Source organism: Fundulus heteroclitus, chromosome 20 (assembly GCF_011125445.2).
Source record: "Fundulus heteroclitus isolate FHET01 chromosome 20, MU-UCD_Fhet_4.1, whole genome shotgun sequence".
Classification (NCBI taxonomy): Eukaryota; Metazoa; Chordata; class Actinopteri; order Cyprinodontiformes; family Fundulidae; genus Fundulus; species Fundulus heteroclitus.
Window position 1 is genome coordinate 45,036,543 of NC_046380.1, and position 72,089 is coordinate 45,108,631.

The following is a 72,089-nucleotide window of genomic DNA, read 5'->3' on the forward strand; positions in this document are numbered from 1 at the left end:
TAACAATCAGCGAAGCTAGCATTCTGTCTTTAAACCTCAGCCCTCCATGTGCATTCCTAGATAATGTAGCTCCTTATCCTAGCTCTAAGGTATCTATAAGATTGCCAACTTTTCCAAATCCAGCATATTCTATTAAATAAAGCCTTTTTCTTTGACTGTAGAACATATCATCTCCTGAGGCATCTCCTGTACACCGGCCAGAGTCCATCTCTCCAGAGGTATGTTCCCATGTCAGTGCTCCAAACCCTGCAGCTGATGTAGTTCTTAATCTCATTTAGTCACCGTTATCCTTTTTCTCTTCTGCTTTGCTCCCCTCCAACTGTCAGCCGTCTCTTCAGGCTGACTTTGACGCTTCTAGGCCTCAGTTTCTGGACCTGTCGCTCCCGTCCAGCTTGGAGAGCCCCGTGGCCATGACCTCTGATGAGTTTGCTGGGACTGCTTCAGGCCCAGATTCCCAAGGCCAGTCATCTGTGGGGCCCAGCTCCCTAAACCTTGTGTCATGTCCTTCCTCAGACTCCAAAAACAGGGAGAAGGCCTTCAGGACAGAGTTCAACCTCATTTATACCTGCTCCCCCCTCAATGCAAACCTTGGAAATCCGTTGAGCTCAGAGCGCTGCCATTCCCAGATGGACGGAGCTTTTTCTCCTGCAGATTCCTTCCACAGTTCCTTAAGTGGACAGGGACTGCTTGGAGACGTGGGCTCCGGGTCAATGTCACCTTTTGGGGAGTCTCATTATGGAGCCGGCTACCCGGACAGGAGCACCTCCCCTCACACCAGTAACCCTCCACAGAAGAAGAAGGCAAGTTCTCCACACTCAGTGATAGAAAATCTAAACGTTTTAATGTTGTCAAATTTTGTTCGCAACTGAAAAGCCAGACTTCATGAGCTGCTTCCACCGTTCTCTGTGGCTCCGTGTTAGCAAGTTAATCCCACTATGGCTTTTCTGCTCAAGGAACTTCTTAAGTTAGAAGGAACCTTTTTAGTTACGTTTGTGTATCTGAATCTCTTAGGATTGCCCCTTCCTCCCTCTCCCTCCTCCTCCTCCTCCTCCTCAGCCATCCCTACCCCTCGATGCTCCTTGACACTCTTTGCCAAGTCTCTCTTCCGCTTTCTTCCAAGGCAGAGGGCCAACCAGCATACCATTAGTCTGCTGACAGGAAAGGCAGAATACCAGCCTATAGCTGTAAGAAGTGAAAACAAGCCAGTACATAATATGGTGAATATGCTCCCTACAACTACATCTTTAGAAGTGTGCATGTAAATATTGTTCTTTTGCATCTGCATACAGTTCCCACCCCATGCTCTGACCGCTCCGTCCCCTCCTCCAGACATACACCGAGCTACGAGCCCATGGTTCCCCCAGAACTTCTGTGTTATCAAGCCATTTCAGTCCGACTCATCTCTGTGTGGACGCGTTCATCCATTGCCTTCAGGCCAATGGTTCATGAATTCTCATGATGTTGTCAGAATGAAGTGCTTGCTCCATAACAACCATGGCTCTTTCCCAGTAAGAAAAAGATCAATTAAAATAAAACCGTTTGTTCATCAAACGGATCAGGGACCATGTTGTTATGACAACATTGTTTATTATGAGGTGATTCAACTTTGGGACTTAGTTAAATACTCAACAAATTACATTTGATCCCTATAGATAATTTTAGACGTGGACAGACTTGTCATAAGTTCTGAATGGCTGTGGAGCAGATCGTACCAGGATCAATCGCTGCTCATAGGAACCACGGGGGAATTCATTTTCTGTCACCAGTGAAGTATCTTGCAACAGTATGCTTACCCAGGAAATACTTTCAGGATTCTACCGCCAACTCCAAGGTGTTTGGGATTTGATCTGACAGCATACATGGATTCAACATTTAAAAATAAAATGAAAATAGCGTTGCATCTGTGTATACATTCTGTTTTGTTACCCCTGAACAAAATCTAGAGGCACCAAACTAGTCAGCAGTCAGTGTGTAACTTAATGTGATAATAAATCCAGCTGTTCTGCTTAAGGCTTTGGAGGTTTCATTAGAGAACAGCCTGCATCATGAAGACCAGGGGAGACCTGGGAACCCAGCACACAGACCAGAGTAATCTCCTAAACTTTGAGCTTCTCCCAGAGCTCTGTTCAATCCCGCTCCTGAGCACGGAGACGATGGACCAGCTGCAGACCTACCAAGACGTGGACATCTCCAGTCATTGCTCCCGGCCTGTCAGTCCAGGGAGAGAAATAATTGGGTTGGACAAGGAGAGCATTAATCAGCGAATCAGCAAGGAGTCCATGGGACCTCTTGATGGGCTGCAGAGATCCACTGGAAGGTTCTGTTGACACGAAAACCTTTAGATGTGCAATCCACAAATTCATTGAAACCCAACATGGAACTTATTGACCTGCAAGCAAAACGTTATGTAGCAGAAAACTGCACATTACCCTAGAACCCCCCCCCCCCCCCCCCACACACACACACACACACACACACACACACACACACAGAGTGAAACATGGTGGTGACAGCAGCATGCTGTGAGAAGCACATTAGAATGGCCCAATTAAAGTCCAGACCTACATCCAAATGAGAGTCTGTGGCATGACTGGAAATGATTATTTCCTAATATTTGTTGATCACCGCAGCATGTGACTCAGCATGTGATAGCGTAGGCTTTGTTCAGTGATGTCACTTTCTGCACAAAGCTGTTTCTGGCCAGGAGCGTTGCTAAAGCAAAGGCTGTAGAAAGTCTGGGGAGGAAGGACTGCAGCACAGGCATTAATTGAAAACACATTGCCATGCAATGCACTCATCACACAGTTGTCGTTAGGCCATCATCACTGTCTTCATATATAAACACTGGCAAAAAGACTCAAGCACAGAAGTAAAGGTCCTAAGTGTAATGATCCAAATTGGAGGCGTGGCTTGAACCACAGGCCGTTTGCCGGAGCTCCTGGCTGTCAGTGTAAACACAGTTTGGGTCTGGATGAGCTGTAGTGGTCACATTCTAGAGCTGTCCTTCATTGGCGGCGTTCAGCACTCCACTCCTGGAACCAGGGTGTGCAGAAGAGAAATCTACAGCCTGGATGTTCTGAAGTGTGTGGCCACCGCTTTTTGATGTGCTTGTTTCTTGTTTATCAACTCATTTCCCCTTTGTGGTCTGCATGTCAGATGAATCATGTCCCAAGTCCAACCATTCCTTCTTGGGGATGAACCTTTTTCTGCTCTTACAGCATTTCAGTACCTCCATGGAGATGTTAACGGGCTGTTCATGTGAAGGTAAACAGAAAGTGAGCCGTGCCCACTCCTGCATCGCTGGCAGCATTCTCATTAAAACCGAAAGCAGAAATTAGGTCCCACTACTTGTGCGTGATTTGAGGCTTATAAACCCTCTTCTACTGAGGCAAGCTTAATGAATGCTGCTGGTGCACAGTGATAACTTCAGGTCTGGACATCCACTACTCCACCACAGCCTTCAGTGCTTCATTTTTCTAAGGCAGATATTTAAGACCAGAGCCATCCATGTCAGTGTGCGACCATGCGGTGATCCTCCAGCTCTCTCCTGATCTCCCAATGAGTCCTCTCATTCTCATTGTCAATAGTGGAGGTGTGTGTATGCTTGAACCCCCTCGTGAACGTTGATGTGTGTGTTCTTGTCGATTTTGAGCGTGGTTGCATCATGGTGTGGTGCGTCTACTGTTGCCTGCCTGGTCCTTAAAGCTTCAGCCGTACATTTTTTGAAAATCCTGTGCAATCATTCAGAAACCGGACAGAACCGAGCAAGCGCAGAGATGCAAGTTTGATCTAAAAATCGATCTCCAAGCTTTAAACGGGGTTTGAAAATCTCTTTTCAGACAAGTAATCTCAGGTGTGCTGCATGAGGCCTGTCATCACTCAAAATTGCAGTCTTGGCAAATAATGTGGTTGATTTGGCAGCCTGGCATCAGAGACAGTAAGAGGTGCTGGCGGGCTCAGCGGGTGTTTATTAGTCTGTCTCCTCTCTCCGCTGCTCAGGTGTCTCTGCTGGAATATCGGAAGAGGAAGCAGGGCAGCAGCCGGGAGTCTGAACCAGCAGCCAGAAGCAGCCACACGCGGCCCGACTCCTACTGCAGCAAGGAATCCCATCCAGCCCGCTCCTATCAGCAGATGCAGCCCCCAGCCTCCCAACACCCCGCAGCTGCTGTCCCACACTTAGAGGAGGTCAGCCTCCCAGACCACCACAGGTCGTCACTGAAATCCAAACAGCAGGAGTGCAACAACCAGTGGTGAGAGGCTGCTAATGCTTGGCTCCACTATCTAAATCACCTGGTAATGACACTGATGCTCATCATAACTGGGGAAATAACCGTCTGCTTCCCGCTCCTCTAAAGGATGGTCCCCACTACTGTTGAACGTTTACGGGAAGGTCAACGAGTGCTGAGAAGCATCAAGATGGATCGCATTTACAAAAGGAGTGATGGCTCAGCAGAGAAAGACTTGGGTATGAGGACAGAAACATCTATCCATGTTGATGTGGCAGAAAAATGGAAGAATCCAAGAAAATGAGCCTTTGATCCTCGTGTCTATTTTCAGATGCAGATCGATACGAGAGGCGAGCAGGACCTGGGGCTTCTTCCACAAAGAGCCCACTCAGATACAGCTCCCCTGTCTACTCACACCAGGTAGTCTGCACCATTCTGTCCCACAGGTAGAGAGACGGAATCCCATTTCTGGGTCGGCATTGTTTCATCACTTTGCTTTTTCAGCATATTGGAGATTTCATGTGATAGACCAACAGAAAGTAAAAGTGCCTAATTATGGATTTAAAGGAAAATACAGTTAAGCTCAAAATTATTCATACTCCTGGCAGATTGTGATTTAAAATGATTTTCATTCTACCAAGAAATCTTCTGACAGGAAATGAGACCGGCATCTTTCAAAAGATAATGAAGCAATGCAAAATTGGAATCGTTTTAGAAAAAAACAGGTTAAAATTAGTTTGTCTGCCCAACGTGTGGAGGCTAGTCCACACATTGGGCAGGGTCTAAACCACATGCTGCCCCAAGAAGACCACTATCAAAGGAAAGCCATAAGAAGTCATGCCTGCAGTTTGCTACATGTCAGTTAATGGAGTGAGCAGCTTTTTAACCCTAAAAGTGTAACTCACCCTGATGTAAAGCCATAACTCCCTCCCCAGACACACTCTGAAAAATGGCACCAAAGTGGGCCGATCCAAGAGACGGATGCAGTTTCTGAGTGGTGAAGTGATGTTATCAGCATCGTTGCTAACATGGGCTGAGGTTTAAAGCAGTAACAAAAGCTGAACACTATTGATCAATGGTCATGATCCCAACTCCTGAGTCTGACTCACCACAGGGGCGGGGTGTATCTGCCTGAGAGGCCTTTATAGCCGAGCATGGTGCTATGGTGAGGAAAGCATGTACCGTTTGATCTAATTCAACTGCAGTAGCCACCATTCAACTAGAGGGCAGCACTAAGATAGTTTTACTAAACAAGTTCATATGAAAATAAAAGTAATAAAATTGCTCAGTAACATTAAAGTGGCTCCCTTAACACATTTATACAATTTGTGAAAATGGTTGATTTTATGGTGACCTAAAGCTGCTTTATGCTTGACGCACGTACGTTCTGTGCTGAATGAGATGCGTGGACACATCTGCAACATTTATGCTCCATGCAGCTTTTCCTCCAAAGTAGCACTGTTCTCCTAGACTCTAGAGGGCAGTGTTACACTCCTACACAAAGCGTACTACATCCAACTACACGTAGAAGTAGAAAACAGTTGTTTCCAACATTTAAGCCTCTTACTTTCTTGCCAGAGTGACTTCTGTCCAGGAGTTGGTAACAATTTGTTGATCACAGGGATCTTTATTGGCTGATTCATGTTTATATTTATGATCCTCCGCCAGGAGCGCTTTCTCATCCATCATGTTTTTCTGCGCTAGACTGTCCATGTAGTTTTCAATTTTCCTAGGTGTGCTAAGGAGTAAAAGAACTGAAGCCTCATTTATTAAACATTGTGTAGAATCTATACTAAAAGTGTACGTACGTCCCAAAACCCTGTTTGTCTGATACATGATCAGAACCAATGAAATTAAACGTTTGTTGAGTTTGATCTCAGTTCAGTAGATTGGTACTCTACATACGTTTATAAAAAACTTTATTCTGATGCTGTGGCGTCTTTTCTTTTGCCATGACAGTGCACCAGACCCAGTTACCATTACAGGAAACCCTGCATGATCCTGTATCCTCTGATGAGATTGCCTGCCATGATGGCCGATCCAACAAATGTTCAATCTAGAAGCTAGGAGCTATTATTAACCTTTAATAATAGCTCCTAGTCCCAAATTGGGACAGCCTTTAACTCCGACGTCATTACGTGACGGAAACGCACATGGACGGTGCAAGTCAAATCCGGGCCTACAGCCAGCTGAAAATGAACTACAAAGTGTGCGCTCTCTTCTCTCCAGATATTTTCGTTTATTTCCATGAGGTGGCTGTCCTGATACGTCATGTCATGCAACGGATCGCCAGTAAGGGACTTTGCGATGTCCCTGGGCAAAACTAGCCCCACATAAAGCTTTGGTTTGGTCCGCCCTTCTTACTCCATTGTCACTTTAGCCAAATAAGAACACCTAATGTTCCTAAATAGCAGACTTTAGTGATCCCTGTGTTAATTGGTTTTGTCTGTTACTGTGATGAGCGTTAGTGTTGGTAGAAATGAGACCCCTGAACATGTGATAACATGGACCTGGTGTCCTGTTTGTGTCCAGTCAACAGAAAGTCACCGAGAGACAGACAGCCCATCATTCACCCATCAGACGTCCAACTCTCCGTTCCAGAGTTCCTACAGTCCCTCATCCAGCCAGAGCTTCTACCCTCGCTTCTCCTCCCACCCAGGACCATCCCAAGACTACCCCAACTCCTACTCAAGTCCCACCCCCACCCTTGTGTCAGATCCCAGGCAGCCATGCGGCTCCCTTCACCAGCAGAGTGGCAGCAGCAGTAGCAGCAGTGATGGAGGCCACAACTACGGCAGCAGCCAGCTAAAAACAAGCTTTTTGAGTAGCAGCTTATTGGAGGCCGCCACCTCGGGACCCCGAGCCCAGGGACAGACTAAAGTAGACTTGAGTGCTCAGGGCTCCAGAGGGAGTCAGCAACAGGCTCCTGTTAGCCTGAAGGGGAGCAGCCCAGGCCAGGGAGGGCTGCAGGCCAGCTCCAGGCTAGCAGGCGCCCCTGGACCCACACACTACTCACAGCAGGGAGCAGGGCTCAGTCAGTTCCAGCACTCCCCTCACCAGGGACCCGCAGTAAGGACGAAGTCAGGAAGCTTTTAGGACCTTGTTCAGCTGTATGTGTGAGTGTGTGAAGCTACATGCCTCCTGGGCTCCTGACCGGGGGTTCAGGGAACCAGAGGAGCCACATGTACAGACCTGAGGGGAGCAAGAACTTCCTGAGAGATTTCTCCCTTTCTTATTTTCCGTTTTTCATTTCTTTTTGTTTTCAGGAAAAGAACATTACAACTTTGTGCACATAGATAAATCATTGACTATGGACATCATGACAGAATATGGGGGAAGCAACTTGGAAAACATGGAAAGACAGAATCCAACCTGCAGGTGATCACATGTAACTTTGAGATTATCCCAGAGGTCTCCTCTTGTTCCACAGTGGGCAAACTGGCTTCTTATTAAAAACAAGAAACACGTTCCAGATCAGCATCTGCACAGAAGGCTAAATTACTGTTCCCGTTGTCGTGGTAACCAGGGTGGTTAGATGCTTACTGTTGTATTTCCCTTAAAACACAAGATGTTCAGATTTATTCTTGTTCGTAGGGGTGACTGATGAACGGGTAGAACGGGGGATTGGGTTCTCCAGGATCATTCCGTAAGCTTCCCAGGTTCTTCTTTTCTCTCAGTATGAAAACAGACCATTTATTCCCTCACAGTTCTTGATCATTTGATTTGTTTTGTGCTGGTTTTGGTTCATTTGTTTGCTCCGCTGAAGCGTTGGGAGTTTTAGGACTTTTCGACAGGAGACTTCCAAAATCCTACAGAGACATCCAGGTCCTTCAGCTTGTGGTGCTCCAAACGTTTTTTCCCTAATAAAGTTGCAATCCGGTTCTGGCCCACCACACCTGTCCGCCCATCTTGTTTTGCTATGAGCTCGTATCTGTTGTTTAAACCCAGGTCAGGTCCTTCGTGCAGCAGTGATTACATTCAGGAACGGAGGAATGGGACTTGATGGCAGGATTTCTGATCTGTCAGATCTCTGGAGTTTCTCTGACCAATCCTTGCATTCCACGTGACGAAAAGCAAAGCAGAGCAGGTTTCTAAGGAAGCAAAGATCATTTCTTAAACAGATGTGATTAAAAAGCTGCTACATATTCCTGTGAAAGCTGTCTCCCTTTCTGTTGTCTGCTTTTTATTTCTTTAACCAGTTTTTTATCCTTAAACAACTGACTTGTAAACCAGAGGTCTCCAGACCACTGCAGTGGTACGTCAGACTGGAGCGGAGACGACAGCCGAGCAGCAGCAGGACGCGCCCCTCCCCCTGCTCTTTCTGTGCTTGGAATTCAGGGCCTGATGTGGGGGAGAAAAACCCCGTATTTGTGGGAAAGACTTGAAAGACTGAGGGAAGACCCCACCCCCTATCTCCACCTGCCACTACAACCCACCACTCCCTCCCCACCAACGCACAGGAGGGAACCCAGATTACATGAATGTCGGACAGAATAAAAACATGAACATTGTGACCCAAAATGAACCAGCACCTTAAAGACACATCCAACCTAAAATACCCAATAGGATATTATGTATGATTATGTGTACTTGTATAGAAAGAATGTGATAGAATTGTATGGAGAAAATATAGTACACTGAATTTATGGCATGGTATTTGTAGAGTCTGATTGAGCAGGTTTTGTCAGATGCTTCGGAGATCTGAGTCTGTTCCTGGGTTCCTTCAAACACCACACATTCTTCTCTTGTTTTTGTAAGATGTATTCTGTTGGTTTTCTTCTTTTTTTCCACAGATCATAGTAGTAACTATTTGAATTGTTCTCTAAGAGATTTAAGAAGCAAGAGATGTAATGCATTTTGATAATAAAAAATAATCATAACAGCAAAGTATTTGGAAACTAGCATTGTGATGTGTGACTTACGGGATTAACTCATAAACTACATATTCTACCACTTTTGTAAGCAAAAAACTGTGTTCCTGGTTGATGTAAAAATTCTAGTGACCAAAAGTAGATCAAAGAAAATGCATGGTGTTATCTGGATGATTAATGTTTTTAAGAGAGCTGTTGAAGAAATATCACCAGTTACTATTTTACCAGCACTTGACCTGATCAGTATAAAACCAGATCAGTCAGTGCTGGAGGCTGAAGGGGACGATGGGTTCAAGACCAAAGCAGGCTTTGACATATGTGTCAAAGATGTAGTGTCTGCAAAAGGGAGGTATATATATACAGAAGACATGAGATCAGAACATGTAGAGCTGTGGTATGAAAGTGCAAAAATATGTTCAGGTTGGCTGAAAGCTACTTAAATGGTTTTACACGGCCTTACCTTTCTGTTGGGTACTTGCTCCAATGTTTCATACAGGAAGATCAATGGTGTTGCCTTTGTTTCCTGTCCTAAGTTATCCTGCCCTTGTGTGAATAACCTCCCAACAATTGATGTAGATAGCATTTACAGAAAGCCTGACATGTTTCAGGCTGGGGCATTTTAACTAGATAAAAGTTGTAGCCTCCACTAATCTGGATCTGCTCTAAATAAAGATGCCAAGAGTTGACTACTGCATGTAGGGTACCAACTTAGAACCTATTCATGGAACCTTCAGAATTACCAAAAAATGATCCGTTCCAGGAGAGGTTGGAGGGTGATGGGAGGAGCACAGAGCGGTTTGTTGATTTTTTTTTTTTTTGGGGGGGGTGGGACCGAGTAGGGGCATCTGGGCAGAAACAGATGGTTTTCTGTGGCCTCCAGTGAAAGGAGCAGCCAAAAGGTCAAGTAAAAAAACAAAAAGTGATTTTATCAGAGCATTCACAAAAAAATCCCAGGCCTTTCTAATTCATTTAATCAATGCCTCTTGCAGAGTGTTTGGAGGGAAAAAACCCGATGCAAGTTTGTAGAAACGAAATGCCTTGTTTTCATTTATAGGGAGAGGTTGGATCAGTTATCCTCTTTCTATTCTTTAAGCCCCATCAAAAAGGGGATTGCCTCCATGTCCAGACAAATCTTGAAACGTAGTTAAAAGAACTGTAAGTTAGTTTATATATTACCAGTCCACAACAAGAAACATTATAAGGTACTTTACATGACAAAGCATCCCACAGCTGATCCCCAGCCAGAAGAAGACTCTTGTTACACAGTCAGTAAGAAAAGTGGAATTCCTCCCATTTTATTCACATAGTTAAACCAACAGTGAGATCAAAATATGGGTACCTGCCCTTGTTGAGAACACCTGGCCTGTAACTGCTTATGAACTGGACTCTTTTAAAGAGCATGTGCCAGGACATACAGTTAGGCCCTGAAATATTTGGACAGTGACACAAGTTTTGTTATGGCTGTGTATGAAAACATATTCAGGATACAATTACATAATCAAAAAGCTCAAAGTGCAGAATCTCAGCTGTAATTTGAGAGTACTCATCCATCTTGGAGCAAGGGTTTAGGACTTACAGCTCTTTAATATATAGCCACCTCTTTTTCAAGGGACCAAAAGTAATTGGACAATTGACTCAGAAGACTGCAAAATAAATAAGGTTGCATGGGCTCTTCCTTCGTTAATCTGTCATCAATTAGGCAGTTAAAAAGGTCTGAAGTTGCAGACTCCAGACCTTTTAACCTTTGGAAGCTGTTGCTATTAACATACAACATGCGGAAAAGGAGCTTTCGATGGAGGTGAAACAGACCATCCAGAGGCTGAAAAAAATAAATAAAAATCTATCAGAGAGTTAGCAGAAATGTTAGGAGTGTCCAAATCAACAGTTTGGTACATTCTGAGAAAGAAAGAGTGCACTGGTGAGCTTGTGAACTCAAAGAGGCCTGGACGTCCACGGAAGATAACAGTGGTGGATGATCGCAGAATCTTTTCCATGGTGAAGAAAGAAAACCTTCAAAACATCCACTCAAGTGAAGAACAGGAAAAGTGGGTGTATCAGTATCTAAGTCTACCATAAAAAGAAGACTTCATGAGAGTAAATACAAAGGATTCCCTTCAAGGTGCAAACCATTAATCAGCCTCAAAAACAGAAAGGCCAGAATTGACTTTACCAAAAAACACCTGAAGAAGCCAGCCCAGTTCTGGAACAGCATTCTCTGGACAGATGAGACTAAGATCAACCTGTACCAGAATGATGGGAAGAAGAACGTTTGGAGAAGAATTGGAACGGCTCATGATCCAAAGTACACCACATCTTCTGTAAAACATGGTGAAGGCAGTGGCATGCATGGCTTCCTATGGCACTGGATCACTGGTATTTATTGATGATGTGACAAAAGACAGATGCAGCCAGATGAATTCTGAAGTGTATAGGGATATGCTTTCTGCTCAGATTCAGTACAGATGGACAATGATCCAAAACATACTGCAAAAGCAACCCACAAGTTTTTTTTAAAGCAAATAAATGAAATATTCTGCAATGGCCAAGTCAATCACCAGATCTCAACCCAGTCGAGCATGCATTTCACTCGCTCAAGACAAAACTTAAGGCAGTAAGACCCACCAACTGAAGACGGCTGCAGTAAAGGCCTGGCAAAGCATCACAAAGGAGGAAACCCAGCGTTTGGTGATGTCCATGGGTTCCAGACTTTAGGCAGTCATTGCCTGCAAAAATGTGTAAAAAGTAAATTTCTCCACTGTGAGATCAATAAAGCCCTATCTTATCTTATTCTCAACAAAATATTTAAAAGTAACTCAAAAAAAAAGAAGTAAAAAAACAAAACAACTGGACTTGTTTTCCGAAGTTTGAATACATTTCGCTTCCTATCCAGGAAGATTTCTCAATTCAAAAACTCTGGAGTAATGTGGAGTATCAAGCTTTATACTATTGCCCAACAAAGGCCTTGTAATGGCTTAGATAACATGCAAATTCAACAGAAACTGGTCCACCCCGTTAGTAATGGGCGGTCGTTAAAGCCATTACGCCAGCAGATGGAACCAAAACTGGTCCACTCCTCTGTAACGGGGAGTCGTTCCAGAGGAGTGGACCAGTAAATATGTGCCTATTAAACCAAATATAGTCAAAATATGTTTGTTGTCTAGATTTATCCTGTATTTTCTTTTGAAGACATAAAAATGCACAAATGAGATAAACCCCACCCTTATTTTTTTATCTAAGATACTGTATCATATGTTTGCATCATAAAACACAGCAAAATTATACATTCAAGGGACTGCAAATAAATTTATTGTATTTAATCTGCACTGGAAGTAGGAGTGTAACTGATAACAGCATTTCAAATATTAAATTCAAACTTCGACAAATGTACAACTGGGTTGTAGTTGCTCTGTGTAGCCCAATTTATCTTAACATTCCAAACACATTTCTTACATCATATATCTGAAGTGTAGATAACAGCTTCTCCTTACCTACATCCTCTCTGACAACTAATTATTTCCTTAACAGTAGTGAGTTGTCAATGTTTACATGTGCAGTAAATCTTAATACATAAGCAGCATGGAGGACCTGATACTGTACTTTGAGTAAGATGGGTGACACCAAGACTTAATTGTTACATGAGTGGTTGTCCATTTCATCATTGAAATGAGAACATATTAATATACTATTGGTATATACTAGTACGACTATTAAAGAACAGCAGATTAAACTTTAAGATATGTAAAGGCCTATATTAAATTCATTTTGCAACCACATCAACAGATTAAATAATTGCTTACTTTTTTGGTGTACCAAATTACTCTTGTAATGATGTAATATTTAATGGGTTAAATCCCTGGTGATGAGAAATGTCTAGCTCCGACCCTGGTTTGTACTTATTTACTAATGGACAGTGTGGAAACCTTTGTACAATAAAACCAATGTAAATAGTGTTCCTCTGTTTTATTTGTCTTTATCCTAATTCTAGAAGTAGAAATAGTCAAATAAATAGCAGTATTATTTTGTAGAATCCTAATTATGCTATTATAAATAAGCAAAAGTCTAAACAAAATATAGCAGTTGTTTAGGCGGCATCTAGTGTTCTTATACTGTATATAATGTTACAGAAATTACACCTGATATTTATACCTGAACTGCCTCAAATGGTCGACAGTAAATTAAGCAATAATAACAACAAAATATTGGTAAAAGGGAAACCCTCATCTTATCTTTTTCAGACGGCTGTGGCTAAGAATCTGAATTTTTAATATCCTACAGTCTTTGCTTTTCCATCTTTTCAACAGTCTTCAGAACTCCTGCCTGGCACAGAATATTTAGTTTTATAAAAGAGATTAGGTTTTTGTTGATACAGTGTATTATATTTCAGAATTAGATGCTATTTTGAGATGCTAACGTTAGTTACTTACATTTCTCAAGTTCCACAAATCAAAACTCTCTCTCCTGCTTCTGTTCAGAACTGCACTTAGCAGCTTTCAACTATTTTAGTGCTGATAGTATTTAGCTTCTTAACTGGGACTAGTTTCGTAGCCTAGTATTAATTGTGGTAACGGCAGTATCCCCGTATACAGCAAAACTTAAATTTCGCGCTCCAAGCACGCATGCAGATGCACGCACACACACGCAATAGAAAACAGCCAATCAGGAAGAGGGAAGGTGGAATTTAAGACAGCACAACCAATGAGAGTGGAGTTAAAGGGGTGCTTGAAGACCTCTAAAAATGGCCTAAATACGCCTCTGGTCTGGGTGTTGATAGCACAACATATCCTCTAACATAGTTCAGCACTCTTCAGGAACATTCACAGGAACATTATCAAAGAACGGGCAGAGGAGGCTGAGAAGGGCCTGTGCTTTGGATTAGGGTTAGGACAAGAGGACAAAAGTTAGGGGCCAAATAACACCTAGGGCATCAGCAGGGTTGGCAGCTCCGCCACCAAGAGATGTACTGGGGGTAAAGGAGTGAAACATCCATGACCGGTGGTCTCCAGCAGATAACCCATTCATGCCCAGAACAGTGTCCAGAGGAGCGCACTACCCAAACCACCAGTGGTGGTGCATCAGGCAGGATGCCCAACAAACAGACCGCGGCCTGTTGGAGGTTAGGACCGTTAGGTCCAACACTAAGTATTTGTCTATATTAATAAAAACAATTTTTACACTATCTTTAATTTCATAATAAATGGAACCACATTTATCCAACGACTGCAGACCCTGGTGCACCAAAATCTCAATTAATTTAATTCATCTCAATGAATTCATTTCTTAGAATTGGCAAAATAAAGCAAGTGTTTTCAATAAAAATTACCCAATCCTGTTCTTTTTGCTGAGAACAGACAAAATGTTTTTTAATTATTTTTTTTGCAACAATTTTATAATAACTTAATTCCAAAGTGGATGACTATCTGCTAATAAAACAAATGTGCAAAATATGTTTTACGTTTTGGGTCCCCAATGAATTACACAGCCCTTTCCTACAGAACAAATGAGAATGATTTAGGTTGATTTTACAGTAAATATCTTACTTATTGTTCCTTTAAATTATTGCTTGCACATATCTGTGTGGAGCAGATAAATACGAATCACACTATAATTTTAGTTTTTCATAATATTTTTTGATTTTTAAGTACTTTTGAGTTGACCAATTTGGCCCATGTGATGAAAAGCATGAACACCACTGCACTAGAGAAAAGTAAATCAGAGTAATAAATAGTAAATTTGATTGATTAATTAGTTAATAATAAGTAAAAAGCATTATTAGTAAAAAAAAAAAAAAAAAAAAAAAAAAAAGGAAAAAAAAGGACCTGAAAGCAGCAGAGTGCATGACAGGATGATAACAGGACTTCAGCTTGGGGCCTGCTAGCTTTATGGGGTCCCTGACTGGGGGCCAAGCAGCATGGAATAGCTAATCCGTGAACAAGGTTAGGGTTAGGACTATTCAGTGGTTAAAAAGTGGAGAACTACTTATCTTAAATACCCCTTACGTCCTAAAGCCAAAGGGGTTCATTTTAAGACTCTTAATAATATCTTTCCATTTAGGGACATCCTAAGAGAGAGATTTCATTTGGACACATGTACCTTTTGTGACAACAACATTGAAACAACGGACAATCTGTTTTTCTATTGTGAATACACTACAGCATTTTGGAAAAATCTACAGGACTGGATCTCAACAAAACTTTTCCTACCCCATCCCTTACAAAGAAAGGATGTAATATTTGTAACCACTTTCAGAGCTAGAAATGCTGACCTTATACTTAACAATATGCTTATTCTCGCCAAATTTTTCATTCATACCTGTAAATGGGGAAATAGAAAACCTAACTTTTTAGAGTTTAAATGTTACCTAATAGAAAACCACCTGAGAACTGATGACAAGCAATCATGGAACACAGCTACTTGACTGTTATAAAGAACTAAGCTATTTGATGAGAATTAGTCCTTTTTTAATATTTACATTATTATTTATATACGTATGTATTATGGTTAATGTTATCCTGCCCTCTGAAGGATCAGGGGTCCGTTCTTCGTACGTTGCTTAAAACATCCAAGATTAAATGAGACATCCAAGATGATTTCATCCGGCTAATCATGATCCGGCTAATTGGGTTCTTCGAACACACCTGTTGTTTATGATTAGTATGGCTGGATTGAGTTATCTGAGATAATTGCGCGTTCATGCGTTTGTTTAAAAGGGGAAATGTATCGATAGTAGAAACATTGATCAGCAGCGCTGCTGTTCAGCATGGTCAAAGAACGCCCACAGTTTTTCTCCCAAGCAGAACACGAGCTTTTAATGGAGGTTATGCCAAATTTGAGTCATTAATTAAAACGACAGGGAACACCTCAAAGTCTGTTAAAGCCAGGAGAGAGGGCTGGCAAAAAGTAGCAGACAAATTAATGCGTAAATACTGTCCATGGTAGATGTTTCTATCACTTTCTACAGTATGTATTTTTGCATTTAATAATATCATATTTACTTTGTTCTTTTATGTCAGAGCCTCCACGGGACCCACTAGAACATGGGGACAAGTAAAAGTGAAATACAAGAATATTCTACAAAATGGTAGCCTTTAATTATTATACTGTATTTTAAAAAATAACTTCTTCCTCTTTTTTAAAAGCCACTGTTAAATGATGTGTTTGTCTGTTTTTAACAGCCACCAATAAGAAGGCTGAAAAAACCCTTTTTTTACTTTTGTTGCATGAGGCATGTTTCACCATTTCTTTTTCTTTCACAAAATGACACATAGCGCCATTCGTTCCCTATATAAACGGCATCTTCAACAAAAAAATTTGTATTTTGACCTGAAAAAAACACACAAATTAAGAGGAGAAATTGAACTCCACAACGTGAAAAAGAGAAACATTGCACTAGAGATCGAGTTGCTTCAAAAGGACGTTCAGAGTAAATTCTAATAAACCATCTGACAGTAGTATTGCTGACTTTACATAACTATCTCTTACTGCAGGCAAAAGATGACTTGTTGTCTTTTCTTTATAAATAATTGTTTAAATAAAACGACAGGAACTAAGCATTATTTGTTTCGTCTTTTATGGAACATAAAAAAAATGGTGTTCCACAATTCTGTCCCGTCCTCTGCCACTAGGTGGTCCAAGTGCGCTGGCTGGACAGACTTCCTATCTCATCCGCTTATAAAGCTGTGATCTAATCCTGTTTACATGAAACAAGCCTGCTCACGAGCAGGTTTAAGCTGGCGCACATGTTGCTATGACAACAAGTCCAGGATGAGTTTCGAAGAACCAAACGATCCGAGATCATGCCAAATCGTCAACAATCAAATCCAGCTAACTGAGTTAGCGACGTACGAAGAATGGACCCAGGGACTAAATTTATGCAGAACGAGTCCAAAGAGGGGCCAGACGCATCTCCACTGATCCCACCCACCAAGGCAATGCACTGTTTGCCCCTCTCCCATCAGGTAAATGCTTCTGAAGCCTCAAAGCCAAAACAAGTAAACTTAGAAACAGCTTCTTCCCAAGAACTGTGAGGGCAATCGCCCCCTGATGGGAGACTGCAGTCCAACACATTAAGATCACTCCACTGTTACTAGCCTGTCATACGTTACAATCACCTTAATGTTACTGCCTACTTACTGTCATGATTTACGTTTTTGCTTGTTTATTTTGGAATTTTCAGGACTTTTCTCATCAGCCTGTCACCTCTCAGCCACCAGACACTATCCACCTGTTTACATACCTGCTTCAGCCAACTCATCACTGGCCGAACATCTCTTCTCGTTTCATCTCATATTGTCTCGTTTGATGTGCTTCGTCTCTACCAGTTCCTGTGTGCTCAGCCAGCTAGACTTTTCTGTTCACTTCTCTAAAGAAAGCTGTCTGTGTCTGCATGCTGCAGTTCTGCCCGTTTCCCCGTGAGTTCCAGCCACTTTTTCTGCCCGTTCTGGTGGTTCTCCGGTCCACATCGCCTGTTCTGGGCTGTAACTACCTGCATCTTCTGGTCTCCTGCTCATCCATGCCTGCCTGCACCATCAGTCATTATTCATCTGTCAAGTCTGGTTCTGCCTGCCTGCTTCAGCTGGCACTATTTTATCCTCCCAATAAACCTTTTAACAATGTATCTGTGTCCAGCTGAATATCGGGTTCACCAGCATTAATCATTACACTTGCACACTATTATCTCAGAATATCTAAATGCACATTAATGTAAATCAAGCCTCAAATCATCATTGCACAAAAGCACATTATTACCTCATTTGTTATCTGTGACTCATGTAGGACAACTTGTTCAAACAAACTTTTGAATCTTCTTTTTAAATGTTTGGTCTTTTGAACGCTATAGGGGAAAAAACTGTAACTGTTGTTCATTGTTTGTTTGTCTTTTTTTATGTGTACTCTTAGTGACCAAAAATAAATTTCACCACAGTGACAATAAAGTATTTTAATCTTATTTTATTATTATTTTCCTTTATGCCTGACACCATTGGCTTCACTTTATTTATATCAACATCTGTGCCTCAAACATGTACACCGTGTTAATTTTCTCTGTTGATTATATGCCATATGGTTTTGTACAAATGTTCAACGTTTAATTAAAAAGTCTTTGAATAAGGAGAACAGGCAGCCTTCATGAAGCGGCTGGAAGAAGAAATGGAGACGTTTAAAAGACGATTGCTGCCAGACTGTTGTTATTTTTGGAATTATCGGTTTTAATAAAGATAAAGACATTTATTAGGTTGCTTCTTTCGACTCAAAACCAGTATGTGGCGTCGTTTACCAGGATGGCGTCATTTACGTCTGGGGTGAAAGCGGAAACAAGCGTGACGTAATTCGGTCAACTTCCTGTTTATCACAAGTTGTGTGCAACTCGGAGCTCTGGGCTGTCCCACAGGAGCTGTCGGTCACATTAACGCCTGTCGGGTTACGTTCCTCCCTCTGGGGGCAATTTGGTTCGATTCTGGTCGCCGTGGTGGGACTTTTTAGGGAGGTATGGGGACGGAGCACCGTGCCAGCTGAAGCGGGCCCACAACGATCCCGAAGATTTCCTGATTTCAGCTCACCTGAGTTCAGAAAACAGCTCCGGAGGAACGGCTCGAACTGGCGGTCCGGTTCTTCTCCAGAAATACAAACCAAAGCAAGCAGAAAAGCCAGCACCGGTGTGGAGAAGCGGTGAATGATTTCAGTGAATATCACTCGCCTTATGCGGGACCTGAGCTAGCTCGGTAGCCCACCGCGGTACCACCGGCAGGTCGCTGTTGCTCCTTCCGGGGCACCGGCAGCCAGCAGCCCGCCAGCGGCGTGTGTTTTCGTGGGGTGGAGCTGCTCGCCGCTGCCGTGAATTCAGGGCGACCTCCCGGCTCTGGCCCCCTCAAGCGGGCAGTCAGGAAAAAGCTCGCCGGGAAGGGATGGCCTGGTCGGTCTCCCCGTTCCAAAGGACACGGTTCTGCGGTGTTTGAAGGAGGACGAGTGCGGCTGGAGGCTGCCACCAGGGCTCAAGACACCATGATGGCCGCCTCCCCCTCCGCGGCCCGCGGCTTCACGGTCCCGGGGCTGTCTGTCCGAAAGAGCCAGCACATAGCGGACCTGATAGATCTGTTCTCCAAGACCCAGTATAGAGCAAAGGAAGTCACTCCTCGGGTAACATGTTCAAAACTAGCGACAGTTTCTGAAAAAACACACCGATCCCTAAAATGTCAACTGTTCTTTATGCACCTAATATTAGCGCAACGTCATCATAGTGTGACGTGATAGAAAATAGAATAAACGAAATGTGAAGAGCAACACAAGTAGTTACTGGCCTAAAGTTGGGTGCTGCTGCCAGAACATTGATGTAACAAGTGGTGCTGATGTTCCTGACTAAAACAGTTTCTACATGAGTTTAACTGACTTGTCCCCCCTTCAGGTGGAGATGATAGAGAAGCGATGCCTGGAACTTTTTGCCAGAGATTACAAGTACAGCATCATCTATAATTCTAACGGAGAAGTCTGCGGCCACTACCCCCGTCAGATAGTTTTCCTTGAGTACGAGTCTCCAGAAGTGGACAGAGACAGGTACGTCCCCTCAGCTCGCTTCAACCCTTCTGCCATCCAAAGTCCAACCAGCGCCACTGATGTACCTCTGCTCTAAGCATGTAAACCTTTCCAGTGATGCAGGTTGCAAAGGTCAGCTTATGTCTCGGAAATCTCTGAGCTGATAAAAGAGGCAGCAGGAGGAAGTGACAGCTTTGTCACATGAGACTTTATTGCTGCAGAAACAGGAAACCAGAAGCAGTGATTCAGTAGTAGATCATTCTTTCTTACTACTGATTGTTGCAGAGGGAGGGTTGAATCTTCTTCCTACAAATACAGCATGTAGTCTCTGCCAACAGGTTTATTATGTGCACAGAGAAGTTCACATTTGAATTAAAGTCAGTGGAGTTACAGGCACCCAAAACACTAACGAAGCCAAAAGGTCTGTTGGTATAAATTCTTCATGATGAATGGAGTGTAAAGCTATGCAGTTTACAGAAACTCCAATTGAAATTTGACTTTTATTTAGAGAATAGAACTTTTATCACTTTAGGACTTATTACTGGGAAAATGGAAAAATATATTTATATAAATCTTTTTATTTATTTACCGGATTTAGTGAATTACACATTTGTTTTAAGAAATGTCATAGATATTTCAAACTAGTCCACACTGTATTTGGGAGTAATATGCGCATTGTTTCTACATGTTAATTTTGAAAGAAAGCTTTGTTTATTTACTTTGTACAGCATAATCGCAGTACAAATAGGAGGGTAATGTGTGTTTTGTTGCTTATTTCTATCAGAATGCATTTTATTGGCCAAGTTTGTGGGGACAAACAAGGAATTTGACTGCGGAATCCAACGCACATCCCAAACCCTGAAATATAATGGAATTTTTTTTTGTAAACTTTGCTGCTTTACATATTTCAGGCACTTTATATTTCATGTTCTTATATCCAAATGAGGGGTGACGGTTTCTCTGTGGGGCGGCTCTGCCTAGCCAGCTTCCGCTGAAGTGGCGGTGGGTGTACCGCTACGCTGAATGACTGGGAAGCCATGGGTGCGGAAAAGTCTCCAGCATCTCTGCTGGCTGCTAACTGTTCCTTAATGGAGAAGGGTCTCATGAAATGTCCCATGGCTCCTATCGAATCTCTTTGGGGAAAGGAGGGACATTAAGCAGAACTCTCTGAGCTGATTGGGTGACGTGATACCTAGTGCCCGCCAACCAAATGTTGGTTTTAGCCAATCATGGTATCAAATAAAAATGTAAGCAGCAGGCATCATGAGAAACAACAAGTTTACGGTGATCAAGGCACTTCTTGCTGTTCTTCTTTCAAAGATGAAATTGATTCTTATAAAACAGACATGCTAGCAGCAGATATGTGTGTGTCCTTCTGTGCTGCCATGTTTATGTTGGTTCGGCTGTGGGCTCGGCAGCTCTTGTCAGCCGCAACGTACAATTTTTTTGACTTCCTTTTCTGACCTCATATTTATCTCAAGTTGTCTTTAGGGCTAAGCATGCTTACATTTGTAAATATAATGCGTTCCTGTTGAGAGGAGTTTAATACAGTCTCTTAAAAATCAACAATAATGATGCTGATAAAATTAAAAGAAACAAAGCTCTGGTATCGAAATAGTATTGGTATTGGAAGATGTCCAAATTCTGGTATCTGGATCAGTTCGGAAATCAAAAAATGTGGACCGGTGCCTCCCTAAGGTGCAATTCATTGAGAATGGGTGAAATCCTCCTCGCTCCATCCTGAGTAAGTTGTTTCACTCCATGAAGCCCTAACCAGACCAGAAAACTCCGCCACTCATTTAACAACATGAAATAAAATGAGCCTGAAATAAAAACACTTATCAAATTTTAAAGTCCCTGAAAATGTAAAGTAGCTTTACTAAATGAAAGTGTCATTAAAAAAATCTGTTATCACAAAATAAGCTAAAATATAATTTTTTAAAACATATATTTGTTTTATTTCATGGGAACAGTTATTTATTTGGAGTATTTATTAATAATTTATTAGTAACAGTATTTAATTTTGAATGAAACAGCTCTCCATAAAGAACAGGGGCAGGATGTAAATGCTTCCTTAAACATTTAGAGTAGGTCTATGGGCTATACCAAACATGTTCATTATTTTTTTCTCAGATAATGAGATATCTCTCCAGTTTCATGTATTTAGAACTAATTTAAAATGCGCTGTTCTTATCTTATGCAAATAAACTGTAGCTGGCCAGCAGTTTTACTGACTATAAACTCAAAGTTTAAACATGGACTTTATACACGTGAAAATGGCTGCCAGCAGATGCATAGTGGTACAGCTGTATGTCTTTGACCTAGAGTCGGACCCAGAAGCAGAGCTTCCTTTGCAACCAGCAAGGATCAGCTCAAAACAAAGTAATGAATTCATACATACCATAATATCACAGGACAGGTCCCCGTCTGTGGTGACAAACCAGCGCTCTTTTATGTTTTGTCTTTTAAAGGCATCCGATACTCGGCCCTCCTTTAACAGGAACACAACCAGCTACTGTATGTTATTATATGCAACATGCTAACTCGCTCTGTCTGCCCGTACTAACGCTCTACACACAAAACCTTAAATCGTTCATCAAATGCTGGTCATCTAAAACTGAGTTTCCCCAGAAATCGGGGACGTCTGTTGGGGTAACCCTAGGCTATAAGTAGCGTTAGCTTGTGCTAAATGACAGATCATGTTCTTGTGAACAAAAACACATGGGACAAATCATTGAATACTTAAATCTCCATCAGCTGCAGATTTCTAGGTAGCAGTGCCAACTAGGACTATTGTGAAATGGGAGGAGCTCTGGCTGGTTGCTATGTGAGGGGCTGGGCTCAGCTGGGGTTGCTAGGTTAGGCAACATTGCCCGTGCCTATTGTGACATAATAATCGGGAGGTTTTTGAAATGGCTCATTATTAGACACCAACAAAACATTTATTTATTGGCAAAAAGATCTAGATTTTTTTTTTTTTTTAGCTTTTGTACTGTTTCTACATGCAGTAGACCCAAATGGACGTGCAAAAAGGTGATTTTTCATAATAGGTCACATTTAGCACCGGAACTGTGTGGCAATTTAAATATTAAAATGTTGAGGGGGGGTGGCTTGCCTTGTCTAAAGCTCCTGTCAGTAACGCTAACAGCAGTACAGCCAGCTACCATAATGATTGGTGTTGCGCGCAGTATTTTGTTCTCGATCATAAATTGTTAAAATCGGGGCCATTTTTCCAGGGACAGCTTTTGCACTGTATTTAGTTTGTCAATTTTCTGGCTCTTCTTGTGTAACGAGACCATACGCCTTGGAAATACCTGATGCAAGAGTTCACTCCTATTTACACTTAAAAACGAGAACGGAAGCGATGAGTCTAGACCAATGTGCCAGTAAAACCTTTTCTCATCCAGGCTTTATAGTAGAAAGAGAAGAATAACAAACAATCAAACAAATGGAAATTATTGAGCTCATTTGGATTTATCATGTGATTAATTGATTTATTTCTTAAACAAGGTTTTACAATCAATCAAATGGGGCACTGGAAGCCCATGTCAGTGGTATGTGGTCACTGCTACATTACTGTACGGGTAATTCAACACAAATTCATATCCAAATGGATGGAATCCAATTCTGTCTAAATTCAGCTCATCTAAATCCAATGCATTCCAGTACAATCCACTTACACACAGATCAAATCAGCTGACATAGTAAAAAGACGGTTGGTGTGTGTGGGCATGTCTAGCTATAGTTGTGTGGACAAAAACCTGGTTAGGTTTAGGTCTGAGGTTAGGTATGTACTGGTAATAGTTAGGTTTAGGGTCAGGGTTAAGCTGTTGAAAGGAACGGAAAATTAAAGGAAGTCAGCGCAAAGTCCTCACAATGATAGTAAGACCAATGTGTGTGTCTAGGTTTGAGAGCACTGTGCAGATCACCAAGCTGCAGGACCTAGTGAACCGAAGCAAAATGGCTCGCTGCAGAGGGAGATTCGTATGTCCTGTCATCCTTTATAATGGCAAGGTGAGTCTTTATATACTGTGCCGCTCTTGTGCATATTTTAAATCTTCATCTGCAATTTATCGTTAGAAAGGAAAAGTTTACATTTCCATCCAGAAATGCTTGAGAATACTGAGGTTTTGTCCCATGTCCTTTAAGACTTAAAGGTTTTTGCTAACTAATCATAAAGAAAGCACCGGTGTTGAAAGAGTCAGTAGTTACTCTTCGTGTATTCATTTTCTGATTTATTCTTCCTTTTCATATTCATTAATTTAAATTCAATTATTCATCTATTCTAATTCTGATATTAGTGTATGTACTAAAATATCTGTTTTTTGCAATGCTGTTGTAAAAGAACAGTTAATCTGTGGTATTCTTAGAAAACCTGAAAGGAGTTTGTTGGAAAACCTTTCCACATTTTGTCACTGTGCTACCACAAATTGTGTTTTACAGAAAATAATTAGTTTTGTTTTTTTTAACATGTACAAATGTGAGAGTTCTGGTGCACTTTTGTATTTAGGCCCGTTTTATAAAGTCTACTACGACCAGCTGCCTCAGACTCACCCGGTTGGAACCTGCTTTAATCTCTCAGGACAAATGCAGCTGTAGAAATGTGTGGTGTGTAATTATTGTCAGCCCCCCAAGTCTATAGAGGCACCTTCATCGTGGTTGCAGCTACAGTATGTTGCTTTGTCTCGATCAGTATTGCACATTGTTTTATTGCAAAATGGCTCAAGCTTAGACTTACTGATTCAGACTTTTTCAAGTCTTAACAGATATTCTCAGTTGGATCTGGGTTTGAACTTTGACTAGGCCATCTCAAGTTGGATATCCACCCCAGTCTCAGGTCTGTCCTGCATTTAGCTCCATGCATCTTACCAGCTTTCCCTTCCATGCATCACCATGTTGCTGTGTTCATTGTGAAGTTTTATACCACTTAAAGCATTTTTTAGTCTGAACTTTAGTCTCACCTGAGCAGAGCCCCATGTTCCATATGTTTGTGTTCCCGACATAGCTGGTGGCCAGTTCACAGGACTTGGGGACACTTTTGGTTAGAGGCCAGATTTGTGTATTGCAGAACTAATACTGTAAATACATTATCCTACCTAGACAGGGGATCTCTGCAGCTCCTCCAGAGTTACCAGGGGCCTCGTGGCTGCTTCTCTAATTAATTCTCTGCTTGTCCATCCTTTCCATGTTCAGATGATGCCTTGAAGAGAACTCTGGGATATGTTCAAAACTTGGAGATTGTTTTAGAACTTAACCCTCCTTTAAACTTGTCCATAACATTCTCCATGACCTATCTGCTGTTTTCCTTGGTCTTTGTGATGCTCTTTGTTCTCTAATGTTCTCAGAAACCTCTGAGTATTCAGAGGTTTTCTGCAGTAGACTGCTGTGAGAGGGATCAAAGTCAGACCTACTCAGAGCGAAACCCGTTGAAGAGTAAATTCCCGGCTTAAACAACTGTAACTCAGTTTGAAGAAATGATACCAAAAATATTTTACACCTTATCGGTTTAGCAGGAGACATAGCCTTAGCTATCACACTGCAAAAAGGGACCTCAAAGTAAGTCAAATTTGATTGAAATTAGCATATTTTTTACTTCATTTGAGCAGCTAAATAAGACTATTTGCCAATGGAATTAGTATTTTTACCCCTAAAATAAGACAAATAGATATCTTGCCCTTGAAATAAGATGATGGAGATAAATTGTTCTTATTTTAAGTGCAACAATCTTATTCCATTGGCAAATAGTCTTGTTTAGCTGCTCAAATCAAGAAAAAATACACAAATTTCAAGAAAATTTGACTTACTTTGAGTTCCCTTTTTGCAGTGCAGTTTTTCCTAAAACAAATGCCTCACTGTGTAGCTGCTTTGCTCAGCGCCTGCAGATTCATAATCTAACAGAAACGTCTGACATTAACAGTGATGGTGGACAGTATCTCTCTCTTTGCCTCACGGAGAAAACTAGTCAGGATTATGATTTTCATAAACACTCTGTGTACTCTCTGGGGCTCTGCTGACAGGCTGCTGGTAGAGATGCTTGTAGCTGTGTTACTTTTTCCAGTAACATTGAAGGAAAACAATGTTGTTTCTACCAAAATGTTGCTCTGTTGGTTATGAGGTTTAATGCAAACGTTAGATTTGCTGCAGCTGCTGTGCATCTGCGTCTGTAATGGGTTGTCTTCCATACAGCACATCTGCCGGTCAGCCACTCTGGCAGGTTGGGGGGAGCTGTATGGACGTACAGGCTACAACTACATCTTCTCAGGTAAGAACAAACCTTTTTACATAGCTAGTAAAATAGGGGAAGTTAGGTTGCCAGAGGCTTTTGGTAAATTTTTTTAGCTGTGAATTGTTCGAGCAGCTGTTACACTGAAACGTCAGGTTCTCATAACCACTAAAAGTTGCCTTCTTTCCGAAACCTCCTCCTAGCAGGTACCTACGTGTAGCTTAGGAACATGTGAACAAAACATCTTCCGATCAGCCATCGGATATGTGCTGTCGGCACATATCCGACCCTAGAAAGCCACTGCACATAAGCATGCACAACGAGACGCCCCCATCCCCAAGGAGATCACAGCATTCAGTAATTGTACATGTTCACAGTTCAGCTGGACGGAAATATTTGAGAGAAGGAAGAAGTCTGAGACCGACTGAGTGCTCAAGAATATCTGCAGCACTCCTATATCTACATCTACTCTCCTGATTAGCAGCAGGAGTAACTCTCTTACTGCTGGTGCAAGTATACAAAATAGCCCAAGTGTTTCATGCCCTGTCCCTGACACACAGCAATACAGCAGATTACAGACTGAAATGTGGAGAGAGACAAAAACAACTAATAAAAAGAGATAAAGAGAGAAGATGGATAAAAAGTGAAAGACCAAATTCCTAGGAGCAACTTTCCATAGTCTTTCTACAGCAAACTCAGGCCAGGAACGTTTCAGGAGCATTGTGGCCCTTCTGAGCAACGATTCATTTCTGAGATTTTGACCAACGCTGTTGAACTTTCCTCAGTCCAACAGAAACTGATTGGGGATCAGGTGCTGCTCCACAGCAGTGACACGGTCAAATCGAATCATGGCTCCACACTTGGCTTCATCTTACAACGGTCCAAACCACAGTAGCAGTAATTCATCTGGCAACTACATTCATTTAAATTCCATCCTGTGAAAAATGTAAGTGACAAGTTTATGAAGCAGAATAATCCACCACCAGGAATGGACGTGGTGGAGTAATAGAAACCAGACGTCCTGACGTGTGTGCTGCTGATTCTGTGTGGTAGAGCCATTACTTGAGCCAGGCCTGTTCAGACTAACAGCAGTTCACTCAGATTGTTGTTTGAACCAGCTGGTTCTTCATTAAAGGGTGGAGGCACCAGTCGCGTCCTTCCAGATACTGGTACTTTGATTAGAACGTTGGTTGGAGATAGGACAACATATGCAGGGCAGAGAATGAAGTTGTTCAGCTAAAAGAATCTGAAATGCTTTAAAATACAGACTTTACATAAGAAAGAAAATGAGCAAAAGGCCAGCCAGTGATCAGGGCTCATTTCTCATTCTTCAGTTTGATGTAATGAGAAGTCTTCCCGACTTTGCTTCCTTGCTCTCAGCATCCGACCCTTCCTGCTATGTTTGCAGGGGGCAGTGATGACACCTGGACAGAGCCGGAGGAGGTTCCAGAGGATGACAGTGCAGTCAGGTGATGAAGGCTGTAGAAATGTGAAATATTAGACGCTCTGCTGTGTTTAACTTCTGTCTATCCAACAATAGTTCTTCTCAGAGCAGTGGTTTAACACTTTGCTTTGACAATCCTTTATAAATGTACAGCTTTTATGGATCAAATGTACACGAACCATTACATTGTGTTACATTACCCAACCTGCTTTGGAGAGGTCTTGCATCATCAACAGCTGTTGTTTCCCCTGCTGACAGGAACGGGGACTCCCAACTCTTTGACAAAGTGCGCGGTCACGACATTAAACTGCTTCGCTATCTCTCAGTACGCTACATCTGTGACCTGATGGTGGAGAACAAGAAGGTTAAGTTTGGCCTAAAGTAAGCTATTACCTCAGGATCTAATGCCTGTAGTTTCACTTTATACGTCTTGTGGATGTTTATTTTGTTTGATTAGCCATACATATTATCATGTTTACTTTGTTTTAGTATGGCTCAATAGTTTGTCTTGTATTTATAGATAATCTCGTGTGGTTAAGACCTGAATGGAACACTGAACTTTGGAAATTTAGGATTATTGTTTCAGCTGCACTTGGCACAGCAGCCGCTCCTCTATAGATGATAGAGAGTGCATCTGAGCTCTGCTAACAGTACAGCTCATATGATACAGACAGACACGGAGCCGCTGCAGCCAATACAGTCTCACTTTGCCTGGAATAAATTGTTTGCATAGTGAAACATGTGTTTTGCACCATCTGAATGCTAGTTCTGTAAGCTATTTGCATGCAAACAGGCCTTGATTGTTAACCTAGCTTGACAGAACGCTGCTGCCCGCGTCCTCACTAAGAAAGGAGAGTGCATCACCCCAGTTCTGAAGTGCTTACATTGGCTTACTTTAAAATAATCCTGTTAGTCTATAAATCACTGAATGTCTTAGCACCAAAATATATGTTGTCAGAGTATCGACCCTCCAGAACACTCAGGTCTTCTGGCTCAAATCTACTCTGCATACCTGGAACCAGAACCAAACATGGAGAAGCAGCATTTAGTTTTTATGCTGCACTTATCTGGAGCAAACTCCCAGAAGACTGTAAAAGTGGTGAAACCCTGAGTTCCTTTTAAAAGTTGCCTTTGAATGTTAATGTTCAATTCAAATGGTTGTAGTTCACTGAAACTTAATCAGATTAAGTTTGTAGTCCAATTTATCTTGACCCACTGCTACTATTCCACTGCAATGTGCTTTCATTTGTATGTTTTCTAATTTTCTCTTCATGTTCAGCACTTTGTTGAAGCATGGTGTTTTCAGGGATCCCAACTGTTGTTTTGTACCTGTTCTAATTTTTCTGCAGTGTGACGTCATCTGAGAAGGTGGACAAGGCCCAGCGTTATGCAGATTTCACCTTGCTCTCCGTGCCTTACCCGGGTAAAGAAAAATTATTCATTATTTTGTGGTGGGGGAGGGGGGGGGAGATTATGAAGCTGTACTTGTAAGCTGAATTTTTTTTTTTTTTTTTTTTTTTACCTTGCCCCTTTCTTCCAATTTGCATTTGACTTGATAATCATTTTAAAAAGTGTGTGAATACACAACCCATTTAATAACTTTATTATTATTTACAAGTTAATATATCACTGTGGAGCAGTGGGTAGCGCTGTTGCCTTGCAGCAAGAAGGTTCTGGGTTCAAATCCAACCCTGGGTCTTTCTGCATGGAGTTTGCATGTTCTCCCTGTGCATGCGTGGGTTCTCTCCGGGTACTCTGCCTTCCTCCCACAGTCCAGAAACATGACTGTTAGGTTAATTGGTGTCTCTAAATTCTCCTTAGGTGTGAGTGTGTGCGTGAATGGTAGTTTGTCCTGTCTGTCTCTGTGTTGCCCTGCGACAGACTGGCGACCTGTCCAGGTGTACCCTGCCTCTTGCCCAGTGAACGCTGGAAATAGGCACCAGCACCCCCGCGACCCCATGAGGGATTAAGCGAATCAGAAAATGGATGGATGGATGGATATATTACATATATTAACTCTATTCACTAGGCGAAACACATTATATAGATTAATTACAGATAGACTGATGTTTTCAAGCCTTTATTCGTGTTAATCAGGATTTTTCTGCTTACAGCCATAGGAACATGACATTTAAGATTAGAATTTTAGATCAGACCAATAAAAATCATTGTTAATACAGAAATTTAATAAAAAATATGTTTAATATCTGCTCATGGACCGCGGAACACATTTGAAATTGGTCGGGCCCATCAGGCAATACTCACAATACCACTACCCATCACATATGCACGCGCCCGCATACACATAAAACACCAGCATCCCCTTGATCACGCAACTGATTTGCGTCACATGACACAAGACAAGCCAATCCATTTAGACACCAGAATTTATTGCTTTCTCATAGGCTGTGGTCCCTGAGCATGATAAATGTGTCTGCCATGTTATAATTAAAATCGGCACCAAATTTTTATTTAACTTTTTTTCTGACGTTCCAGCAAACACGCCCCGGATTTATTCCCACTTACAATCATTATATTACAGCTAACACAATATTTACAGAATAATAATACTTTAAAAAGAAAAGTTAAACTCACCCCTGCTCTAAATATTCCCGAAAAAGTGTCTCCGTCTGTCATTATGCTGGATGAAGTCCTATCCTCAAAGCATCCACTGTGGTCAAAAGATCCCTGTGTGTGTGTGTGTGTGTGTGTGTGTGTGTGTGTGTGTGTGTGTGTGTGTGTGTGTGTGTGTGGGCGCACATCAAGCTATTTAGTCTTTTCTGGGTCATTGTTGATCTCAGATAGGTCTTGATACGACGGAGGGACGAGAAACACCTCTCAGCACTTGCAGTGGACACAGCCTTAAAGCTAGCTAAGCTAACGAAGCAAACGAAGTAGACGAAGTAGCGGCAGTCATAAGCAGCGCAGAGGTGGCTTGCAATTGTGTGGGAAAACTTTTGTTTACATCACATGACACAATCGGCCAATACATTTTTAGATGGGATGATTTATCGCTTTCTCATTGGAGAATGATGCTGCTGCCATAGACTACTGTGCATTTGAAAAAATAGCTATTGAATAATTTAATTTTATTTATATATATTATTTTACATGTTTGATCATCAAAAGTAGGCAGGGCCGCGGCCCTACCGGTTCCGCGGTCCGTGTATCTGCTTAAACATTATTTTCTAAATGTCCTGTTCTAATTTATTAAATATTACTATCAGTACCTTGAAGATCAGAACTGTGTTGTCAGCTGCTGTGTAGAAAAATATCTTTGTTTTTTCAGGCTGTGAGTTTTTTAAGGACTACAAAGACAGAGACTACACAGCTGAGGGTCTGGTGTTTAACTGGAATCAGGTACTGGTTCTGCACCTTTATCTCTGCCCAGTCTTCAATAAGAGCGTGCTGTTCTGATGTTCCTTTGTGCCCATTTACAGGACCATGTGGATGCTCCTCTGACAATCCCTGTACGCTTTACTCAGAACCTGAACATTGACTGGAGTCAGTATCAGGTGAGCTCACCTCATCCTCTGCTCTGCTTGTGTTTTTCTTGTCTATTATTTTTATCATCAGCTTGTTTTAGTGCTATCTCTATTCCTGTTTTTGGCTCACATTTCTCCTTTTCCCCATTCTGTGGTTAGTTTTACTTTCTAGCTTTGAGGTACTATAGCGCCATCTGGTGCTCATACTATGAAGTGTCTGTCTCAGCCATTCTAACCAATTTTACAGGTCTATCAAAAAAAAAAATCTAAGAATTAAAAAGTATTTTTTTCAGTAATTCAGTTAAAAGTGAAATCAGGCTGAATTGTGTTAAATGCACTGGAGAAATCAAAGTACATTGTCCTCACAGTGCTGCCTGCCTTGTCTAAATGACAGTGGGTTTGTTGTAGCAGATGTATGATGGCCTCTTCAACTCCAACTCAATGGCAACGAGCAAGCTGCAGGGGTCCTGTGGTTTTACCTGCAGGTCTTCAACATTACTGGAACTTTCTCCTAGGTTAGGCTCAGGCAAAGAGATGCTACAGAATCTCACAGAGCTGCTCTGCATGGGATAATCAACTTACAAAGACACATTTGTGTTTATTATGTGTGTCAAAACCCTTTTATGCAACTCCCACGTCTGATGATAATCTTATTTATTTAATTTATTTAGACAGACCTGTGTGTAAACTTCGCTTCCACGGAGGGAACATGGCGGTAAACTTTTCAGTGACTGTAGTGAAAGTGGTTTTAAGATTGGATTTCTTTTAACCAAGCACTTCTGCAGCTCATGTGTAATACCAGTGGATACTGCAGACAATGTGAGGAAGAATAGCTTTCTTTTCTTCTAAAACTGCCAAGGCTGCCATGTAGCTTAAGGAGGGTTGCCCTGTTGCTGATGTGAGAACACTGTTTTCATTCACCATTGTGTCTGCTTTTGTATGTAATGAATTTAGTCGTGGGACCTGGTGGAGCAGACCCAGAACTACCTGAAGCTGCTTCTCCACATCATCAATAACGATGGTAAGTGGATGTTCCTCTTGCTGGTGATACAGAGCTTCAGTTATTCACTGGCGTTTTTTTTTTTTTTTTTACTGAGAATCTTTTTATCAGTTTGGTCCAATCATATGGAGGACCAAGTCTTCCATGTTTAAAAATAAATACAGAAATAAATAAATGCTCAATAAATAGATAAGCATACAATTAATTGCCACCAAAAATACAATAAACAAATAAATGTAGGTAGAAATGAAATTATACAGTGAGACATAAATGTATATATCTCTTTTAATTAGCTTCTTTATTTATTCGCCTTTGTAATAATTACCTTATTTATTTATTGTCCGTTATAATCTTCAACTTTATTTATTATTACTCATTTTTTAAGTATTTATTTATATGCATGTTATAATATTTTTGTCTATTTTATTCTTAAAAAAAAGCACGATAAATAAGAACAAAACTTATTAACAGACTAATTGGCATTTTAGAATGCATCTGGTTAGCAGAACTGTTTTCTGGTGCAGCGTGCAGCCATGACTGGTTCTGAATGAAGGCTTTATCTGGGAGACGCTCAAAAAAATCATGACTCTGATCGCTCTCTCTGCTGCTCTGTTACCTGCAACAGAAATAAGATGTGAAAGAAGCTGAACCAGCTCCGCAGAAGGCGGGTCTAGACTGAGCTCTGGATGGACAGAACTGTGAACAGATCATCCACAGCCCAGATGGGCTTCGTTATTTTTATGTTATTTTTTTATTTATTTGGCACAAAGATTTACTCGCCATGTGACAGCTCTGAAATTCACTCGCCAAACGGGAAATTTACTCACATTTGGCATCTGGCGAGTGTTAATTTCAGACCCTGCGTACAGCGTTTTTATTCTTCCAGTCTATTAGCAGCTTCCCTTAAGAGGTCGGACACTGAACGTCTGCCTGCTGAGTTTGACATTACTAAACAATGCTTCATGTCGGGGAAAAGCCATGTAGATTGACCGATGCAGTAAAATGCTAACCAACCAATGGGCAGAAGTTGAGCCCTTAAGACACAGCCCCTCCTCATTTGCATAATGAGGCAGAAATGCATACAGAAATGTAAAAAGGACAGGCAGAAATGTAAAAGCGACAGGCAGAAATAAATAGCATCACAGAAATATATAGGGTAAAAAAATACAATGGAAGAATAAAACAGACAAAAATATTATAACGTAAATAAATACTTAAAAAGTAATTAATAAAGTTGAAGATTATAACGGACAATAAATAAATAATGTAATTATTACAATGGTGAATAAATAAAGAAGCTAATTAAAAGAGATATATACATTTATGTCTCACTGTATAATTTAATTTCTACCTACATTTATTAGTTTATTGTATTTTTGGTGGCAATTAATTGTATGCTTATTTATTTATCGAGCATTTATTTATTTCTGTTCATATTTTTAAATATGGAAGACTTGGTCCTCCATACAATCACCCTGATTGGGGGAAACATATTAAGGAATACACAATAAAGGTGAGACCACACGTTCCTGTAGACCGCTAAGGGAAGAACCTATTTGACCAGAAAAGAAATGTTTACCTTCACTCTGTGTCCAGTTGTAGTCCATAATCCAAGGGACCATATTGTTACTCAATAAAAACTGTTCTTTAAGCCTTTTTGCTCAAATCTGTGATCAGGCTGTTTATAAAAATAAATATGAATGTTGAGACTACACAGTTGAGGTTAACTAAGAACTTGATGAATATGTCAAATTGGAGCATGGGTCCAGGTGTTAAGAAAACCTGTTCAGCAGCATGATGGCTGCATCCTCTACCTCACTGCAAAGGGTCCGTAGCCTTCTCATTTGGTCTCAGAATCGGGCCTGACTGCCTCTCCAAACGTTCCCTCATGATGGAAACACATGAATGGGTTGTTATCAGATACATGCTTGGAATTGGCCTTATGAACTACGGAGCATCTGGTGTATATAAGGTGTAACTTCTCTACTCAGTCAAAATGTGTTGGATGGGGTAACAGCATCAGCCTTGGGATGAAGGGCCACTGTTGGTATAAAGAATTAGAGAAAAGATAAAAGGGATACAGTGTCTGTTTTAAGGCTAGAGCTGCAGCAGCTACAGTATCCAGCACATCATGTAACCCAAACCTTATTTAGAAGAAGCTGGTTAACTTGACATCTACCACTGGAAGACCTGTTGTGTTCTAACTTTCCTAATGAGTGTACTTATTAAGAGATGTGAAAAAAGTGGAACATTTAAACAGAGGTTAAACTTAGATTGGCTGCGCCTCTCTTTTAGGGCCGGACGATAATTCAATAACAATGTATATTGATCGATAGAAGTGTGGTGTGATAGAAAAAAAGGGTCAATAAAAAGTTCTGCAGAAGAACGGTTTTGCTTCCATTGCATTCTAGCCTATCATCTAGATCATGTACAGTCATTAATCCTCCCAACCAATCACAAACATAGACCCAGGAACACTGTCATCAAGCTCCGCCCCTTCAAAGAGAACACATTCTTTTAAAAAAACTTAAAAAAAAAAAGTTTTGGTAAAAAAGTTGGTTCAATAAAGGAGTTAGTTTGACTTCAGTGTCCTGTATCTAAAATAGGCCATTAAGCAACAGCATAAAATGGCCAAGGCTGCACTTAAAACATATGTTTTGAATTTTTTCATAATAATAGATATCGATCAATACATCTTCTATTTTACTGATAGGCTTTTTTTCTATATCGTCCAGCCGTATGCTCTATAAAGCACAAGTCTTTGAAAAGCTCCCTGACTAAGTGTCAGACTGTGGACTGTTGAAAGTTTGCATTGTGGACTTTGTATATTTCCATTTGTATCACTCTGGTTGTGCCTTAAAGGTTTCACACTGAAGGTGGTTTTATATTGTTTCAGATGACAGCGGGCTTCTGGTGCACTGCATCTCAGGGTGGGACCGAACACCTCTGTTTGTTTCTCTCCTCAGACTCTCCCTGTGGGCAGTAAGTTCTTACACTCCTTCTCTTCCACTTTAAGGGTTAGCGTTGTTTCATGTCCTCTAATCTGATGTGAGCTCATTTAGTCTAAAACATTTGTTATTGATTACAGTAGAGGTTGATTTCATATTGGGTTAGATGAATAAATGTCAAAATCTGACACTCCAGCTAAAATGAAGGGAAAAGAACCCTGTTTCGCAGCACATGTAACCAAAATGAATCTTGCTCACTACCATTCTCAAACACTAAGGCACTTATATTCAATTCAATTTTATTTATATTGTGCCAATTCACAACACGTCATAACTTTGTTTAGTATGGTGCACAGGAAAGGATTCCCTGGCCTCAATAGTACATGTAAAGACAAAACTCTTCCATAAACTCAACGACTACCATAAATATGAGACTTTCTCTTGTGTATTTCACAGGACGGTGCAGTGCACGCCAGCCTGGAGCCTGCTGAGATTCTATATCTGACCATTGCTTATGACTGGTTTCTCTTTGGGTAAAAATAATCCCTTCATTTGCATCACAAACTTGATTTTATGACTTTCAGCAATTCAAAAGTCCCAGCAGCATAGTAAGCATAGACAGTGCTGGGCTGGCAGGATGGCTACTGTTATCTGCTGTAACATGCACTCGGTTGTATCACTCGTAACTGTGATTTGATTAATGAAGCCCTCAGATCAGGTAAAGCATCTTAATTCCTCCCGACCACGTTGTATACATAGTTCCCACAGGTCTGAAAAGGAAGTGATCCATGCCCCAAAACTGCCATGTTGGTAGGCAAGTGCAAGGCAATGCAACCACAATCATCATGGCTTCCAGACAAACAAAAAGAAAGTACATGGATAATTTTGACCAATGTGCAAGACGATCTATAGATGATCTATAAAATCGATGCTATCAGGATCGACCTATATAAGGTAGAGAATGGACAAATCTCAAACAACGTGGACTGACTGCCTCTGATATCTCACTAGTTAATAGTTAACTGGCATAGTTAATTACTTAGTGAACATGAAGAGTGCCTATACAATGGAGGAGCTTCGTGGCCTGAAGTCCATGGACGCATACAATCAGTGTTTTAACGGCCTTAAGGATGTCTGAACTCTTCATGTGATTAACAAGGTTTTGGTGACTGTCAGAGTAAGTAATTACAATAACACACATACATGTCCCTCCTAGCTGCAGATACAAGCTACATTAGCTAAGCTGATTTGGCTAGTGCTTCACGGATAACTCTCTCAGTACAGTATACTTGTTGAGTATTCAGTCAAGGGCCAAAAGTATTGAGAATGACATAAATATTATATTTTCACATGATCTGCTGCCCTCTGGTTTTCATGTGTGTATGTCAGATGTCATCACATACGTACAGAAATACAATTGCAATCATATTATGAGTAACAAAAGCTTTTAATGACAGAATGAGTTAATGCAGCAAGTCAGTATTTGCAGTGTTGACCCCTCTTCTTCAGGACCTCTGCAATTCTCCCTGGCATGCTCTCAATCAACTTCTGGACCAAATCCTGACTGATAGCAGTCCATTCTTGCACAATCAATGCTTGCATTTTGTCAGAATTCCTAGGTTTTTGTTTTTCCACCCGTCTCTTGATGATTGACCACAAGTTTTCAATAGGATTAAGATCAGGGGAGTTTCCAGGCCATGGACCCAAAATCTCTATGTTTTGTTCCCTGAGCCAGTTAGATATCACCTTTGCTTTATGGCAAGGTGCTCCATCATGCTGGAAAAGGCATTGTTCATCACCAAACTGCTCTTGGACGGTTGGGAGAAGTCGCTCTCGGAGGACATTCTGGTACCATTCTGTATTCATGGCTGTGTTTTTAGGTAAGACTGTGAGAGAGTCGACTCCCTTGGCTGAGAAGCAACCCCACACATGAATGGTTTCAGGATGCTTTACAGTTGGCATGAGACAAGACTGGTGGTAGCGCTCATCTCGTCTTCTCTGAACAAGCTGTTTTCCAGATGTCCCAAACAATCGTAAAGGGGATTCATCAGAGAAAATTACTTTACCCCAGTCCTCAGCAGTCCACTCCCTGTACCTTTTGCAGCATATCAATCTGTCCCTGATGTTTTTCCTGGAGAGAAGTGGCTTCTTTGCTGCCCTCCTTGAGACCAGGACTTGCTCCAAGAGTCTCCGCCTCACAGTGTGTGCAGATGAACTCACACCTGCCTGCTGCCATTCCTGAGCAAGCTCTGCACTGCTGGTAGCCCGATCCCGCAGCTGAAACACTTTTAAGAGACGGTCCTGGCGCTTGCTGATCTTTCTTGGGCGCCCTGGATCCTTTTTGGCAACAATGGATGAAATCTCTCTCCTTGAAGTTCTTGATGATGCGATAGATTGTTGACTGAGGTGCAATCTTTCTAGCTGCGATTCTCTTTCCTGTTAGGCCATTTTTTGTGCAGTGCAATGATGACTGCACGTGTTTCTTTAGAGATAACCATGGTTCACAGCAGAGAAACAATGATGCCAAGCACCAGCCTCTTTTTAAAGTGTCCAGTGGTGTCATTCTTACTTAATCATGACAGATTGCTCTCCAGACCTGTCCTCATCACCACCCACACCTGTGTTAAAGGAGCAATCACTGAAACAATGTTAGCTGGTCCTTTTAAGGCAGGGCTGCAATGACGTTGAAATGTGTTTTGGGGGATAAAGTTCATCTTCTAGGCAAATATTGACTTTGCAATTAATTGCTGTTACGCTGATCACTCTTTATAACATTCTGGAGTATATGCAAATTGCCGTTATAAAAACTGAAGCAGTAGACTTTGGAAATATTAACATTTGAGTCATTCTCAATACTTTTGGCCATGACTGTATATATCAGGGTTTCCTCTAGGATTTTTAAAACCATTGAAGTGATTAAAAACAGTGATTACATGTGTTGGGAACTACAAATGACCTTTATGAAGTGATTTCATGGGCGCCTCCCTGGTGAGGTGTTCTGTGAAGGTCCCACATGGAGGAGACCCAGAGGAAGACCCAGGACACGCTGGAGGGACTATGTCTCCCGGCTGGCCTGGGAACCCCTTTGGATTCCCCCTGAGGAGCTGGCCCAAGTGGCCGGGGAGAGGGACGTCTGGGTCTCCATACTGAAGCTGCTGCCCCCGCGATCCGGCCCCGGATAAGAGGAAGACGATGGATGAATGGAAGTAAAATAAATACTCCTTGGTAGTCAAACTTACTAAGCTGTTTCTAAAGTGATTCTGCTTACCAACATGGCGGTTAGTGACAGGGTACCTGGATATATGACATCGCATGAGAACGATGTATTCACTTCTGCAATTTACTGCTCCTCCATCCAGCATGCTTTATTTCCTCTTAGGGTTAACCTCTCCAAAACTACCTGTAATTAGGGGCTATCTCAGGAAAAGCTGTTCTCTGCCATATAGTTAATAGAAATACATCAGTAGACTTTGAGTGACCCCAGACATGGTCCCGCCAGATGAATATCAGAAATAAACATCATGAATCTACCTGTTTAGGTATAGAATCCACAGAAAATACTGTTGGGCAAAAGAGCAGAATGTCTTCATGGTGCTTGCTCAGATAAAGGTATCCTGAAAGTGATAGGAGTCTGATTCTGTTTCAGTACATGGGACTGCACTGAATCAACGGGATCTCTGATCTCCACATTATTAGCTCCGATATTTGCAGTACCACCAGAACAGTGATGGTACCGTGTTTGTTAATCACATACAGGCTACAGCGTCCCCCTAATTACACATCAGCCACAGGAGCAAATCTTCATCTGGGGCTGTTGTCCTCCCTGTACGGATCACTCCTGATACTGTCTCTGATGTGTCCTAACATATGTTGATGACTCACGACTTTAACCAAATGATGTTTGCCATTGATGTGAAGGTATTACGCTAATTATTTGTCTATTTTTAACAGTATATGTGTTTATTTTCAGTCACATGCTGCCAGATCGACTCTCCAAAGGGGAAGAGGTACACATGCTTTAAATCTGAACCGTTGCTAATATTTTTCTCAAGTTACTCATATTAAAACAAAATGTCACCATGTGAAAAAAAAGCATCAGAACTATGAAATTAATTCAGTTTTCATGAGTATCTTTCTGTCTCAATTTTTCCCCCTCAGATTTTCTTCTTTTGCTTCAATTTTTTGAAGCATATTGTCTCAGAGAAGTTTTCTGCTGTTAGAAAACAGAGGTGAGGACTAGTTTGTCTTTCCTTCTGTCTGTCTTTCTTTTTAAGTCTGTAATGTATTGAATGTATATAGTTCTCTTGTTGACTTTTCAGAAGGAAAAACTCCCACTTCAAAGACAGTGAGTTCACTGTGGAGGACCTCTGCCAGCTGAGTATGTCTGTGTTAATCTGTGCTCAAACATTACTCATGACTGCTGCTCCTTTAATTAATCAGATCTATTAGTTCATTAAAGGCAAGGTGCAGCCTGCATCAGACTTATATGCACAGAACACATGACAGCTAGGACCGAACACTAAAGAGAGGTATTAAAAGAAGAAGTCGTAGTGTTTTCTGTTAGGACTCCTTGGTTTCACCAACTTTATTAGTTTATTTTTAATTTTAACATGGTTAGAAAATAAACGGTAAATGTCCCCAAAGCGCTTCACACTACAATCATTCACACATTCACTTAGCACTGTTTTCTGTAGTTTCCATAACGGTTCAAGTGCTGGTTTATATATTTATATTTAGTCCCAAAAGTATACACATTACTCCAGATATGCTAAAATAAGGGTAAAATAAAGTAGCTGGACTGATTTGTGATTGGCTGTTTGCACCTAAATTCAAGTCAAAAAGGACATGTAAAGACAAACATTCTTGGATAAGTTAAAGTGTGCAAGTAGTCATTAGCAAGAATCTGAATCTTCAATTTACAGAACTGTGCAATTTGCATGGATGTCCTGTTTGTGTTCAAATGGACATTAGCATGTGGGACACAGACCCTGACCCTTTTCTAGACTCATGCAGCATGAACTATGTCTAGATCTTGTAGATGGCATCCCACAATCCCCTATGTTGACCTTAACAAAGTCTCATAAAGCCTAATTTATCTTGGCTTATATCTAATTTTGTACAGCTTTGAGATTAATCAAAAAGTTATTTTGAATTGATTTATGTGAGAACAGACTACAAAAGGACTTCTCTTCATTGAGAGTTGAAGATTAGACTTCATTTGAGCAAGAACTCTGTTAAACTCACTTGCATACACAATATTGCAAAGCAACAGTCATTCCATGCATATGCATTTCATACAATGAATGGCGTGAAACAATATGACAATGATCAGTTGTAAAAAGGGTGAGGGAATCTGGTTTAGACTCAGAACCCCTTCAATGGTGGACAGGTTAACTCCCTAAGTCCCCACAAGGCCGCAGGCAAAGTGGGGACGTTGAAGCTCCTTCACCCATCAGTCTGGGTCAAAGTTTTCTATGGCATAATGCAGCTAGCTGTTGTTTTGGCATACAAATATGTACCCCCCCCCCCCATTTTAACACCACCAAAAAAAAGTTACTAAAATAAAAAAATAACTTTTTTACCCTTACAGCTGTTAAAAACCTGAGTTTATTGTTGGTGTTGTTAGGTGAGGAACTGCTGTTTTGCTGTTTTCAGGGTCCAGAGATCGTGGCAGTATAACCAGTCTGAGCAGCGACTTTTCCCTCATCACTGAAGAGGTAGCTGGTGCCTCCTGCCCCGGTGCTGACACTGTTGACCTGTTCTCCAACCAACCCCAGGCCTCCAACTGGTCAGCCTCACACACAAGCTCACATGCTGCCATTCTCCTCATAAATGGATCACATTGGTTTGGAAAAACAGAGTTTAAGTGAATATTTGACTCGGATTAATCGACTTGTAGACGACTGAGTCTGTAAATTTCAGTCAGCTGCTATTTAACAGCTCATTTTTATTTAAAAGTTACAATGCTGGAGATGTTTCAGGCCAGCAGTAATAAAAGATGGCTGTTTCTTTGTCTTCAAAATAGATTTGTGCCAGAGAGCAGTTATTAAAACTTTTGTATTCATAAACAGATTAAACCTTTTTCTTAAAGGGGCAATGATATTACTGTATAAACCATTTCATGTAGTTGATATTGCTGCACATGTAAATTCTTCATGAAAAGATAATGTCAGCTTGTTTTTTCAGGCCTAATGTCCCACCTCATTAAAAGGGTTGGTTGGGGGTAATGATATGCACCTCTCCCTAGTTGACTTCACTCTTATTGGCTACAACCATATTTGAAAAACTGGTCAAATGCGACCCCCCCACCCCCACCCCACCCCGCCCCATTTTCCCTCTCCATCCACACTTGGTTACAAATCCATTATTATGGTTTTACGGCTAGTTGAAGTGTTTGCGTTGCAGAATGTTGCGTCGCAGATAGCGCGAGGATTGCATCATCGTGTGATAGTAGTGTACTTGTAGGCTTTAAATAAAATTAAAATCGTCATCCATGGAGTCAAGTATGAAGTGAGATCTGCTGGTGGATTGGTGCTGGAGCCGCAGGTAATGACATATTGATGTTTCACAGTAAAATGAGATCCAAAGTAGGGCTGGACGATGTAGGAAAAAAAGCATATTGATAAAATAGAAATCAGATTGATCGATATTGATAATTATCAAAAAATTCAAAACATATATTTTATGTGCAGCTGTGGCTGTTTTATGCTGTTGCTTAAAGACCTATTTTTAAATAAATTAGTTCAAATACAACCCTTTATTCAACCAACTTTTTATCAAAACTGTAAGTCTTGAAATAAAGAACGCATATTCTGAACTCTTTGAAGCTTGGTGAAGGAGCATTCCTAGCTCTATGTTTGTGATTGGTTGGGAGGATGTAATGACTGTAGTATTAATCTACATGATAGGACAGAATGCACTGTTGCTTTCATTGAACTTTTTATTGACCCCCTTTTTTTCTATTGAACCACAAATCTATCTATCGATCGATATATATTATTGAATTATTGTCCAGCCCTAATCTAAAGTCTGCACATGTAGTCTTTCACTTGTAAACTCAACCGAATCCACTTTGCTTTTCATCAATTGACTTCCTACCTGAACGATCCGCTTTACTCTAGATTGACGTGGAGTTGGCGCAGCAAGTGTCAAAAATAGAACAGCCATGTATTTTAGAGAAGCAGCGCTTCTGGGACGCTTCAGAAATGCACCGCGGCACACTGGGTGGAACCGCTCTGACTAACTAGACTTACGACTGGTGCATCAGCTGGTGGGAGGGGGGAAGGCTGATTAGATCAGAATCAGATGGAACAAAATGTTTTCTTATTAAATGGTGTTTTTAAGACATCAGCTGTAACCCATCTTTGATTCGGGAAGGCTGTTTTTGCAATCTGAACCAGAGTGTTGGTATGAGAGCTGCTGGTGTTCAGCATCAGTAAGGACCGCTGGACAAAAGAAAGTTGCTCAAAGCAGAAGACATTTGTGAAGGTTTCACTGACAAAACTGGATGGTTTTATATTTTTAAAACTATGCAAAATGTTTTGTCAGCGATTTGGATCAGTGTAATAAAACTTGCACTTTGTTAAATATAAGTCCAAGACAGTCCAAAACTGTGATCTGTTGTTTCTGAAATAGTTCTGCATAATGAGCTGCTTCCGTGGACTTTCTCTGTTCCCAGGAGGAAAGTTCCCACCTCTTCTCCTCCAATGGTCGTTTGGTGTAAACAGAACCCTTTGGAAGAACATCTCTCCCATCCAGTTAACGAGGCCAAGTCTTCCAGTTCCTCCTCCTCCAACCAATCAGATCATGGTGTCTTACGCTCTGGCAGCAGTCCATTGGCTGTCCCCAGCAGAGGGTACGTATAGTTATGAACTGGTTTGTGTTTGCATGACTTATTATTTTTATTTGCACTTGGCATCAGTGATCTGAATTTTGCATGATCTCCAGAGGCTTTGTGTTCAGCTCTGAAGCCTCCTTAATCTACTCACAAGCAGCTGTTCTGCATTCATGAAACACTTCAGGACTAAAATAGGAGCTCATGCATGGCCTATGAGCTGTTCTCCTCTTGTGGGTTCACCCATGGGGAGCAGACGTTAGGCTTCTGCAAGAACTGATCTAATCTGCTACTGTGAACATTTGTCATTTTAACTGATGAAATGTAACATAATTCTAGATCAGCAAAGGAGAAGTGAGATAAGACCAAAGGTTACTCAGAGGTACAGTATCAGAGCACTGTACAGTTTGACAGGAAGTTGGTCTCTTAAAAAGGGATATTTTCATTTTAAATCACCGGGTTACTTTGCTGTTTTGCTATTTTGTAACATATACATAAGAGATAAAATTTCACTTCAGCCAACTCCCATTTTGTGTCCATCTACTTTCCATTGGACATTTGTCTATGTTTAGATATTTTGATAAGTCTGTGATATCTATTGTAAAAATGGACAACTCATTTTATTTTATTATTTTTAGTATTTCATTATCTCCACTTTTGATTGTGGTAAAAATTTCTATTAAGTTGATTTTTATGACTTATGAGAGTATGTGACCCTTTGATCAAGCCATATTAACTAGGTAACATTCTGCTGCCAGAAGCACTATATTGCCAAACGATTCTGTGCTTTCACACACACGAACTTGAATAACTTCCCATTCTCAATCTACAGGCTTCAATATTATGTTGGTCCAACCTTTGCAGCTATAACACTTTTTGATCTTTTAGGAAGGCTGTCCACAGTGTGTTTCTAGGCATTTTTGGGCATTCTTCCTAAAGTGTATTTGTGACACTGATCTTGGACGACAAGCTTTGGTTGGTTCTCAGTGCTCTAATTCATCCCAAAAAGTGTTCTTTCTGGTTGAGGTCAGGACTCTGCACCGGCGAGTCAAGATCATCCGCACCAAACTTGCTCAATCCATCTCTTTCTGGATGTTTCTGTTTGCACTGGTGAACAGTCATATTGGAACGGGATGGAGCTACCCCAAACTGTTCCACACAATTGTCATGGTATACTGAATAATTAAGAGTTTCTTTAATTGGAACTAAGTAGCTTTGCCCTACTCCTACGAAACAGTCCCATACTATCATCCTCCTTCCATCAAACGCAACACTTGAGTCATGTAGGCAGATAAAGGCCATTTTTCTTGCACCTGCCAAACCCAAATGGGTCCATTGAATTTCCAAGCAGAGACCCGATTCATTGCTCCAGGCAACATTTCTATAGTGCTCTAGAGTCGAGTGGTGACGTGCTTTACACTACCTCCAAAGCCTTACATTGCACTTGGTGATGTATGGGTTGGAGGCAGCTGCTATTCCATGAAGCTCTCTACACACTGTTCTTGAGCTAATCTGACGACCACATGAAGTTTTGAGGATATTGCGCAATCAAATGACAATAAAGTTAATCAATACTTAATAAAATAATCCTCATTCTGTCAGGTATTATCCTGTAAATATCAGCCCAATTTGGCTTTGATTGTAAGACAGTAGCTGAATGAGTGATTTGAACTCTAGGATTCTCTAACAGCTAATTTTCCACACATATGGAATTAATGAGTGACAACTTCTCTTTAAATACTGTATTTTTCAGACTATAAAGCACACCTAAAATCCTTAATTTTTCTCAAAAATTGATGGTGCACTTTATAATCCAGTGCGCCTTATATATGATTACTGGCCGATTTTATGTGGTACAATGCGCTCAAAAATTTGTTCAAATGTGTAAGTATGACTTTGGTAAGCAATGAAGCTGCTCCGCTCAATTCAGAGCATTACGGTATACCGTGTCACTACCTGATCAGACCCCTGAGCAGTCTACAAGACTGCCTGACTGTAATGTTGAAATTAGATCTGCATTGATGTAAAGGCCCCCACGTTCTCGGGCATACTTCACTACGTTGAGGTCCGCGTGTACCCGAGGCATACTCAAGGTGGACTCTGCACAGACTCCGCGCATACAGATACGTGCAGAGCTAAGTTTTTACACCCTCGTACGCAGTGTCACACTATAAACTTCTTGGCCACAAGAAGTCTTTGCATCAAACTGTTTTATATGTGACACCAATCTTGATGCACAGAGCTGCTCCAAGCAGGATGCGCGGCTTCATAGCCCCTCTCAGTTCTCACTGACAGGTGTGCAGTGGGAGCCTGCTAGAAAAGAAATGGCTCTAGGTGCTCAGCTAGCTAATCACACATTTCACCATCCCGTTTCCCCGCTTCGTCCCTCTGGCAGAAAGTGTGGGAATTGTAGGAAGAGAGGAGCAGTTTAACTAGAACAGTCAAAAGCAAAACAAATGGGTTTTTAATCTTGATTTAAAATAATTCAGGCTTTCAGCACTTTGACTGTTCTCTTTCAAACCTTGCTTGGTAACTAAATATGGGAAGCACATTCAGGCGTGACCAATCATGGAAGCTCCTATACCACCATGTCTATCATTGACAGCTCAATCCATGCTTGGCATGCCCTCCACCTTTAAATGTGCCCCTGCCCTACACTTGACATTCTCGTTTTCTTCCACGTAAAGATCAGAGTAAAAACTGCTTCAGCTGTCCGAAGGTTTTGATTACCCATTTAACAGTTTGTTGACTCAACTGTCAAGGTTAGTCCTGAATGTGGGTTATTCAACCTTTTGGGCAGAAAAAAAGAGTGAGCTTTCGTTAAGATAGGTAGGTTTTTCTCGCACTGTGGCGGACCTCCGTTTTTAAAATTTTAATCCAGTTTCTGTTGCTAGCTAAACGTTGACCGCTGGTTCCTCTCAGGGGAATAATGGTGGCAGCAAGACTAAGGATGTCGGGTCCCGGCCTTGCCCAGCCTGCGGACTGACTGTTTCAGGGAGGGATCCTCATCCCCTCTGCATCGCAGGCATGGGGGTAAAGCACGCGCAAAAGTCATTAGCTGATTCTGGCTCATGCGACCACTGCTGTTCTATGGCGCCGTGGATTTTACAGCAACACTTGGGGGGTTTAGTGGCCTGAAAAACTGATCCGTCTTTAACAAGTCAAGTTGAAACCTGGCGGCAGTTCCAGTGGGGATGAGGCTGCAGTAGTAGGTGTGAGTTGGGGAGAGATGGTAGAGATGGAGAACCCCGTCAGGGGTTTACCCCCAATGTATGGTCAGCTTCTTGACTGAGGACTAAGGAGGCTGCGGTGAGGAGGATAACGTGGGCATGAACCTCGATGTCCTCGAGGGCGGAATGAGGACGATGATGAAGATGCCATTCTCCCTCTTGCCCAGTTATCACGACCTGGCAGCTCCATCAATGAAATGGCTCAGCCCCCACCAGGCCCGTGCAAGGTCAACCTCCACGAAGTGTGTAAGCAGGCTGCAGCCTGACTTGCCATCTAGTGGTCCACATTGCAAAATGATGGGAAAGAGGAGAGAGATTTATATGACGGGCAGATCCCGCCAGCCACCGACTAAGCAGTTAATGCCTGGTGTTACTGCTTGCATGAAGGAGATGAAGCGGTATTGGGATAAGCCTTTTTGTCATAGGGTACCGTCAAGGGATACTCAGGGCTAGAGATAGCTCGCTCCATGGCGCTTTGGCTTGCAGACCCCCTGGTGATGGAGCAGTCAGCTGTTGTCACCTCCATCATAACTAGCACTCCACTCTGACAGACACAGGACCGGCGCATCCACATACCAGAATGTTTATAAGTTGGCGGCTCAGGCCTTTACAAATTTGAATGTGGTCACTCTCCTCCAAGTCTACCAGGCAGAGCTGTTTCAGGAAATGGGTGTCCTTTTAGATAAAGGCACCCCGAGTCCCACAGTTTGGTAGGAGATCTGTGTTGTACCGAATCTTATCCTCTGCATCTCCAAGTGCGCAGTACATGGCTGTGGCCGTGTTATGGGCTTAGCAGTAGCAGGTGAAAGATCGCTTTGGACAAGCAAATCGTCATGGATTATCCATTCGACCCATCGCAGGCGAAAGGGTTGTTTGGAGTGGCAGTCAATACCACGCAGCAAGCTAATGACCTGACGAAAAAGCAAGGTGAGGCGTTTGACTTGTCTCCCGCGCAGTGCAACTTTGCGCCATCCACCGCCTCATCAGGGTTTTACTGCTGTGGCAGCAGCCACACTCGTGGCATGGTCAAATCACCCCTCCTACCCTCCGGATGGGAAGACATAGGAGCTGGGGCGACCAGCAAAGGCTCAGCAAGCAGCACTCACGGAGATTTCTGCTATGAGCCCACAAGGGACATTTCAGCAGCTCTCTCGCACCCCAAAGCGGAGAAGAGCAGAAGCTTCAGTTCAAAGGCTCCCAGTGTTTTTTCCCTCCCTCAGCGCCTAATGGGGTTAGCTCAGAGGGAAGAGGGTTTAAGCTGTTCAACGTTCACATGTGGCAGAGTTGAAGAAACAAATAAGACCAACCTTAAATATGCAGAGCAGTTTGCTACCACAAGAGGGTGTAACTACTCTACCTGTAAACTTCATCCCTCCAGGGCCCTTGGCTGTCAAGCTGCAAGAATGGCACGCATCTGCTGTTCACCCCTGGGTGTTGTCAAGGGTTGCCAAGGGTTACAGGCTACAATTCTCAGCAAAACCGTAGAGACACAGTGGAATTGTGTGGAGCATTGGAGAATTAAATTACTTCTCTCTTAAAACAAGGATCAGTTTGAATTGTGCTTAGCTTTGGTCCCAGTTTGAGTCAAAGGCTTGTCCATCTTGGCCAGTAAATGGACACTGCAGCTTCTTGGTGTGAACCCTCTGGCGGTCCACGGGAAAGAGATCAATCTTGGTTGCTACAAAGGCTTTGAAGGTCAAAAGAGGTGCCTCCACCTTTGGGCAGTCCTAGAGAAAATGCTTAGTCCTACTAGTTTTCTTTTTTATGGCTGTAAGGCACAACAGACGTCTGTAACAATTGACTCTGCAGAAAGTTGGTGACTTTGGCACACTTTGCAACGCACCATCCACTAAACATGTCCTGTGTTTTCACATGTCTTATAACTTTATGCTTGAGTTGCTTCCTCTGAGTTATAATCGCAGTAAAGGTTTTAACACCAAACACAAACAAATTGAATGGAGTGAGTGATTTAAACGTGGTCCCGATGTAAAGGCGCAATCTGGAGCGAATTAACGGTCGCTGATGACAATGCTGTATTTCGAGCAATGTGTATAGCGCGGATTGTTTGAGAGAGGGGTAGTGTCAAGCGACCAATGGCAGGCGATCAGTGCGAAATATTTTCCTTGTTCGCATTCGAAGTGAACATACCTTAACAGATGACTGTGGAATATGCAGTAACGAGGACATTTCATGACTGGACTTCTTGCAGAGGAGTCATCCTATCACAGTACTGCACTGGTACTCACTGAGCTCCTGAGAGTGACCCATTCTTTCACTAATGTTTGTACAAGCAATGTGCATGCAAAGGTGGTGGACTTTATATACCTGTGGCCATGAAAGTGATTAGAACACCTGAATTTATTGAGGTTCCTGGAAGGATGAGCCAATTTTTTTGATGAATACTGTGTAATATTTACTGGAGTCCTTTCCATGATGTAGATCAGGAGGAGACAATAGTGAACTCCTTTAAATGGGAAGTTTACAACCACTAATGGATTCCACTGGTATTAATGTAGCAGACTCACACAAAGTAATGCCTAACTGAAGTGGATTCAAAAAGACACATGGTTTTCAATTTTTGTTGCTCATAGAAAAACTATGAAAAGTGTGTTGTATAACTGAATTTGACGCCCCTTACCCAAATATCCCACAATGCACAAATATTATTAGTGCAACCAACTGCCTTAATAAATTCCATAAACAGTGAACAGTTTGTTTTTATGCCTTCTAGGTAGAAATGCAGCTGTTGTGTTTCTGGCAGAATGAACAAAACAAACTATAATCATTTGATCTTGCATTCCATGTCTGAAGGCTGTTTTTCATCAAAAGTTGTTAAGAACCTGCTAATTATACAGTTATGGTCATAGATTGTGTAAGGTAAATAAAATAACTGACAGAGGAGATGACAAACAGATGCTGTTGGACTTTGATAGGTTTCTGGAATAAAGAGAGGTCAGTTATAAACAGCTTTAAGAAGAAGGGCCACAGGTCTGGCATAAGGGAAAACTGGTCAGAGATGCATCGACTTTAACTACAGTGCCAGGGCTAGTGCTAACCCAAAGCTTTCATGTGTAATTGATGTTTGCCTCAGGACTCAATGCCAGGTGCTCTCTCACTAAGATTAGGTAAGAAACTCCTTTATTGTCCCACAATGGGGACGTTCAGGTGTGACAGTAGTTGCACACTAGATCAGTCATGAAAAAACAAGCTAATCTGCGCTAATGTTAGTTCTACAGCAACAGAAAATGAACTTATCAGAAAGGCAGAAACAAAGGGGAAAAATACAAGCATTGCACAATTAGTGACAATACAAAATGTTCAGGTAAAAAATTTAAAATTCAAGTTAAACAGAGGAAATACAGCTGCCCATTTACAGAATCATGTGAGAAAAAGCTTCTCTCCTGAAAGGCTTGCAGTGAACCTGTTAGCATTAGCATTATACCTGGTGATAAGTCCTCCAGCATGTTTCTGCCAGTGTCTGTCTAACCTTTCTGGTTGTGTTACCTTTGTGTGTCAGGTTAGCTGCAGAGTACTCCAGATCAGGCTCCTCCCTGTCCACAGAGTACGGAAGCTGGCAGATAGTGTCCGGTTGTGGCAGCATCCACGACCACGGCCACTTTTCTGAACCGATGGCCTCAGTTTCCTCCAACTCGTCTGCTATCACCTCTGCATACGATTCCCCACTGCCCTTCAGTTTCCAGGACGAAGGGCCCAGTGGGCGGATGTAAGTTAAACTGGTATAGATACAGTTTGGGGATGCAATCTATGACCTCAGTTAGTCAAGTTTAATTTGAGTAAGTGAACTTCACAGGATTTTTACGTGAAATTTGAGATACTTAAGTTTAGCACACTTTCTTGGCACAGTTCAGTCTCAATCCAGTGGCAAGGATGGCAGCTCCCGGAGTGCTTCAGTAGAAGGCAGCTGGACATTTTGTCTCTCAGCCAAAAGGTTTCTTCAGTTGTGAACATGATTGGAAGTAATAGGCTTAGGCGTTGTAGTCGTAACAATTTCACTAATAAGGCCGTCAAGTCACTAATGGGGCAATAATGACACGTGAGTCACTGGCTGGACCCTCTATTCAGCTCAATATTTGGGTCATTGTTAACCTGAGAATCCAAACATGTCTCTAACGGTGACATGTGAATGGTTCTGGTCACATATTCCTAGGTGTGAGTGGTTGTTGTTAAACCACATGGGAAGACGAGTCAAGGCAGCAGAGCAGATGTTAGAAGGATGAAACCTGACACTGCCTCCTCTGTTTAGTGTTTAGTTTTTCATATTTAACATAAATGGCTTCTTTCACTCCTCTCTCAAACCAGCTGATTTCCCTCTCCAAAATGTGCTCATGGCTGTCTTCAAACGACTGTCTCTGAGATGCAAATGAACCGCTAAGTCTTGACCTGATGGGTTTGCTCTTGCCTGTTGGATCGTTTTGTTTTCTAGCTGCTGTTTACTTTCTTCAATATAGAGGTCTGAACATTCCTCACTGCACTTAGATTACCAGGTTCTGATTGACTGAGAATCTCCAGCGGTGTAAGAGTGGGAGCTGTCTGGGCATTGACTGGTTACATGTATCATGGTTTTAAAAACATAGTGTTCTCTCATACTCCTCCTACAACCTAAAGTCCTTTTTAAGGGATTAATGAAGGAAGTGCAGGAGTGGAGAATATAGTGATGCTGTGCTTCCCGTCCCCAACATGTTACTGCACACTACCGGTTAGCTGACTGATAGACTGCTAAATTTTTGTCTACACTGACAATTTAATCTGTTTGGACTTTTTTCCTGTCTTGATAAAAGTGGATAGTAATGTTCTGCCAACTAAGGGAACCCACACATTGCTGCTGGCAGAGTCCAGACCTCAACCCGATGAATCTGCTGGGACCTTAAGAGAGCTGGAAATGCCTGTAAACCTCAATAAACTGAATCGGTGTTGGAAAGAAGGGGCCCCAGGCTCACTTTCAATAGTACAAGATCGAGGAGGTCACAGAAAAGTCGACTTCTGACAGTCAGTACTGCTGAAGTTCAACTGAGCTTCTGGAGTTTGACACAAAGCTTCTGAATTTCCTCTCAGTCTTGGTTACATAAGAGCTGCAGTGTAGTAAGCCATGTGTTGTTGGTGTTGCAGCATGGGTTTACCCTTTGACCACATGGAAAGAAAAGTTCTCACCATTTATATTGATTGTACCTTTAAGAGAACTCTTTTGTTTTATTTTTTTCAACTCCAATATTGTTGGTATGTCTTGTTCCTCTGCAGGTGCTCCGTCCCCTCGCAGCGTCAGGCTCGACTGGAGGCTGTTCGGGAGATCTTCCTCGCAGCCTACAGCTCCACTGTGGGCCTCAGGTCCTCGGCCCCCAGCCCTTCCGGCGCCATCTCCGGCCTGTTAGAGCAGTTTGCCCGTGGGGTTGGCCTTCGTGGCAGCAATGCCATCGTTTGAACTTCCATGTTTCACCTTATCTGGGGCCAGATGCATAAAATAGTTTCATGATCTAAATGGTTGTCGACACACAAATCAAGTAAACATGTTCATGCTCTGTTATCTCCCACAAACTACACGTTTCATGAAGTTGTACACACGTATAAATCTTTTTTTTTAATATATATATATTTTACATATAAACCTTATCTGCACTGCAGGTGTAGACGAGCTCCACAACTACACAGAAGGCAAATTTTCAAGAACGTAAATGAAATGAATCGTGGGTTTCTGCAAGGTTTTCAGGAGTCACTGTGTTCCCTGGCAGCGGGAACAGCCTCAGTCTGGAGAATGGCAGATGAGTGTTGACTAGAGGGTGCGCTACACAGTAAATCAGAATATTATGTAAATAAAACTCCAATCTCAAAAATGTCCTAGTGGTTCAGACAAAGGCTGTTTTTTTTAAACCACCAATTATGTTCCCAAAAAAAGAATCTTTACTCTTAAAACCAAGAACCTGTTGTGATATTTGCTGCATGTGAAACTGTTACCAAACAGAACCGGTTCATTGTACTCAGCCTGAGGAACTTTCAGGTTACAAAGGGAGACAAAGTAAAAGACAGTGAAGTAGTTTTTGCTTGAACCACTATAAAGCTTTTGATGTTTGAACTTATTACCTTTTCATCAGATTGTGTCTCTAGGTTGTTGTTCTTCATAAGTAAGGGTCCATTTGGTGCCTGTGTCACATAGTTGGAATATTCTTGGTATTGGACTGCATGGTCTCCACTCTAAATCACTGTGGGGTCTATATGAATAACAGTCTAATACTAAAATAAAGCAGAGTAAATGCACATAAAATTGCATTTGCTTTAGCTGTGAGAGAGATCACATTAACAACTGATCCTAGTATCAATGAACATTCACTTCTCTAGTCATATCCTATGTTTCTCCAGATACCAGCCAAAGGTGTCTGCAGATGATGCAGCACAGAGCCCCACTCGGAAAATCTGAGCCATCCTTGTCAGTATTCTTTGGCTCAGTTCAGGAACCCGAAAGAAAACGTTGAGTGGGAAAAGTGGACTGAGACCACCAGCCCTGTAACTCAGAGCTCCTGACTACAGCCGACCATATCAGAGTTTTTGCTTTTCCATTTGATCATGATAGCTCTAAAACGGTGTTTCCACATCATGCCTGCCTGACGATGGCCTGAAAACATTGTTATGCATCTGACCTCCAGAAGTCAGCTCAACATGATGCCAAACGTCTGCTCCCTGCAGAGATGGAGCATGAACCTTATTTTGTTCTGTTGGAGGTCATTTGTCTGTATTTTATTTCCATCCTGGAGACTTTTATTTCTTACACTCAGGGAGACAATGAGTTTCTTCCATGGTGACTAAAAGGGACAGTGAGAAATGTAAATGAGCAAGACGAGCCTTTTAATATTTTGCTTAATTTAGTTAGAGTTCTGTCTGCAGAATGGTTTGGCTTATCTTCTTTTATGCTGCTATTGTTTATTGAGCCAGCGCAGAGGGGGTGCTTTATTTCAGGTGGCTGGTGAAGGCCAGATTAAAAAAACAGCACTTAAAGGATTCTAATAGATTGCTCAAAGTTTTTTGTCTTTGCTGCATTATATCACAACCAAGTTTGGCAGATTTCACTCTGTCTACGTAGAAAAGGTGAAGGTAGAGAACACTCAGATTGTCTAAAATCCCAGAGCTAAGAAGAACTTCAGCAGGTCCAGTAAAGTCGCTCTGGGTGGGTTGTTGGTAGGATGGAAGTTTTGTTCTGAGCTTCTGAATTAGAGCTTTACCATAGGCTGAAGAGAGATGTAACGGCTCATGAGACTGCAGCTTCAGACTTGTCTGTCTCCTCTGCATTTCAGCAAGTGTGCTTTTCCAGCATTTCCTAGCAAAAACAGCGGTGTCCAACACCATCCATATATGTTCAAAGTCTAAAGTTAGAGGAGCATAAATTATCTTTGGGATTGGAATCGGTGATCCTGTTTGACTTTTCTATCAGCTGTTTGTTGTGCTTGGGGAAAGGCTCCAGGTCAGTTTGGCCCTTTGTCAGTGCGTGCCTCCATTCCATTTCATTACATCCCCGTCCACTTCCTACCATAAATAATCCAGAATTCACCCATCAATGCTTACCAGTTCATTTGGACCAGCTGATTTAAGAAACATGATAGGTTGTGACATCTGATCAAACCCAAAGGATTCAAAGCAACCATAAACTGGTAGAGATTATTTACTAAGTTGATAAAACCGCATTTACTTCCTGTACACTTTGACTACATCACAGAAAAGGACTTAAAAATGTTGGCTGTCAAAGCAAGTGTAACTTGATGCAGGTTGGTCCAAAAAATCCTGTAGCACCTGGCTTCATTGATAAAGTTGAGTCCAAAACAAGTTAAGCTACCAAGGTATGAAATGGTAAAGGGGTGATTTGACTGTCGTGAGCGACGGATGTGGGCAGAAACTGAGTCACTGTGTTCTGATGGTTACTGGTTGGCTGGTTCTAGTGTCATTCTATTATAAACAGCTGTGGACATGGTTTGAAATCCTGCCATGTATACTCATGACAGAGCGTGTCTGAAGAGGATTGTTGGTTCTTTCCGACCACGGCTCTGGTGTTTTGCTTACTGAAACATGGAAGCTTCTCTTGTGGATTCTTGAAACCAACCTTGGTGTGGAATTAGTTTGAATTTATATGCAAAAATAGGTGGGTTCTGCTGCTGAGTTTCACGTGTGAACAGGACAAGACTAGCTGAATACCAGCTGCCATAGTGGAACTTGGAGCCAAGCAGCTTGTCATTATGGGGTAGTCACTAGAACATTAAATAATGTAGAAAATCAAAAGGGCTTATTTTAAAGTCAGCTCAATTCTAAATAGCTTTGATGATAGGATAATATGGTGATTTATGGAAAAATTTGAGCCCAGTTTTGTTGTCAGACTGGTGGAGCTTCAAATAAACTCACTGAAAAACTTCTAAACACCCAGAATGAGTTGTCCAAGGTGGAGCACCCCTGGTTGTTTGGCTATAGGTCTGTAACTGACCCATTCCACAAGCAGCTGGAGCATCAAGAATGGGCACAAGTGGTGGCATCAGAACTGGAGCACCAACCCAGTTCTGATGTCTCCATTATTAAGCAACTATTGGTTGCTTAATAATGGTTGGTCAGTTCAGCCTTTTTTTTTTTTTTTGAGGTAATGGTCGACTTTCAGCCTAGATAGACTGGCAGTCACCTAGTCTTAAAAACATAAAACCAACACCATTCTTGTATTACAACATGACAACTGATTTGTAATATTCTCTTTGGTTTGTTGTTGATTTTCTCCATAAAATGAATTAGATGTCTGAAGGGACTTTATTGGGGGCCTTATCACAATCTCAATAAAGTGGTAATCCTGGTAACCTCTAGTGGGTTATATTACATACCTATCTTCATGGGCCTAGATCATTGCTCAGTGACAGTCTGGAGCATAATGGAGTGGTTGAATCATGAATCCAAAGGCCTTATTTTATTGTAGGCTGTTGGTTGGACTCCCTTAGGGTCTACCTGAATCCTTTCAGAGCTCATGGTTCAGCCCATAATGTTTCCAAACACTGTGCCTTCCTTCAGGCCACAATCGGCGGACATTTCTTCACGGGCTGCTCCGTGGTGGTCTATTTTTTTGACTGTTATTTTCTTTCTGGTTAATATGTGTTGGTCAACGTTGGCACACGGTTTGGATGGCTGATATACCTCAGGACTTTTTGTTGTGCCTTCTATTTATCCTCAGCAACATTTCCATGACATCTTTGCTCCTTCAGACATGTTTGTTTTGCGAACTTCCTTTGCACTGTTTTCATGTTTGCCGAGTCTTCCAGCCGTTCCTGATGATGCAGGAAGAGGTTATTTCAGTTCTGCCTTTGAGATCAGTTTGGCAGAGAAACACTTATTTTATGGAGAAATCCTATTAGGCAAAATCAGCTTATTCAGTGGTATAAGTATATTGCCCTGTGTTCATGTCTGCTGAATCCAACAGACCAGGAATCTGCTCCATGTAAGGTGCTTCACAAATCTGTTAATTCAGGGGTCTGCTAGAGCAGTCTATTAGCAAATGAAATGTTTAACAGAACAATCAGTGTTCAGGTGTATTGAAGTCATGTCTCAGCGTTAGATCACATGTGTCTGTTTTTTTTTTTTTTTCTGTGAGGAGCTGCTCAATCAAATTCCTACCATTTATCACTTTTCTGGTGTCACTTTCAGTGCCTGCCAGTTGGTTGGAAGCAGCCTATCACAGGACACCGACAAAAACCAAAACCCTCAGAAATATAATTTTAATCTCAGCCACTGTCCACTTTTAAATGATCTTGTTGCTGATGCCTTAGCTGTCAGTTTTTCTTGACGTCTTTCCAGATGGGTCACATAATTGTTTTAGAATTCATTTAACAGTAAAATGCTGCTTTGCACTTTTTGTTCTCTGTAAATAAATTGTTGTTTCTTTGTGCAGATGATGAATTTTAAAGCAGTCAGCCTGGTCTCTTTAGGTTGTATATTGCTTGTAATTGTTGCCAGTTGACAGGTTATGATCAAAGGTGAACTGAGCAATTCTCAATAAACAAACCAGACAAAAGGATTTGTTGAGCTTTATTTCAATTCATTTAGTCCTTCATGTAAGTCTAGAATAAAATTGTGCTTCTAATATGTTCTTCGTCAATGTCTAAAGTAAGGTACAGTCATGGGGAAAATTAGGACACCCCATGTAAGATTCTGTTCTTTAAGAAATGTCCAAACTGACTAATCTGATGTTTTTATTTATCCCTTTAAAATAATTTTTTTTAAATTGATGCTTTACTCATGTAATAAAACACGTCAACAAAATGTGTTTTCTAGCTAAAGAAAAAGTTAACACCATACCCTCCAATAGCTGCTCTTACTTCCTTTGGCTGGAATAACTCTGAAGCTTCGTGGAACTTTGTGGAACCTTCTACCATCTCTGACATCTCTGACAAAGCATCTTTCACCTTCAGAGAGCTCCTAAAGTGAACAAATGTTAGGAGTAGTGAGGAGGACTTTTAGCGAGCCTAAGAGTGTCTTAAGCAGAGAAGATCGTGGAAACAGAGCTGTTTCCACCATACGGTGGAGGAATTCATCATATCAACTTCTATAACAATCATACAATTATAATATTTAGATAAGATAAACTTTATCATTCCCATAGAAGGAAATTAGTTTCAGCAGCCTGACAGGTTGAAGGCCGCTCTACCTAACATCACTTTGAGGATAAATAAATAATAGGAAAATGTTGGATAATCATGACTAAAAAGTGGAGAAATTTACAAAGAAAAAAAAAAAGAATATATATATATATATATATATATATTAGGGCTGGGCAACGATTAAAATTAATCGCGATTAATCGCATAATTTGCCCGATTAATCATGATTAATCGCATTATATGCGCAAACTCCAAGAATGAATTCAAAAGTAGTGTAAAGAGCACTTTTATTTTAATGTTCTGCTGCCATATGAACAATAGTGTTGTAACATTTGTAGCACTTATCAGTAATACATATTTAGTGTAAAGCTCAACTTAAACATGTAAAACAAATATAGCAATAATAATAAATTAAAGCGTATTGCCACTGACAGGAAATTCTCTTTATGGGGAAAAAATCTACCAAAAACAGGCAATTTCTGAGGTAACAGCAGGGAGCAGCATTATCATTTTATGTCCAATACCAAAGTGTGAAGCACAAAAAAGGTCTACAGTAGCTATCCACTTTGCCATTACATTGGTTAGCTTCTCTGAGTCATTGAATTGTTTGGTGATGTCTACAGTGTGTTTGGCATTTAAGTGATATATTAAGCTCAAGGTGCTCCGGTGATAAGAAAGTTTAACTTGGCAGTGGTTACAACCAGGCCAGCTGACAGCTTTGCTAGGGCCCGGGACAACGCAGTCTTTTTGGGCCCCCCCCCTCTACACCTGCCACCACCACACACACACACACACACACACACACACACACACACCAAAAAAAGTCAACTTAACTGTATACTTCATGCCCTGAGAATCTCTGTATTTTATACTGGATATTTTCAACCCATCTATTGAATTTAGTGCACTAGTTGATCTTTTCTTCATAAGAGAACAGCAAGCACTGCAGCCAAAATATGGCCTTTTTTGACCTGCTGTATATTAGCCAGTCCCTAAGTTTGATGTATCATGTAACTGTTGACCTTTTGGGTTTTGTGTTTTTTATTTTATTACAATTAAATAATAATAATAATAATAATAATACTAATAATAATAATAATGTTATGTTCAGTGTTTTTTCGCTAATCCACCTCTTATATCTTTCAATCCTTATGTAATTTTGTCTGTGATGGGAGGGGGAGCAGCAGAGTGCTGCCGTGAGTGCTGACTGACACTGACTGAAAGCATGTGAGCAACATGCGTTAATGCGCGATAAAATAAATATCGCCGTTAATAGTCTAATGAATTAACGTGAAATTAACGCGTTAACTTGCCCAGCCCTAATATATATATATATATATATATATATATATATATATATATATATATATATATATATATATATCCGTCCGTCTTCTTCCGCTTATCCGGGGTCGGGTCGCAGGGGCAGCAGCTTCAGTAGGGAGGCCCAGACGTCCCTCTCCCCGGCCACTTGGCCAGGGAGAGGGACGTCTATATATATATATATATATCCAGCCTGGGTGTCTATTGTCGAATGTGGTGTAGGAGTTGTTTGAATGTGGGGTGGGTTTAATTCAGGGCTGGACGATAATTCAATAACGATATATATCGATTGATAGTCGTATGTCGATGATAGAAAAAAAGGGTTGATAAAAAGTTCAATAGAACAATTTTCCTACCTTTTGCATTCCAGCCTATCATGTAGGTTAATATTACAGTCATTAAATCCTCCCAACCAATCACAAACGCAGACCCAGGAATGCTCCACCCCCCAAGTTGCCACCCACTTCAAAGAGTTCAGAGAGCGCACGTTCTTTTCCCGTCTTTTAAAAACTTGTAGTTTTGGTAAAAGGTTGGTTAAATAAAGGGTTGATTTTGAATTCAGTGTTTGTTACAGTGCCTCTTCGAGTATGAATTTTTACTTCAGTCAGTGTTCATTCTGACACCAGTGCTCATGTTTATCAGCGCTTATGCTTGACTTTTGAGTCAAAACACAGCACTACAGGTTGCCGTATCTCACTGTTAGTTTTCAGCCCAAACCCAGCATAAAACATGCCCAACTTGAAAGAAAAAAAAAACAAAACAAGCCCAAATCTCAAACTCTCACATGTTAAAAGCGCAGAACTATTAAACACATAAGAAGAAACTGTGCATACGGGCTCCGCACAAAGTATACAATAAGACAACCAAATAACACACAAGACCACTTTAACAATCATCAATCAATCAATCAATCAATCAATCAATCAATCAATCAATCAATCAATTTTATTTGTCAACTGCAATTTGCATTGCAATCCAAAATTCAAGGCATACTATGCAACATTTTTCAGTTAATTAATGTGTCCCATACCGTTTTGGATGATTAAATGAGTCATTTCAGGTCGAACGAAGGTTTTCTCGGCCGCCCTGGTGGTCTGTAGGGGAAATACCGTACTTGTAACATTTAAATGGTTTCTCTCTCTCTCTCTGTGCATGTTCATACTTTCACTGCGTTAGTCATTGTTTGTACTGCCGTTTTTTCGACTTTTCGTTGCGTTCGCCTGTCTGCTAAGCTCAAAACAACCGTGCCTGGCTTGACGGAAAAACCAGAACAGCTGAGCATCTTTACGACAGTGCACTTTTACTTTCGCCCTCTGGGGGGAGCCTCGCTGGAAAATCAACCCCGGTTGCATAGTATACCTTTCAGTTCCAGTACAACCGTCCATCACATACACTTAACAAACATTTTGGGGGAACGATTGACTGAGGCCTTGCGTTGCCAAGGAACACAGCCAGTCGGCCGCTGCTATTTCAGCGCAGTCGTTTTGGCGCATTCCTCCAAACTGCCCCAGACCCCGCTTTACACAGAGTCCACAGGCGCTGCCCTTGAAGATCTGTTGAAGAAAGATTTACACTGGGGGAGTGGAGGGAGATAAAAAAGACAGGTGCTTCACAATTTGTGTTTCCACACATAATGTGAAGCATCCGACAAAAAAAACTAATTTGCACGAAAAGCACAAATAATTACGAGACACATATATGCAGAAAGGTAAACATTTGAGTGCTGGTTGGGTAAAGTCATCTGTATTTGTGAGCATCAGTATGTGTGTCTGCATGTTGTGTGGAAATCTGTATGTCCATCAAGGCCGTCCCTCCGGCAGGCAAGTGTCCTTGATGGAAAGTCTATCACTTCGCAGCTCCAGCTTGACACCTCCACAGATGTCTTAGCAGGGAATGGGTGGGGGGAGCGAGGGATTTGTGCGATGTCGCCATACCAACTCAGGGAGAATTTGATAGTGGGAAGTCTGATTTGAAAAACAGAATTTGTTATGAGAACAAGCTGAAACCAACTTTTCCTTCAGCTTTAGAGTCTTTTTCGTTGCTGTCTCCTGGATCCAATTTCAATATTCCAATCAATGGGCTAGTAACGTTCACACTTCCAGGTTTTATCCAATCTCACCTCTGTACCACAACCGTGGTCAGCTTATCAAGCCGTCCGTTTTGTTCATTCAACGCCTTAGTGATCACGTCGACTGCTACCGGGAGTCTGATCAGGGCCATGTTGACCGCCAGCAGCTTCTCAAGGTGTTGATACATTAAATATCCTCCGAGACCAAAAAAGAGGAATCCAAGTATCGTAAATCCGAATAAGTAGACATTTTCTATTTCCTCAACAGAAAGAATTGAGAGGCACACTGTGGATCATTTCTCCCACGTGTCCAAAATGTATCCCGCAAAAAAAGTCCCGTCGGGACAGGCATGCTCCCCGGTCCTTTGCATGATATATCAACCGGAAAAAAAAAAACTTTTATCAATAGCTTCCCAACATGAGTAATAAATCTACCTTAATATAAATTTAATTCCTCTTACATGGTATAGCTCAATCAAACATTTCTCTTTCATGGCTATGAAATATTTTTCAGTTGATCAGTAGAACGAACTCAACCCCTCTTGGGGCGTTTACATTGACCAATACAATTGTTGCTGAATTCATGCCCCGCCCTTCTCTTACTGAGTATAGGTGGGGTGTCTCTCAACCTGGAGACACCAGACTCCAGGTGAAGATAATCCAGTTATTAGTTGGGAGATGTTCACTCACAGGGCAGCAATGAGCACTGTGAGGGTGGCTTGGTGAAGACACTGCAGGAAAGTTTGTTCCAAAGAGAAGGAGCAATTGAGCGAAAAAGTGTGTAAAGATTATAGATTAATTTATGGTTCAGATTGAAATGTTAAAGGATTTATTTAAAATGTGTTTATAAGAAAAGTAAATAAATAATACAATGTAAAAATTATCACTGAATAATACTTTAAATATGTTTTGATTTTGGGTGCTTAAATATTATGGTATGTTTTGTTTCAGGGATAATTTTTAGTTATTTAAAGGGTGTTAATCATTGTTTTCTCTGTGTCTTATTTTTAAAAGGTTTTCACCTATTGCTACCATTGTTGATTCAACAACTTTTAAATAAAAGAGGAAAAATGGAAAGAATCAACTTTTACGTTTTGAGTGAAATCATGTGGAATCTTTGGAAGCAAGCTGCCTTTTCAAGTAGGGGAAACCTGCAGTTTGAATCCCAAACAAAAAAGTGGGAACCACTTGACAACAATTTCATAGTGACACTTGATTAACCATTATTCTTTTCTTGTTTTATTATAACTATTAATTATTAATCAATATTATTCATTCTAACTTGTCATGGTTTAGTTTGGTCTGGCTTTTTTCCTGTTATTTTTCAGTTCCTCCTCTCACTCAGCTCACCCTTCACTCCCTCAGCAATCTGTCACACCTGTTGGACATTAATCAGTCAGAACTCACTCCACCTGCCAGCCTCCCTACAAAAGCCTCACTTAGTCTTCTCTTCCCTGCCGGTTTGTGATCAGTCTCCACTCACTCCACATCTGTCAGCTTAGTTTGCTCCCTGTTTTGCTGCTGGATTCCTGCCACCTCTGTGCCTCAAGTAAAGCCTCAACTTCTGCCATCTCTGGGTTTCAAGTAAGGCCTCTGCTAGCTGCTGGGTTTCCTGCCTCCTCTGTGCTCCAGGTTTTCTCTCTGCTCTGTTACTGGACTGCCTGCTACCCATGTGCTCCAGCAGCCCTACATCTCTAGAACTCTCTCTGGTCCTCCAGCTCCATCTACACCCCAGTTCTACTCCAGTACAGCCTTTCTGGTTCGCTCATCCACTACTCATCTTTCCTTCAATAAACTCTCAGAAATAAACTGTGTGTGTGTGTGTGTGTGTGTGTGTGTGTGTGTGTGTACTCTGTCTGGGTTCATCTAGACAAATCGTGACATAACTATTATTCATTGATTTGACATTCTGATTTGACAGATTTGGCTCATTTAAAAAATTAATTGAAAAGTAAAATGAGTTCAAGGAGATGGCATTTTATTAAAATGGTTTTAGTTTTCTGCCAGACATTGACAACTATTTTGATATATTTTGTTAGTAATTCTTTCTAAAAGCCCAATAAATGTTGTGAAAGCTTTCCAAATTTTTACAACCTGCCCATAAGCTATTTTTGTTCCAGGTCAATGTGTTCAAAAGAAGCCTAATTGGGTGGAAACCTGCGTAATTTGGTAACATTGACTAGACTATTGCTTTTTGTTTGTTCGTTTTTTTTTTTTTAGATTTTGGGATTTTATTTGGAATTTCTTTCTCAGCACTGTAGGAGTAGTCACAGAGCCACTGTTCAGCCTGAAGCATATACAATGTTTTATGAAAAAGTGTGCACCCTGAAAAAATGGAATGCCCCCCCCCCCTTTAATTTGTTTCTGCAGCCAGGTCTATCGATCAGTATGATTTGTTTAATCAACATGCTTTATCTGTATTGTCCAGCCCTAGTTTAATTTAATTTTCTTTCCTTGGTGTCAGGTTGGGTTTGAACTACCCCCTCTCCTGGGACATCTCAGGTATCCACCAAGTGTGGAGCATGTAATAGTCATTGCATAAAATCTAATAAATCTTCTTGCATATGTAAATCAAGTAGAACACTTTGGCGAAAGCAGTAAGGCTCCACTTGTGAAAGTAAAATCTGTTGAGCTCTTTTAAGAAAACAATTCTTATTGCCACATTGCAAGACAGGACATCAAAAACAAAAATCTTATTGCCACATTGCAAGACAGGACATCAAAAACAAAAATCGACACAAAACAATTTTTACTTGACAAACCAACAAAACGTAGAACAAGCTTTTGTCACCTGTCTTGTTTTATTTGAAGAAAGTGGTGAGGGGGGTGTGTGGCTGGTTGACCTTTGGCGACTCCTGTAAACTTTTACAAATATATCTTAAAAATTATAGCGGCACAGACAACAATTGCTGCACAAACATTTGACACCAATTTTGTTTTATTGAGGAAGGTGTGTGGAGCACCTTGACTTACCTGAAAAAGGTGCATTGATCTGTGGTAATACGATTCAAAGTCTGTGTGTTTGTGCCCCGATCCAGGGACCAATTTACCTTTCAACACTCATTCTCCTCCCAAAGCAGAATACAGCAGGAGATAGACTGCTGTTCGTTCATTTTGCCAAATATGACCGCTTTATACAAGCAGGGAATCCCAGTAAAATACTGACAGGTGAGTGTGCAGTGATCTATCAACTAAATAAGGCAGCAAAATAACTGCCGAGTGAACATAACAGTAAGCAAATCAAAATAATGATCTAATTAAGGTGCTTTGAAACATTTTGATGCTGTGTGACAATCAAATTTTGCTAGTTTTCGTCATCATGACACACATCTCATAATCGGGTCTAAATTCTCTCCTTAGATCACTAGGAGCGCATTTGTGTTTTCTTCTTGTAGGATTGGCTAATTACAGCTCTTAAAAGACAGCGTCACACCTGGCAATGGGGTCAACCACACCTCACTAAGATAAAAATTTCTTACTCAGAGTTGCTCTCAGCAACTTTCTGAATCGCTTTTAAGCTAGGACTCCTAGGTAGGAATTTTTAGGCTAAGATAGAAGTTCTCTGAGAGGACTTTGAGGCTTTGACTTGGCCCAAGATTTTCCATTTCTTAATTCTCTGCCAGTCATTGGTGGATCAACTGGTATGTGTTAGGTCATCATGCAGGAGGTTCCAATCATGATATTTATTTTAATTTCAACAGTCACACATAAGGGTTTTCATCTTTTTTTTTAATAAAGTATATACTCAGGTTCTCTGCCACTGCAGTCCACAGCTCAGAGGTGAACTGAGGACCCCTGTCAGAGGTCAGGTCAAGCAACACACCGAACCAAGATACCTAGGAAGATACGAATGCGTGAGCGAAATCTGCGGAGTTGGTTGAAGACATGGGAATCACTTCAGGCCATCAAGACGTCCTATCCACCATAGTCAGGAAGATGGGTGAAACCTCGAGAAGGGGAAAATTGACCTACCAGGTCCTCCTGCAACGCTCCCGATCCATCTTTATACAAGGTATTAGACGTGAGGCAGCTTGACAGCTCAATTGGTGAGCTAGTAACCTACCAGACGTATCGCCATGTTCGTAGTATCTGGAACAAGAATGAAGCAACAGGTGCTCAGCCTCATTAGATGTGATGAGATTTAGCTCAGTTTGTAAGGCCTCCTTGAAAGATCGTCAGAAGGGGCGGTTGCCAGTTGCTTTTCTACTGATTCTAAATCAGATGAGAGCTTCTGAATATTTAATATCTGTGTAGAGTATGAAATTATCTGACCTCGCAAATATGCTGTTGAGAACCCCCACAGTAGTGCTTTAGAGATGGGCTCCAAATCAGATTGGTTAAGAGCAATATAATCATCTATTGCACTTCCAATGCATTTATGAAATTTGTCATCCAATAGAAGTGAGGTATTGAATCACCACTGGGTGAGATAGTGAGGCCTGGAGGAAATCTGAACATCTATGGACACCGGTGAGTGATCTGAACCAATGATTGGGTGATACGTGACATTTGCCACTTTTGGTATAAGTTTAGCTTCTATAAAGAAATAATCTATTCGAGAGAAGGTCTCATGCACGTGCGAATAAAAAGAATATTGGCTACTGTTTGGATTCCGAAATTTCCAGGAGTCAATATAGCCATTGCTGCACATCATTGAAGGCTGCATGGGCTTTGGCTGTGTGCAGTAAGATCCGGGAAAATTAAGATTGTTGAACCCTTCAACTTCATCTGCTGCTGGGTTCTGGCATGTTGCTAATAATTAAAGCACCATCTCTTACAACCTCTTGAGGAAGACTAGAACGGAGTGATTAAAATGGGCATGGAAAAGTGATATGGGGAAAACCATTGCAGAACCACAGTCAAATGAAGTTACAGTGGTTGGTACACTTCTGCTAAAAGAAATTCAAAAACAGATTATTAATTACAAGATCCTCAACCGATACTGGACACCAAGCGGAACACCTCCCCTGAATTTGAGGAATGATGATTTATGCTGCCGTTGCCATGAAGAATCTGGTACAATACTATGTAAGATGTATGAGTATGACATGGGATGAGATTCTGACCCTTGTAAATTAAGTTTTTAGTCCTTCCTCAACCAGGAACCCAGCTTTATGTGTCCTAGGCATAGTACACAAAAAAAACACAAAAATAAGGGATTACTACAGTTGTGTACGGCCAGTTGGCACCACAACTGGCCGTACTAACAGGATATAGAATCATTGTGAGACAATGGAAAACATAGCACCATCATCTTTTGAGTATTGGATGGAGATAAAGGAAATCAGATCCAAACTGTCAGGACTACCAGACTCATTCCTCAGGACATGGAGACCCTTTCTGGATTACATTGCCAAATCCTGATTCCTAAGGTCCCAGATTAGCATGTTTGGCCCACGTTTAAGTAGATGCATCTGAAGATTACTCATAGGTATTTATGAATCTTTATATTATATAGTTATTTATATAATAATAATAATTAGATGGCTCTAAACTTCTTATAATTTAAGGGAGAATAAGACTGTGGTTCTTGTTTTTGATCCTAGTGGAAGATGTCGGAGCTCTTCGGTTGATCTTGACTCCCTGGCAAAGTATGTTAGGCCCATGGTAACAAATCATGACAGACAATTATTTTAAACTTGACAGTCAAATAAATGCCACATTGAAGTCTAGTTTTTATCATTTGAGAAAAATAGAAAAAATAACAGCTATCCTTTCAAGGAAACAGCTGGAAACAGTAATCTATGCTTTTATTTCATCACAGATGGATTACTGTAACTCCCTTTATCTCAGAATCATCCAGTTCTCACTTACTCGTCTGCAGCTCGTGCAAAATGGTGCAGCACTTCTTTAAACGCGTAAAAGGGAGCTTATTACTCTGGTCCTGGCTTCTCTTCATTGGCTCCCAGTGTATTTTAAGGTAATTTTAAAATCCTTTTCTTGTTTTTTAAAGTCATACATAACTTGCCCCGCCCCACTTGGTAGAGCTTCTCCACCTCTACACCCCCAATCGATCCATTAAGTCTACTGATAAATTGCTCCTGGTGGTTCCCAGCTCAAAGCGGTAGCTTAGAGGGGACAGGGCCTTCTCTATTGGGGCCCCAAAGCTATGGAACGCTCTACCCATGCACATACGACAGGCCCCCTTAAAACTCGTTTAAAAACGTACTTTTACTCACTGGCCTTCAAACCCATTGAGATTTGATTTTACTTAATTTTACTGGTATGGTTTTTATCCGCATTTGGATTATTTTATTGTCTTTTGTAGCAAGTTTCTTAATTTATTATTGTGCTCTTAGTTTTTCCATTTTATCCCTAGGTATCATTTTATTGTTTTTAATTTTCAGCACTTTGTGTCAGCTGTGGCTTGGTGGTAAACCTTTTTCTAAGTTAATGATGATGATGATAATGATGATGATAGTTTTATGTATCTATACATCTAACATTTTGCATAATGATTTGCCCATTCTATTTTTTAATGTAGCCCTCTGTCTAGAACAGGGGTCGCCAACCTTTTTGAAACTGAGAGCTACTTCATTTGTACTGTGTCACACGAAGGGCTACCAATACTGAGCTTTGCAGTGGAAGAGCTCACCAAAACACATATTTGCTCTTTTTGTATTTTTTAGATATTGTCAGCTTTAAATTTATATAAATGCGAAAATAGAGTAACAGAATAAAAGGACATTTTATATGCAGCTCACTGGGGGGTCGTGCTAGTTTTAGAACAGGCTTGAGGGCAGCACATGTGGTCCTTGGGGGCTACCTGGTGCCCGTGGGCACCAGATTGGTGATCCCTTGTTTAGAATAATACAGTTTTTATTGATTGCTTTGACCTGTTTGAAGAAACTGCCAGCCTCTCAGTTTTCATCATCACCATCTCAGCAGAGCAAAAGACACCTCTTGCAAACGAGTTAACCCATTCTCATTTTTGCAAAACAGTTAACACAGATGTCATTCATGCAGTCCAAACTCCATTAGCTGTGGTAGCAAAACAGAAACCATTTGTTCCAAGCTCTTAGAAACTTCTTGATCAGATTGAAATCACTGAAGCACCTGATTGACACTTCTTTACACAATTTTTCAATTTGCAGTCAGTTTGCAGGCTTTACGTAAAAGGTGCCATGTTGTGTGTTGTTCTTTGCAAGCATGAATGGTCTAAGGCAGATGAGAGTCAGAGAAAGAGGTAGATGGGTCAGGGGAAGAAGATTATTAGGAAGAGGAATCCATGTGTGAGGTGAAGGTGTAGCTGGAAGGGCTCAAATTACAGATGAAATTCATGCAACTATGATTGATCATGTGGTAAATCATGGCCTTTCACTTAGAGGGGCGGGACAAAGAGTCCAACCTGTTCTCAATAGAAACACGGTTGCATCCATTGTAAGAGTTTTTCAACTGGAGAACAGGTAATGTTGCTGCTATACAATATATGCAGCTATATCTCTATCTATTCCTATAGAGGAGTTATTCAGTGCATGGAGATGGAAGGTATATGATCACTGTCCCTATGAGCAGATGCCCTTGCTCAATGCAATGACTGCTGCTGCCCAAGATATAGATGTAGAGGCATGTCAAGGATGGATCAGGCATGCAAGAAGATTTTTCCCTAGGTGCATCACAAGGGAAAATATTGAGTGTGATGAAAATGGAGCCATGTGGCCTATTTGTCAAGAGAGAAGAGATTAGAAGAAACAGACAGCTCTAGTATTTTCTATTGGAATATTTAATTTGTAGCCACAATCTGAAAAAAAAAAAAAGAATAATCCATCAAATTTGGATCACAGCATATCTGATTCTGGATCCATTTTTTGCAAGAAGGCAAAGTTGACTACAAATGACACTGACATGTAAGCTGTGTCCAGTCTTTGGCTACAGTGACCAGCAATGCTGCACTGATTCACATTGAGTACGGTATTTTGTATTTTGTTGCCCCTTGTGTAACGAATGATTGGAAGGCCTCAAACATTTGTGTGCAGGTTGTGCTGTTTGATGGCAAAATGGGCTTTTGGTTCATATTTTAAATGTTTTGGCAGAGTTTGAGCCTTTTGCTAACAAAATGTGTAATTTTGACCATTGTTGCCACTGTTTAGGCCTCTGCGTTAACTGTTTTGAAAAATGTGGGTTTTCAGTTGACTGCTGCGTCAAAGCAATCAATAAAAACTGTAATACCTGTTGGACATTATATTTTTAACACCTGCTGTAACTAGCTGCAAAAGGAGACATGCTGAGTGGGGAATAATATTAGAATACTTGAGTCAATGTCCTACAAGTGTTTTTTTAATTTGTAAACTTAGTAACCAATTGACCTACCAGTCATGTTTTTGCATTATGGTCTGTGTGATGGCTGCTCAATGCTGCTCACAGCTTTCATACGTTCTAATTTATATCATTAAACATTTTTTGGTACCATTTCCTTTCTTAATTTTACAATCTACTATCGGATTTGTTGAGGTAAAAGTTGATTTCAGGTTTAGATGAGATTGCCAACAAAGAGCGTTTGTTTGTAGGACCGTTTTGCAAGCAGCAAGCAGTTGTAAGGTCTCTGCCTCCACCTGGTGGTGGATGTGGAGAAAGCATCCTGCTGTCTCCATCCTCTCCTCTCCCTCTCGCTGTGTATAAGGGGGGATCCTCAGGTATGCTTTCACCCACAGTTGCTCTCCAGCGGCCGCCAGCAGCATCCACCGGAGCGCACTCTCTCTCTCTCTCTCTCAGCCAGAGGACCAGAATCGCTGGAATCTTGAAGCCAATTTAGGATAAAATCATAAAACATCAGCTATGGCGACTATAGGAGATTTCGACCCGTTAAACTCCGCTGTTCCTGCGACTAAAATTGAAATCACCGTTTCTTGCAGGTAAACCTCTGTCTTCAACATGTTTAGTCAGAACATTTCAGTGGAAATCTTGGTTCCACTTTCATACTCGTAGACGATTATCTTATTCTGGTTGGGTTCTGTCCATGCCAGACTTTCCCTCTTTTTCACTAATGATATTACAAATTGCTGTCATGTACGGAGCAACTTAGTCTTGTTCTTTCTTCTAAAGGGAAATTATATTGTGCTGTGGGTGTAGGAGTGCGAGGGTGGGGGATGGATTTATTCTGAGCGCGCTGTAGAGCTCCAGAGAGCGCGGCTCTTAAAACACCACCGTCTGCACGGATGGCTGTACATTACACGTTGAAACGACAGGGATGGCTTTTATTACATTACCAAAGGGAAGAACAGAGAGAAATCTTTTAAAAGTATTCCTTCTGATCAGAGGAATGATCTCTTAAAGGCAGGGAGCAGTCCAGGTCTACAAACCAAGTGCAGACGTGAATCCTTCCAGGGGCGATCCCCAGTCGAACAGGACACAGAAGTGTGCGATAACATAAGCTCAAATGTTTTAATATTTGATCATTTAAAATGAAAAGATTACAAAAATCATCAGAGCTGCTATAAAAATTGAAGAGGTTGGCTCTGGTTATCTCATTGTCGACAAAAGGTTCTGACTCACAGACAGAAGTGATATGCTCCTTTCAGTACTTTTGGCAACATAGTGTATGACCAATACACTTAATGTTTGAACGGTCTTTAATTTTGAAATTCCATATCAAATTTAATGAGCTTTGTTGAGCAGCATCTGTAGGTGTTCTGCTGTCATGCTGAATCAAAAAAATTTCACTGAAAACGTAAGGGTTAGTAGCAACATTGACAGCAACTTAGTTCAAAGTGACTAAATGTAGTGGTTTTGAAGGGCTTTTAATTTGAAATTCCACATCAGATGTGGATGCAATCTGTTGAGCAACATCTGGAGGTGTTCTACTGTCAGGCTGAAGTGACGGTATCCACTGAAAACGTACCGTTTAGTAGCAACATTGACAGCAACGTAGGTCAAATTGACTTAACATAGAGTTTTTGGAGGGCTTTAATTTAGAAATTCCACATCATGTAGATGGATTTTGATGAGTAACATCTAACAAATTGTTTTAGTATCCCTGTGCAAATTCTCAGTTATCCGGGTCATTGCAACAGCAAGCATGTTTAAGCCTGTTTGCTATTGTTTTAGTAGTTATTCAGCCTAAACAGTAACTCTGACCAAAATATATATATTTCCATACACAACAGCATACCTGAATAATAAAAAATATTACATAAAGCTGTAAGAAATAATATTAACTAACTGAAGTAAATATGTGTAAAGAAACAAAGTATAAATAGGTTGATACATGTCAAACACATTGCTTTTATTTTGAAAAGTAGTCTCAGGCATTTATGTGGGAGATTATTTAACTATTGAACCTTAAAAAGAAAGAAGACTCTGGGATGAATCGTTTCACTGTCTTGCCAACGAGAACTCATTTATTCCATTCAACTTTGCACGTACAAACGGGTGTGAAGCAAGAGTTCTAAACAATACAGTGAACAGGCCTTTTTTATAAGTCGTTACAATAAGAATCTGCGTGTCTCCATTGGTGTGTGTTGCAAGCTAGTGACGTCCAGCTTCTTGGCAGGCTGGACTTCACTTCTGGTAAACGTTTAACTCAGAGTACGAAAACAGACCAATTAATTCCGCTACTTGACATATCTTGGAACACTACAGTTAAACAATGTTATTGCTCTCTTTCCAGATGTTTCCTCTCTTTTCTCCCATTGCTGAGAGCCAGGTCAGAATGACCTTAATGATGTTTATCAAACCTCTGCACATCCTCCCTTTTACATTAAAAACGTGACATATCTAAAGAGACCTCTACATTGACTAAACATGGTATAAAGAGAAAATCTTACTCCACAGTAATCAAGCTTAGCTACAAGAATAACAAACATGTAAAAATGTAATTGCTTACACAACCAATGGATAATATACTAATGCAATCAAGGTGTCAACATAAGTGCTTATCTAATAATGACATATAATTAGAACTGCTAGCAGTTATTAACGGGTTCCAAGCACACCCACGTCCCGCCCCCTTGATCATGTTCCTGGACTTCAGTTCAGCGTTCAACACCATCAAAACTGGAACATCTGGGCTTCAGCACACCTCTTCGCAACTGCCTGCTAGATTTCATCACCAACAGACCTCAGTTGGTCCGGGTTGGACAGAATACCTCTGATGTCATCACCTTCAGCACAGGCTTTCCTCAGGGCTGTGTCCTGAGCCCCCTGCTGTTCACCTTGATGACACACGACTGTGTCCCCAGGTTCACCACCAATCACATTAAGTTTGCAGATGACACGACGGTGGTGGGCCTGATTAGAGACGACAACGACCAGGACCAGGACTGATCCTGAACGTGGAGAAAGCAAAAGAGATCATCGTGGACTTCAGGAAGAAATTGCCTCGCCATGTTTCACTTCTCCTTAACAGCTCAGCTGTGGAGGTGGTCAGCAGCAATAAATTCCTTGGGTGCACATAACAGACAACCTCAGCTGGTCTGTGAACACCATGTCACTGGCGAAGAGGGCACAGAAGCGCTTGCACAGGATGAGGAGAGCCCACCTGCCCCCGCCCATCCTCATGACCTTCTACAGCAGCACCATAGAGAACATTGTGACCAGCTGTTTGTCTGTGTGGTATGGATGCTGCATCGCCTCTGACTTGAGGAACCTGAGGAGAGTGATGATGACAGCAGAAGGGATCATCGGGGTACCCTACCCTCCATTAAAGACATTTCATCCCAGTGCTGCCTGTCCTGAGCCCATAACATCATCAGAGACCCCTCACAACCCCACCATGGACTGTTCTCCCTGCTGTCCACTGGGAAAAGGTTTTGCAGCACCTGCTGCAGGTCCACCAGGTTTTGCAACAGCTTTTTTGTGTTGCCATCTGACTGTTGAACTGTAAACTGGAGTCTACACCGTATTTACACATTTGCATCATTATCTGGCATTACCAATGTTAATTGCTCTCTTCTAAATGCAAGTGGCATTTCTCCCATTTCTACTAATAATGCTGCTGTTGGAGTAGTTTTAATTGCTCCTGTACATAATCTCAATGCTTGATACTGAATCCGATCTAATTTATGTAGATTTGTCTCTGCTGCTGAATTATAAACACTACTTCCATATTCTATCACTGATCTAATTTATCCTGTATATATATTCTTCAGTGCTATTCTATCTGCTCCCCACTCCCTACCAATTAAGCATTTCATAATATTTATTACTTTCTTGCATTTGTCAAAAAAAGTAGATGCAATGCAGTTTTGCATTGCATTACATTGAAATGACTCTTGTCATTTCAGCTTTTAACTTTTTGCTCTCTCTCTTTTCTTCATAGTAGGTACACCTGGTCTGACATTCTGTTAACTGTGA

At 41.3% G+C, this 72,089-nt stretch overlaps 3 protein-coding genes across 8 annotated transcripts in view; all 3 read left to right on the forward strand.

Annotated features, from left to right (window-relative positions):
• Nucleotides 1-9,116, forward strand: part of setd5 (SET domain containing 5) — a 73,627-nt gene extending 64,511 nt beyond the window's left edge. For 2 of the 3 annotated variants that reach the window (XM_021321954.2, XM_021321955.2), the window contains exons 19-25: nt 162-218; nt 327-800; nt 1,125-1,217; nt 4,000-4,250; nt 4,356-4,465; nt 4,558-4,646; nt 6,759-9,116. In XM_021321954.2, coding sequence (XP_021177629.2) covers nt 162-218; nt 327-800; nt 1,125-1,217; nt 4,000-4,250; nt 4,356-4,465; nt 4,558-4,646; nt 6,759-7,322 — 1,638 coding nt within the window. In that variant the 3' untranslated portion in view covers nt 7,323-9,116. The remainder of the gene's footprint in view (nt 1-161; nt 219-326; nt 801-1,124; nt 1,218-3,999; nt 4,251-4,355; nt 4,466-4,557; nt 4,647-6,758) is intronic. The other variant, XM_012873370.3, reaches the window with a different exon arrangement.
• Nucleotides 9,117-18,407: 9,291 nt separating this feature from the next.
• mtmr14 (myotubularin related protein 14) lies at nt 18,408-55,824 on the forward strand. 2 transcript variants are annotated; one of them, XM_012873375.3, is made up of 19 exons: nt 18,408-19,228; nt 19,494-19,642; nt 23,527-23,635; nt 25,808-25,883; nt 27,253-27,313; nt 27,547-27,669; nt 28,638-28,711; nt 30,578-30,648; nt 30,729-30,803; nt 31,728-31,794; nt 34,670-34,755; nt 35,178-35,254; nt 38,692-38,728; nt 38,880-38,950; nt 39,041-39,099; nt 40,377-40,509; nt 42,400-42,576; nt 49,303-49,509; nt 51,042-55,824. In XM_012873375.3, exons 1-19 carry the CDS (start codon nt 19,094-19,096, stop codon nt 51,220-51,222), a joined length of 1,968 nt encoding a protein of 655 aa, XP_012728829.2. In that variant the 5' UTR covers nt 18,408-19,093; the 3' UTR covers nt 51,223-55,824. The 2 variants fall into 2 exon arrangements, with proteins under 2 accessions (XP_012728829.2, XP_012728830.2); XM_012873376.3 differs by lacking the exon at nt 49,303-49,509.
• A 12,616-nt stretch (nt 55,825-68,440) lies between these two features.
• The window catches only part of LOC105933703 (copine-9), a 299,289-nt gene continuing 295,640 nt past the window's right edge, over nt 68,441-72,089 (forward strand). For all 3 annotated transcript variants that reach the window (XM_036151288.1, XM_036151289.1, XM_036151290.1), the window contains exon 1: nt 68,441-68,650. In XM_036151288.1, the coding sequence (XP_036007181.1) occupies nt 68,574-68,650 (77 nt within the window). In that variant the 5' untranslated portion in view covers nt 68,441-68,573. The remainder of the gene's footprint in view (nt 68,651-72,089) is intronic.

Excerpts from the sequence above, each read along its gene's own strand:
- mtmr14 (XM_012873375.3), top strand. The coding sequence starts at position 19,094 with ATGATGGCCGCCTCCCCCTCCGCGGCCCGCGGCTTCACGGTCCCGGGG. Across the intron at positions 31,795-34,669 it reads CCACATCATCAATAACGATG|ATGACAGCGGGCTTCTGGTG; the intron begins GTAAGTGGATGT and ends ATATTGTTTCAG. Across the intron at positions 42,577-49,302 it reads TTGGCTGTCCCCAGCAGAGG|GTTAGCTGCAGAGTACTCCA; the intron begins GTACGTATAGTT and ends TTTGTGTGTCAG.